Source organism: Heptranchias perlo, chromosome X, assembly GCF_035084215.1.
Source record: "Heptranchias perlo isolate sHepPer1 chromosome X, sHepPer1.hap1, whole genome shotgun sequence".
NCBI classification, from domain to species: domain Eukaryota; kingdom Metazoa; phylum Chordata; class Chondrichthyes; order Hexanchiformes; family Hexanchidae; genus Heptranchias; species Heptranchias perlo.
The window spans coordinates 11,050,367-11,122,256 of record NC_090370.1 but is presented as its reverse complement, the minus strand read 5'-3'; the positions used below and the strand labels follow the sequence as shown (position 1 = coordinate 11,122,256).

At 48.2% G+C, this 71,890-nt stretch overlaps 1 protein-coding gene across 2 annotated transcripts; it reads left to right on the top strand.

Moving 5' to 3' along the window:
- The first annotated feature begins 13,111 nt into the window (after window positions 1–13,111).
- On the top strand, window positions 13,112–51,249 carry tamalin (trafficking regulator and scaffold protein tamalin). 2 transcript variants are annotated; one of them, XM_067976703.1, is made up of 8 exons: window positions 13,112–13,410; window positions 32,203–32,252; window positions 32,711–32,765; window positions 33,830–33,932; window positions 37,806–37,899; window positions 39,173–39,239; window positions 40,398–40,464; window positions 44,181–51,249. In XM_067976703.1, exons 1-8 carry the CDS (start codon window positions 13,210–13,212, stop codon window positions 44,429–44,431), a joined length of 888 nt encoding a protein of 295 aa, XP_067832804.1. In that variant the 5' UTR covers window positions 13,112–13,209; the 3' UTR covers window positions 44,432–51,249. The 2 variants fall into 2 exon arrangements, with proteins under 2 accessions (XP_067832804.1, XP_067832803.1); XM_067976702.1 differs by having other exon boundaries at window positions 43,995–51,249.
- Window positions 51,250–71,890: the final 20,641 nt, after the last annotated feature.

The window sequence follows — 71,890 nt, the reverse complement described above, 5'->3', positions numbered from 1 at the left end:
TACAATGTAGCCTTCCCAACAGATCAATGGGAATACAATGTAGCCTTCCCAACAGATCAACAGGAATACAATGTAGCCTTCCCACCAGATCAACGGGAATACAATGGAGCCTTCCCAACAGATCAATGGGAATACAATGTAGCCTTCCCAACAGATCAATGGGAATACAATGTAGCCTTCCCAACAGATCAACGGGAATACAATGTCGCCTTCCCAACAGATCAATGGGATTACAATGTAGCCTTCCCACCAGATCAACGGGATTACAATGTAGCCTTCCCACCAGATCAATGGGAATACAATGTAGCCTTCCCAACAGATCAACGGGAATACAATGTAGCCTTCCCAACAGATCAACGGGAATACAATGTAGCCTTCCCACCAGATCAACGGGAATACAATGTAGCCTTCCCAACAGATCAACGGGAATACAATGTAGCCTTCCCACCAGATCAACGGGAATACAATGTAGCCTTCCCACCAGATCATCGGGAATACAATGTAGCCTTCCCACCAGATCAATGGGATTACAATGTAGCCTTCCCACCAGATCAATGGGAATACAATGTAGCCTTCCCAACAGATCAATGGGAATACAATGTAGCCTTCCCAACAGATCAATGGGAATACAATGTAGCCTTCCCACCAGATCATTGGGATTACAATGTAGCCTTCCCAACAGATCAATGGGATTACAATGTAGCCTTCCCAACAGATCAATGGGAATACAATGTAGCCTTCCCAACAGATCAATGGGAATACAATGTAGCCTTCCCAACAGATCAATGGGAATACAATGTAGCCTTCCCACCAGATCAATGGGATTACAATGTAGCCTTCTCAACAGATCAATGGGATTACAATGTAGCCTTCCCAACAGATCAATGGGAATACAATGTAGCCTTCCCACCAGATCAATGGGAATACAATGTAGCCTTCCCAACAGATCAACGGGAATACAATGTAGCCTTCCCACCAGATCAACGGGAATACAATGTAGCCTTCCCAACAGATCAATGGGAATACAATGTAGCCTTTCCAACACTTCAATGGGAATACAATGTAGCTTTCCCAACAGATCAACGGGAATACAATGTAGCCTTCCCAACAGATGAACGGGAATACAATGTAGCCTTCCCAACAGATCAATGGGAATACAATGTAGCCTTCCCAACAGATCAATGGGAATACAATGTAGCCTTCCCACCAGATCAACGGGAATACAATGTCGCCTTCCCAACAAATCAATGGGATTACAATGTAGCCTTCCCACCAGATCAACGGGATTACAATGTAGCCTTCCCACCAGATCAATGGGAATACAATGTAGCCTTCCCAACAGATCAACGGGAATACAATGTAGCCTTCCCAACAGATCAACGGGAATACAATGTAGCCTTCCCACCAGATCAACGGGAATACAATGTAGCCTTCCCAACAGATCAACGGGAATACAATGTAGCCTTCCCACCAGATCAACGGGAATACAATGTAGCCTTCCCACCAGATCAACGGGAATACAATGTAGCCTTCCCAACAGATCAATGGGAATACAATGTAGCCTTCCCAACAGATCAATGGGAATACAATGTAGCCTTCCCACCAGATCAATGGGAATACAATGTAGCCTTCCCAACAGATCAATGGGAATACAATGTAGCCTTCCCAACAGATCAATTGGAATACAATGTCGCCTTCCCAACAGATCAATGGGAATACAATGTAGCCTTCCCAACAGATCAATGGGATTACAATGTAGCCTTCCCAACAGATCAACGGGAATACAATGTAGCCTTCCCAACAGATCAACGGGAATACAATGTAGCCTTCCCACCAGATCAACAGGAATACAATGTAGCCTTCCCACCAGATCAATGGGATTACAATGTAGCCTTCCCACCATATCAATGGGATTACAATGTAGCCTTCCCAACAGATCAACAGGAATACAATGTAGCCTTCCCACCAGATCAACGGGAATACAATGTAGCCTTCCCACCAGATCAACGGGATTACAATGTAGCCTTCCCAACAGATCAATGGGATTACAATGTAGCCTTCCCAACAGATCAATGGGAATACAATGTAGCCTTCCCAACAGATCAATGGGAATACAATGTAGCCTTCCCAACAGATCAATGGGAATACAATGTAGCCTTCCCACCAGATCAATGGGATTACAATGTAGCCTTCTCAACAGATCAATGGGATTACAATGTAGCCTTCCCAACAGATCAATGGGAATACAATGTAGCCTTCCCACCAGATCAATGGGAATACAATGTAGCCTTCCCAACAGATCAACGGGAATACAATGTAGCCTTCCCACCAGATCAACGGGAATACAATGTAGCCTTCCCAACAGATCAATGGGAATACAATGTAGCCTTTCCAGCACTTCAATGGGAATACAATGTAGCCTTCCCAACAGATCAACGGGAATACAATGTAGCCTTCCCAACAGATGAACGGGAATACAATGTAGCCTTCCCACCAGATCAATGGGAATACAATGCAGCCTTCCCAACAGATCAATGGGAATACAATGTAGCCTTCCCAACAGATCAATGGGAATACAATGTAGCCTTCCCACCAGATCAACGGGAATACAATGTCGCCTTCCCAACAAATCAATGGGATTACAATGTAGCCTTCCCACCAGATCAACGGGATTACAATGTAGCCTTCCCACCAGATCAATGGGAATACAATGTAGCCTTCCCAACAGATCAACGGGAATACAATGTAGCCTTCCCAACAGATCAACGGGAATACAATGTAGCCTTCCCACCAGATCAACGGGAATACAATGTAGCCTTCCAACAGATCAACGGGAATACAATGTCGCCTTCCCACCAGATCAACGGGAATACAATGTAGCCTTCCCACCAGATCAACGGGAATACAATGTAACCTTCCCAACAGATCAATGGGAATACAATGTAGCCTTCCCAACAGATCAATGGGAATACAATGTAGCCTTCCCACCAGATCAATGGGAATACAATGTAGCCTTCCCAACAGATCAATGGGAATACAATGTAGCCTTCCCAACAGATCAATTGGAATACAATGTAGCCTTCCCAACAGATCAATGGGAATACAATGTAGCCTTCCCAACAGATCAATGGGATTACAATGTAGCCTTCCCAACAGATCAACGGGAATACAATGTAGCCTTCCCAACAGATCAATGGGATTACAATGTAGCCTTCCCACCAGATCAACGGGAATACAATGTAGCCTTCCCAACAGATCAACGGGAATACAATGTAGCCTTCCCAACAGATCAACGGGAATACAATGTAGCCTTCCCACCAGATCAACGGGAATACAATGTAGCCTTCCCAACAGATCAACGGGAATACAATGTAGCCTTCCCACCAGATCAACGGGAATACAATGTAGCCTTCCCACCAGATCAACGGGAATACAATGTAGCCTTCCCAACAGATCAACGGGAATACAATGTAGCCTTCCCACCAGATCAACGGGAATACAATGTAGCCTTCCCACCAGATCAACGGGAATACAATGTAGCCTTCTCACCAGATCAATGGGAATACAATGTAGCCTTCCCACCAGATCAATGGGATTACAATGTAGCCTTCCCACCAGATCAATGGGAATACAATGTAGCCTTCCCAACATATCAATGGGAATACAATGTAGACTTCCCAACAGATCAATGGGAATACAATGTAGCCTTCCCACCAGATCAATGGGATTACAATGTAGCCTTCCCACCAGATCAATGGGAACACAATGTAGACTTCCCACCAGATCAATGGGAATACAATGTAGCCTTCCCAACAGATCAACGGGAATACAATGTAGCCTTCCCAACAGATCAACGGGAATACAATGTAGCCTTCCCACCAGATCAACGGGAATACAATGTAGCCTTCCCACCAGATCAACGGGAATACAATGTAGCCTTCCCACCAGATCAACGGGATTACAATGTAGCCTTCCCACCAGATCAATGGGAATACAATGTAGCCTTCCCAACAGATCAATGGGAATACAATGTAGACTTCCCAACAGATCAATGGGATTACAATGTAGCCTTCGCACCAGATCAATGGGATTACAATGTAGCCTTCCCAACAGATCAATGGGAATACAATGTAGACTTCCCAACAGATCAATGGGAATACAATGTAGCCTTCCCACCAGATCAATGGGATTACAATGTAGCCTTCCCAACAGATCAATGGGATTACAATGTAGCCTTCCCAACAGATCAATGGGAATACAATGTAGCCTTCCCAACAGATCAATGGGAATACAATGTTGCCTTCCCAACAGATCAATGGGAATACAATGTAGCCTTCCCACCAGATCAATGGGAATACAATGTAGCCTTCCCACCAGATCAACGGGAATACAATGTCGCCTTCCCAACAGATCAATGGGATTACAATGTAGCCTTCCCACCAGATCAATGGGATTACAATGTAGCCTTCCCAACAGATCAATGGGATTACAATGTAGCCTTCCCAACAGATCAATGGGAATACAATGTAGCCTTCCCAACAGATCAATGGGAATACAATGTTGCCTTCCCAACAGATCAATGGGAATACAATGTAGCCTTCCCACCAGATCAATGGGAATACAATGTAGCCTTCCCACCAGATCAACGGGAATACAATGTCGCCTTCCCAACAGATCAATGGGATTACAATGTAGCCTTCCCACCAGATCAACGGGATTACAATGTAGCCTTCCCACCAGATCAACGGGAATACAATGTAGCCTTCCCAACAGATCAACGGGAATACAATGTAGCCTTCCCAACAGATCAACGGGAATACAATGTAGCCTTCCCACCAGATCAACGGGAATACAATGTAGCCTTCCCAACAGATCAACGGGAATACAATGTCGCCTTCCCACCAGATCAACGGGAATACAATGTAGCCTTCCCACCAGATCAATGGGAATACAATGTAGCCTTCCCAACAGATCAATGGGAATACAATGTAGCCTTCCCACCAGATCAATGGGAATACAAGGTAGCCTTCCCAACAGATCAATGGGAATACAATGTAGCCTTCCCAACAGATCAATGGGAATACAATGTAGCCTTCCCACCAGATCAATGTAACTGTAATTTCTCCATCAGATCAGAGGAAACACGGACGTAACTACAACCTTCCCACCATATCAGGTTGGGAATAGCTGTAACCTTCCCACTGAATATGACACAAGTTCCCTACTCCCCAGAATAATAGGGAATATACAGATTCAAATATGCATCAGCAAAATGACCATGAAAGCTGCTTAATTGTTGTAAAAACCCAACTGGTTTACTTGTGTCCTTCAGGGAAGGGTATCTGTCACCTCTACCTGGTCTGGGCCTACACGTGACTCCACTCCCACACTATGTGGTTGAGTCTTAATGCCCCTGGGGCAACTCTGGATGGGCAGTAAATGCGGCCTTGCCAGCGTCGCCCACATCCCGAGAACAAATAAGACAAAACACTCTCAAATTTGGGGCTGAACCATTATGAGAGGGATCTCAATTTCTGCCTCACGTTGTACTTACATAAAGTTGTCCGAAGGCCCTCTTCCCTCACCATTGCCCACCCCCCCCCCCACCTTTCCTGGCCCCCCAGTGTGAGAGAGAACCAGCTGAGGTTGCAGCTTGGCATTGGAAGCAGTGATATCAAATGTCTGGTCGATTAATGTCACTGAAAATTCTGCTGTTCAGTTTGTTTTCTCCAGAACTTCCTGTGTTTAATACTCTATAAGGAGCAGCATTACAGACAATGCAAACAATGCAGATAAAACTGTCACTTCATGCTCATGTTAAACCCATTAAGCTGCTCAGCCACAACCCCAGTGAGCTGTTTTTTGACCCTGCCACGCTGCCCACTCCACCACATTGGACCCCCAGGTCCCAGTGAGATTCATCAGCCATCACTGAAGCCAACTAGTATCAAAAAGAACTTTAAAAAAAACCCTACAATATATTTATTTTAATATTTTTTGGATGACAGTAATGAGGTTGAAGTTGAAAAATAAGTTGCAATTGAGGGCGGCCAGTTTGGTCCAAGGTTGACCCTGTAGCTTGACCTTTCAAGCTGACCGTCTTAAAATGTGCCCTCCCATATTGTTTAATCACAGTGCTGTGCGTCGATCTGTAAACCCCAGTGAACCTGACAGCTCACGACTTCCTTTGAAGGTTCCTCATTAAACAAATCTCAAGAATCTCTGATGTTTGTCAAAGAAAAACATTCCCAATTCTCCAAAACGTCCTTTTCTGCCTCTGGAACAAACTCTTTCTCGTCGCCACTCTGCGTTGGCTTTGGTCAGAAATGCCAGCAGCTCACACCAGCTGACTTTGAAACCAGTTTTACCCATGCCAATAAAAAAAAAGAAAGGGGCTTTTAAAACAAAAAGGATTTCAGTATTGGGTGAGGAAGGATTCTACTAGCCAATGTGTTGTGAGTTGAGCAGTTCATTAGCAACGGAGGCTTCAAATGGTTCTCGTTTAGTTTACTGATCATTGGAACCAGATGCTGTCAGCTCCACTTCCTTCCAACATCAAACACAATAAACCACCCAGAGCGGCTAAATATAACCCAAGTTCAGCAGGGGGCGCTATCAATTTAAAGTTGATTGCTCTCCAAAACCTAAATGAGAAACACAGCAGGATTGCTTTTCTTTCTCAACTCTCCATTTTTACAAGAGAGGGAATCTTTTTCTTCGTTCAATTTTCTCCCTTGCTCTGCTGAACATAAGGTAGTAGTATTTGGCATCATTGTCTCGTAAAATGTAGGGGCCCCAAGCCCAACCTTTGCATGCCCCCCACCTGTACCTGCTGACACTGCTCTCAGAAATACCCCCTGTGTACGTGTCCATCTAACACTGCGTGGTGCAGTTTAACTAGGACCATTGGACTTGTCAATTTTGAAGGCACTTTGTGTGTAATAGGAAACATTAGGAACAGGAGGAGGCCATTCAGCCCCTCGAGCTTCTTTCACCATTCTATCAGATCATGGCCAATCTGTACCTCAACTCCATTTACCCGACTTTGCTCCATATCCCTTGATACCCTTACCCAACAAAAATCTGCCGATCTCAGTCTTGAAAGCTCCAATTGTCCCCCAGCGTCCACAGTGCAGTTCCCACTGAAACATCAAGGCACCTTGTAAAAAGAATCACACATCTGGTGTGCAAACACTAGGCAAACATATCAGCTATTCCATACCAGCAAGATCCCATAAACAGCAAGATCTGATCACTGGAAGAAGGCAGAAAGGGCTTTAGTTTAACATTTCATCCGAAGGCCTGCACCTCTGACAGCGCAGCACTCCCTAAGTACTTCACTGGAATATAAGCCTCAAGCCTTGGAGTGGAGCGAGAACCCAATAAACTCCTGTGAGAGTGCTACCAGCTGAGGCAATCTGACACATTTGAGTCGAACTGACACATAAAATTTTCCCTAGGCCATCGAGCATTTGACAGAGAATTCCCACATAAAGTATATTTAAATATGACTGCATACAGTGACACAAGTCCCGGCCAGAATGGAGATGATTGGGTAATTCCCCTATCAATCACGCCTGGAGACCGCACTGCTGTAAGTGACTGGGATTGATTTTACGCACATCATTTATATTGTGTAACTATCCTCCACTCATTGCATTTGGCTGGAGAAATAATCCTGCTTTTATCGGGAGACTTTGCTGTAGGTTCGGTCATGAGTACGGAGACGCTATAAATTAAAACTAAAAGTCTCGCCCTCGCCTCTGACTCATCGGCTGTCACAATGGTATCAATATTCATTCTGTTTAAATAAACCTCCACTGTCTTTAGAGGTGGCAAGGAATTGGCTGGCAGAAAAGAGTGTTCTTGCATGCGTACAGGAACAGCCATGCTTAAAGGAGCACTGTCGTCATGAAAAGGTGTTTGGCAAACATTTCTTTTTGTATAGGAACACACAGCATGATGATGTAAATTGCATGGAAACAGGCCCTTTGCTTGAGGTCGTTGTGGTGGGAATGATATTTGGCTTTTCTGTCTTTTTGCCCTCCCTATGTGTGGCAAGCATTTTTTTTTCATGAAGGCAGCGGCTCTGAAATTCTTGGAGGTTCGCTCTGCTGGGCCAAATGCGGCAGAGCAGAACCCCTGCCAGCTCCTAGCCCCAAGCCGGAGACCCCTGTCCCAAACCCCCGGGATTGGGTCATTCGTATGGCCGGGGTAGCCCGCATCACGCCTGCAAGGGTGTAGCGGTGGTGCCCGTCCTGAGCCAACAGCTGGAATGCCGGACTGGTGCCATCCCCCTCTGGCAGTGGAAGGGTAAGGCCAGCGAGGCCCCAAGGAAACTCCTCTTCTTCTGTCTTCTGCCCCCAAAGGAGCAGATGGACCTCTTTGGGGAACTAATCCATCCCCTTGGGAAAGATGACCTTTTCCTAGTAAAGGTTTGGGGGCCTCTTCACTGGCCTCAGCAAGACTCACGTCAGCTCTGAGCTGGTGCGAATTCAACTGAGGCCCACAGAGGGCACAAAGGGCAGAATTTCCTGGTGAAACGTGGGAACTCGCCCAGCCATGCGTCCTTGAAGTAGCAGGGGGTGGGCGGGCGATCAGGCCTCGCGCCCCCCACCCCGGCAGAATTTAAAGGACCCGTCTAAACAGGACGGAGACACCATGTAACCAGGCGCTTCCACAAATCCATGGCCCTCCCAGGTGGACATGGGGCTTTCCGTCCTCTCTGACCCCCAGGAAATTTGTGGCCATTATCTCTTTAAATTTAAATCGGGCCCAATTTTTTTTTCCTGTTTTGGTGTGATTCAGACCAATTTGGATTTGACAGGGTCTGTTACTCATTCAGGCAGAGGGTAGAAAGAAGTTGAGAATAGAAAATGAGAAGTCATTCACCGGTCACTATCAATCGGGAAACAGTACTGCCCTCCACTGTTGGTCGCACTCAGATTCCTACTGCTCTCCTAGGGGCCCCACTATCTCCTATCATCTCAGAAAGAATTCCCACATCTCATCCATGGCTAAATCTGTATCCCAGATGCTCGGTTTCCTCCTTTATGACAATCGTTTCTTTTCCTCTGAACAATTGTTAACTCTCTATGAAGCCCAAGTCTGTCCAAGACTTGAACACAACCCTCGTATCTGGGGAGACTCTTCCCGCCCCTCTCTCATATTCCTTAAGTGTCAGCCATGGCTCAGTTGGCAGCACTCTCGCCTCTAAGTCAGAATGTTGTGGGGTTCATTGTCCCACTCCAGAGACTTGAGCACAACATCTAGGCTGATATCCACTGCAGTACTGAAGGAGTGCTGCACTGTCAGAGGTGCCGTCTTTTGGATGAGACGTTAAACCAAGGCCCCATCTGCCCTCTTAGGTGGATGTAAAAGATCCCACGGCACTATTTCGAAGAAGAGCAGGGTAGGTCTCCTGGCCAACATTTACCCCACAACCAACATCACTAAATCTGGTCATTATCACACAGCTGTTTGTGGGACCTTGCTGTGCGCAAATTGGCTGCTGCGTTTCCTACATTACAACAGTGACTACACTTCAAAAAAAGTGCTTCATTGGCTGTAAAGTGCTTTGGGACATTGTGAAAGGCACCATATAAATACAAGTTTGTTCTTTCTTTAATGTTAACATTGGGGAGCATTGACTTATCAGTGTACTGGATTGACTTATCAGTGTACTGGATTGACTTATCAGTGTACTGTTAACATGTTGTGGACTCATGGCTCTGAGTTCAGATAGACGGAGAGCTTTTAGCCCACTCAGCCACAGCCTCTCTGCTCTCCCTTCCCCTCCCCTCCAATCATGGCCACATGATGCGCTCTCTGCTCTGACCCTTACCCCTCCCTGCCTCCCCCAACTCCTGACTGCAGAGCACCTCGACCTGTAAGGAATTCAATAAAGGAAAAACTGAAGGAACTAGGAAATCAGATTCAACCTTCAACACCAACTAAATAGCAAAAAGTGACCCTGCCACAGGTCCAGACAGACTGAGTGAGGCCCGCACCAATTTGCTAATCAGATCATACGACCATACGAGATTGACAGGCAGGCCAAGACCAGTTGGTCCATCAATCCTGCCCCACACTCATGATGGCTGGAGCATCATGACTAAACACATCCCCTGCCTCTCTCCTCTTCCGGCCCCCGCCTTCCTCCCCACCCCCTTACCACAATCATGTAATCTCCTGGGAGAGGCAACAAAAAAAACAGAGAAAAGACCCAGTGCCAAGAAGGGATGAAATACTCTGTACAATTCCTCTCTGACCCCCTCAGGCGATCGGAACCAGTGCAGGGGATCACACGGACCAAGTGTTATCTCTAAAGACACTTACCTTCTAGCAAGGAAGAAAAGGCCGGGCAGGAGCTAAGTCGGACTTTGCTCCCAGTCCACGACTAAAATAAGGCATACCTTGAATTTCGATGTGTGTGTAGGGGAACTTGCTTGTTTGTGTAGTTATTTTTTTATTACTTATGGCCTGCCTGTCTGACTGTGCATGGACAATGCACCTCAGTCATGCTCTCCCAAACTTTAGTGCAGGTGAGTGCCAGTGGCACTGTGGGCTTTACCCCTTCAACTTTGGTCCTCAATCAGGAACGATCCCACCTGGAAAAAGGGGCCTCAAAACCAAAGGTCAAAGCTTCTTTTTCAGTGTGAATGGTAGAACCCGGAGGCTGTGGAGGAGATAAGCTGAAGGTCTCTTTCATTTCTTTCAGAGAATAATATTTTGGGAGACAGTATGTGAGTAATTTGAGACATGACATGTGGGAAGTGCAGCATGCTTGTGAGGAACAGGTGACTTTGGACCTGTGGTTCCCAAAGCTCTCCACCACTGGTGGTTTTTTCTCACCTCATGTCTTGGTCTGTTGTAGACTCATTGATAGAGATCGATTGCCGTGATTAGTCAACAACTCCATTATAATTGTATCATGTGACTACCAGGATGGTAGAAGGTGAACTAGATGGACTTTGGTCTTTTCTCGTCTGGTAATCCCTATGTCTCAAGCAGTTAACCAAGTGCATTTTTCAAGTCTCGTTAAACTCACGGCTTCTCCATCAGCAAACATCTGCAAAGAATGATTTGGTGTCACTTTCTAATCAGAAGTATCAAGTCCAGGTGAAATCTGGAACCACAGAGTGATTCAGAATATAAAATACCCTTAGAATATTGTCATGACCTGCCTTGGTTGCAGAGATCTCACAGTGCATGTAAAGGTTAGCGCAGGTTAAGCCTGTTCTGTATTTCAGGTCCTTTCACACTCTCCAGACTGAACCCCCAGTGACCTTTCTGCCATTGTTGACTTTACTGTCACAAAACAGAACAACAGCTGTACGAACTGTTTTAGTTCATTTGCTTGCCAAGTATAGAATCATAAAATGATACAGCTCAGAAGGCGGCCATTCGGCCCATCGCCAGAAAAACTGTGCATCGGCCAGGAATCGAACCCAGGCCTCCTGTGAGAATTCTACCACTGAACCACCGATGTTTGGTAAGTAGCGTGACTTTTTCTCTTCATGACAATACTGATTTCTTCCCTTCCCTTCCCTCCCAAATAGTCTCCCCTCCTCTCCTACAGGTGCTGACTCGAGGTGGGATCCGGTCCCATGGACATTGCTTGCCCACCAGCCTTCCTCTGTGTATGGGACCAGACAAGTGAGTTTCGACAAACTATTTGACCATGGGGGGAGGGCACTGGAGCTGAGGCCGATTCTGATGTCCACACATACATACTGTTAATACACAGCGGCCAGAGGAAACCTTACCCCATCCTTTTATTATGAGGAATTTGGTGCTATCACAATTCATGCTACTTGGGTGTATAGTAATAAATTAAAATAATAACAAGTGGAATTTAAAAGTAGAGACAGCTTTATATCTATATTTTACGGATTGGGTCAAATGTGGGTGACTCCTGACTCCCCAAAGCCTTTCCATCATCTACAAGCCGCAAGTCAGGAGTGTGATGGAATACTCTCCACTGGCATGGATGAGTGCAGCTCCAACAACACTCAAGAAGCTCGACACCATCCAGGACAAAGCAGCCCACTTGATTGGCACCTCATCCACCACCCTAAACATTCACTCCCTTCACCACCGGCGCACAGTGGCTGCAGTGTGTACCATCCACAGGATGCACTGCAGCAACTCGCCAAGGCTTCTTCGACAGCACCTCCCAAACCCTCGACCTCTACCACCTAGAAGGACAAGAGCAGCAGGCATGTGGGAACAACACCACCTGCACGTTCCCCTCCAAGTCACACACCATCCCGACTTGGAAATATATCGCCGTTCCTTCATCGTTGCTGGGTCAAAATCCTGGAACTCCCTTCCTAACAGCACTGTGGGAGAACCGTCACCACACGGACTGCAGCGGTTCAAGAAGGCGGCTCACCACCACCTTCTCAAGGGCAATTAGGGATGGGCAATAAATGCCGGCCTCGCCAGCGACGCCCACATCCCATGAACAAATAAAAAAAATCCCAGAAACAGAAGTTATTAAAGAAACGAGTTAGTAGGAAATTCCTGCCTCCTAACGATTAATCCACTTCTTTGCATTTATATAGCGCCTTTCACGACCTCAGGATGTCCCAAAGCACTTTACAGCCAATGAAGTACTTTTGAAATGTAGTCACTGTTGTAATGTGGGAATATGTAATAACGGCTAAAATAACATTGGTACTCCAAGATCTGCTGAGTGTTTCCAGCATTTTCTGTTTTTAATATCGCACAGAGTAAATTCAAGGCCTCTGTGGAATTGGGGGCAGATTTTTGAGGAACAAATTTTATAAACTGTGTAAACGACGGCTTAATGCTGTAATGGGGAGGTGTTCTTGCGACATTTAAATTTACCAAGGAAAAGATTGCCCTAAATAAATGCAGCTGGCGAGTTGTAAACTCTGTATTCAGGGGTACAAATGTGTCCATTTTTTTTTGGAGGGTGGGGGGGGGGGGGAGAGGCGGGAGTGAGAATAAAACGTTGAAAGCTTCTCGTTATTTGCAGATTCCTATCAATTTGGGGGGGAAATGAAACTAACCACGTGCGGGGAGGGGGGGTGGGGCTGCAACATCCGTCTAGACGTTTTAATAAACAGTTGTGTCAGGGAGCAGCTTCCACTTTAGTACTCGGAGACAGACTCGCCGTTCGTTTCGATTCGGGCCGGGCCAACAAAAAAAAAAAAAATTTAGAATGAGAATCGCAAGAAAATGACTTTCCGAAGAGTGAAAAAGTTAAGCCGCAAGGAGGATTGCGGCAGCGCCGATTGCGCCGCGTACAGCGGGGATGAGAGTGAAATTTACAAAAGCGGCAGTGAAACTTGCAAAACCGGCGCTGAAACTTACAAGACGTCCCAACTTTACAAGACCCTCGCCTACTCGGGGGGCACGCTGCCTCGCAATCACAAACAGGTATGTAAACAATAATAACACCCCTCCCCCCCCCTCCTCCCCTGAAAAAAACACACACACTGAAAGTTATTTTTGTTCGGGAAAAGTTCAGAGGGACTGGTAAAGAATTGTTTCCACTTATAATGTAGCCACTGGTCAAAATTGTAGCTTTTTGTAATCAAATAACGGGCTGTTATAACGGAGTTTGTGTCTGATGTGGTTTATAGCGGTTTTTCATATAGCATTGCGGGACAGGCGAGCACAGATGAACAAGCCAGTTTTGCACCGTGATCTTCCCAAATGCTTTTTCACGAGAACGATTTGCCCTTTTGCAAAATGGCAAACTATACAATCTTTTTGCGGTTATTGCTGGAAGGTCCGCTGTTTAGAAAATAACTTTGCTGCGTAAATATACAACAACACCAGGGATATTGGAGGTCCTGGAGACAGATCCACCGCTCTTGTTTATTTAATGAGATACAATAGATGGACTTCACCAACACTGGTGGAACGATTTTAATTTTTAAATGCTTTTTAAAAATAGTAATATTTGCACCAGCGGCAATTTTAAAATCGACATATATGGCTTCTGAGCTTTAATAAAATAGATGTTCCTTTTCATTAGAATTTTAAAATGTGAATAAACGGTTATTCCGACCTCAAATGGGAGACACTTCAAAGTGTTAAAAACCTATTCAAAGTTTGCATAGTTTGATAGTTCGTACCCTGAGGAATGGGAGTCAATGGGTTAACAATTTAATTTTTTTAGAGGAGCGTGACATCAGTACGAAGTGAAACTTTTGGTGAATCACAGTTCGTTAATCGGTACATCTGATGCATGAGTATTTCGAGGTGCCTCCTTTTGATGGAATGAAATGATCCACATGATTCATTAAGGTGCTGTTCCCTTTTGTAGTCGCGGTTCCTATTTTTGCACGACCTAGTCCGTCACAGAAACCTTTTTTTTTTCTGAACGTGAAGTCATTTAACTGTGAAAGTTTGGTGAGGTAGATGAGAAGCGCGGGGTGAATGATGCTACTGGGAAGCTTTGCATTGTTCCCCCGGCCCCCGTTATTTGAATATGATTGACAACCAGAAGCAAAGTACTGCAATTCCTGGAAACACTCAACAGGTCAGGCAGCGAGGGTGGAGAGAGAGACAGAGAGACAGAGTTAACGTTTAGCGTCGATCAGAACTGGAAGATGCTAGAGATGAACAGCTTTTAACCATATACAGAGCCAAGGAAAAGGGAGGAAGAACAAAAAGGGCAAAGGTCTGTGATAGATTCACAGATCAGCCATGATCTAATTGAATGGCAGAACAGGCTGGAGGGGCTGAACGGCCTACTCCGATTTGATAGGGTGGCGGGCAGAAATGATTCAATGACAGCTTACAACCACTTGCACTTTTTTAGTACATTTCATATAATCAAGCCACCTCACACCGATGGGGGGCAGACCCCAACAGGAGTACAGAGGACGGTTAAGGGGGAGTGACCAAAGACGCAGTAGATGAGTCAGGTTTCGTTGGATGCTTTTGTAGGTGGGAAGAGAGGCAACGAGGGGAAAGGGGTTTAGGGAGAGAGTGTTTGGGGGTCAGTTAGCTGATTCATTTCCATCGGCTTCAGGCAATTGTGTCTCTTGCTTATGACAGTGGGGGATTCACAACACCAACTTGTATTGAAAAAGGGCCTTTAATGTGGTAAAACGTCCCAAGGCGCTTCACAGGAGCATTTAACAAAATTTGACACCGAACCACATAAAGCGATATCAGTATAGGTGACCAAAAGCTTGGTCAAACAGGTAGGTTTTAAGGAGCGTCTTAAAGGAGGAGAGAGAGGTGGCGAGGTTTAGGGAGGGAATTCCAGAGCTTACCCAAAGAGTACTAACATAGAACTCGCTCCCACAAGGAGTAGTTGAGGCGAATAGCATAGATACATTTAAAGGAAAGCTAGATAAACACGAGGGAGAAAGGAATAGAAGGATATGCTGCTAGGGTGAGATGAAAAGGAGTGAGAGGAGGCTCATGTGGAGCATAAACACCGACATAGACCTGTTGGGCCGAATGGCCTGTTTCTGTGTTGTAGACTCAATGTAACTCGACGTAAGGCATGGCCGCCAATGGTGGAGCGATTAAAATCGGGGATGCTCAAGAGGCCAGAATCGGAGGAACGCAGAGATCTCGGAGGGTTGTAGGGCCGGTACAAATTCCAGGAATTTGCATGTTTCCATAAACAGTTATTCCGACCTCAAGTGGGAGACTTGGTTCCATAACCCATAATACCCTCGCCTAACAAAAATCTATCAATCTCAGTTTTGACATTTTCAATTGACCCCCAGTCTCAACAGCTTTTTGTGGGAGAGTTCCAGATTTCCACTCCCCTTTGTGTGAAGAAGTGCTTCCTGACATCACATTGCCGAGTGTAACTTTTTGGTTTAAAGTTCCTCCTCTGGAAAAAAAACCCATCAAGTACTGTTGTTAATCTCTCAATCCCACTTCTCAACAGATGTTGATGCAGTTCCTTTTTAAAGGTGTCCGTTGACCTCAAATGAAGAACCATCTCTGGCAGTCTGTTCCACATATCCATTATCTGTGGGAGAAAAACATGTCTCGGCAACGACAGCTCATTTTGTTTAAAGCAAAAGATGGGCCGGGGGCACCTTCCCTCCACCTGTGGACAATTCATTACCCCATGTGTCTCTGGGCCTCCAGTCAAGGCCTACACAAATGTGGGCCGATGGCTGAGCTGGGTTTCAGTATTGTCCTTCTCTTCAGTGCTGTCCCTTTCTCTTATTCTCTAGCAAAAGATATTAAAAGCAAATAAAGGGTGCTATTAAAACTAGTCCCCTCTCTATCTCTGTAACCTCCTCCAGCCCTACAACCCTCCGATATCTCTGCGTTCCTCCAATTCCGGCCTCTTGCGCATCCCCGATTTTCATCGCTCCACCATTGGCGGCCGTGCCTTCAGCTGCCTAGGCCCTAAGCTCTGGAATTCCCTCCCTAAACCTTTCCTCTCCCTCTCTCTCCTCCTTTAAGACACTCCTTAAAACCTACCTCTTTGACCAAGCTTTTGGCCACCAGCCCTAATATCTCCTAATGCGGCTTGTCTGACAATCGCTCCTGTGAAGCGCCTTGGGATGTTTTACTACATTAAATGCACTATATAAATGCAAGTTGTTGTTGTTGTTACAAGGCCATTAGTTTCAGCAGATCTATTAACCGTGTAGTGGTTAATGTTACCTTTCTCCTGTGGGGAAGTGCCTGACCTCCACTCAGTGCTGCAATTGAAATCAGAAGCTGACTGTGTGGGCAATTGCAGGCACAGACCCACACCCCATCATCTGTGGTGTAATGCATTGAAATATTCGTGAAAGTAGCCTTCGAGCTAGACACTGCCTGGCGTCAACAAATTGCTCATGAACAACGCTGGGTTGAAGTTAGTGCGTTCTGTTAAAGGGGCGGTGTCCTAAAATGCTCTTGGCCAGCATAGATCGTCCAATCAGCATCGTTTTAACCTATTGGGCTATCACAGGCACTAAAATAATGCAGTCAGAAAATCTAGGCTACCATTTTTATACACAGAGGATAATGCAATGTCTCAATCAGCAATGTGATTTATAAATTCCCTCTTGTGATATGGACGTCACTAGCAAAGCCACTATTTATTGCCCATCCCTAGTTGCTCCTTGAGAAGGTGGTGGTGAGCCACCTTCTTGGAACCACTGCAGTCCGTGTGGTGAAGGTTCTCCCACAGTGCTGTTAGGAAGGGAGTTCCAGGATTTTGACCCACTGACGATGAAGGAACGGCGATATATTTCCAAGTCGGGATGGTGTGTGACTTGGAGGGGAACGTGCAGGTGGTGTTGTTCCCATGTGCCTGCTGCCCTTGTCCTTCTGGGTGGTAGAGGCCGCGGGTTTGGGAGGTGCTGTCGAAGAAGCCTTGGCGAGTTGCTACAGTGCATCCTGTGGATGGTACACACTGCAGCCACGGTGCGCCGGTGGTGGAGGGAGTGGATGATAATTCTGGGATGTCAATCACATTTGGCACTACAAACTTTTTTTGATAAAGTATGAAAGCTACAGTGAGTATTTGCTGTGGAATTTCATTTTTAAAGCAGACTATTCCAGGTGCTGAGATCATCTGAAAACTTGTTATTGTGGCTAAACTTCCCCTTGAAGTTTCAATGTTGAAATGTGGGCACCTAAACTCGAATTTAGGTAAATTAAAACTGTAATCTACTCCCACTATGGTCAACTGATCAATAGTGAACAAGCAAAAAGGTTTACCTCCTGACCTGTGTACCTTTCCTGTTCAGTCTCATTCGATAGACATTCTGGTCCAAGTATAGCTCTCCTTCACCAGTTCTGCTTCTGCATGGTTTGAAGATGGCACCATGGAAACTGGACAAAGTCAGCCAGACAAGTTGGTTTCTGCATCGCAGGTGGACAATTTCAATTCCTTGTCAAAGGCACTGCCTGGGGTCTGTGGGCTAGAAAATGGGAAATGGCACTGTGTCAGTTTAGCTACTAAGTGCAGATAACTTCCTTACTAACGGGAGGAAAACACTCCATTACCTTGTATGTAAAGGGTGACAGTTGGGGCAAGAAAGTAGCTGAAATTGGACAGCAGCTTCAAGCCTGCAAAATATAATAGAAAGTCCAGTGTCTTATACTGAGTGCTGGTGCCTGATTTGGTCCAATTGTCCAACTTTGATGAAGCCACTCCCACTGCAGACTCTCAAAGGAGGAGCACCACATGTCCATCTAAGGTGGATGTAGTGGAATTCTGGTACACATGCAGAGATGGGACTATTGTCAGCGTGGCTGTGTCTCTGTGTGAGAATGTTAGGGATGGGCAACCGAACCTTATGAGCAGAATGCCACTTTAGGATACGGATCAGTCCTTTCCGTCTCCGTTTGGAGTACATTTGCCTTTGCATTCATTTCAGAGTGCCACCATCTAGACAACCTCACGTTCCATGTTAGACGGGTGCGTAGGCTGGGTGCTGCAGTGAGCTGGCACATACTGCCTCATCGCCTCTGGGACCTGGGTTTGAATGCAGCTCGTACCGATTAGGATGAAAGTCTCCTGTCTTTGGAGCTTGGGCAGTCAGTCTCAACCACAGGACGTAACCACCCCCTAATCTACCAGTAACTGGCAATCTCACGCAAAGAGGCCATGAAGGGGGCTGACAATTTAAAATGGAAAATGTCACACTGGCACAATAGGAAGCTCTCTTTGAGGTCGGGCATGTTGTTGGAGAAAAGTAGAGGCAGACTTGCTTTGCATTTGGCTGTGCTGTGTCTGATCTGGGAGTGCATTGAGACACTGGGGGCCTGAAATGGGAAGAGTTCAATTCTCCAGCACTCACACCCTTTGCCTTGATAAGCACACAAGTTCACATAAAAGTTGGAATTACCTCAGTATCTATATCACAGTGTGAAATGGAGGCAATATTTTGTTAAAAATAATTAAAGTGACCAGGATTCCTGGCGCTCGTGACCCTTGCCCCCGTCCTTACGGTTCGGGAAATACGGTGATGTTTGGTTAGAAAGCTTTCAAAATCACACGAACCTGGGGACAGTGTGTTCTGCCGACTTGTGAAGCGTGATCATGAAACGTGAACTATCTGAAGTGTGACTGTTCTTCAGCTTTGAGAAGGTGCACATTCTGTAGCGGAAGAAATCTATGCAACTGAACTAATTGGTTAGGCCACAGCTTGAGTACTGTGTACAGTTCTGGTCGCCACATTACAGGAAAGGTGTGACTGCACTAGAGAGGGTGCAGAGGAGATTTACGAGGATGTTGCCAGGACTAGAGAATTTTAGCTATGAGGAAAGATTGGATAGACTGGGGTTGTTCTCTTTGGAACAGAGGAGGCTGAGGGGAGATTGAATTGAGGCGTATAAAATTATGAGGGTCCTAGATGGAGTGGATAGGAAGGACCTATTTCCCTTAGCAGAGAGGTCAGTGACCAGGGGGCATAGATTTAAAATAATTGGTAGAAGGATTAGAGGGGAGCTGAGGAGAAATGTTTTCACCCAGAGGGTGGTGGGGGTCTGGAACTCACTGCCTGAAAGGGTGGTAGAGGCAGAAACCCTCAACTCATTTAAAAAGTACCTGGATGTGCTCCTGAAGTGCCGTAACCTACAGGGCTACAGACCAAGTGCTGGAAAGTGGGATTAAGCTGGATGGCTCTTTTTCGGCCAGCACGAACGCGATGGGTCACATTGTCAAAAATAGAGAAGTGTCCCAGCAGCAGAGAGCTTGTGAGACATGAATGAGTCAGAGTTGCAGCCAATTTTGCAAAGTGTTTGATTTTTTTTTTGCCACCCCTAACTCGGGTCAGTTTTAGCGTCCCAACTGACATGCTCACCAGCTGAGACCAGCGAGCTTCCCACAGAGGTGGGAATTAAACCTGGGACTGTTCTGGCCTGGATGGTTCAACACCACATCACACGGGGCACTTACTCACTTAGCCACCAGGGGAGCTCTCCTTGCAGATTGTTGAAGCCCAGTTTATGCTGCCAATCCCACACACACCGACACACACGCACACACCGACACACACGCACACACCGACACACACGCACACACCGACACACACGCACACACCGACACACACGCACACACCAACACACACGCACACACCAACACACACGCACACACCAACACACGCGCACACACCGACACACACGCGCACACCAACACACGCGCACACACCAACACACACGCACACACCGACACACACGCACACACCGACACACACGCACACACCAACACACGCGCACACACCGACACACACGCGCACACCAACACACGCGCACACACCAACACACGCGCACACACACCAACACACACACGCGCACACACCAACACACACGCACACACCGACACACACGCACACACCGACACACACGCACACACCGACACACACGCACACACCGACACACACGCACACACCGACACACACGCACACACCGACACACGCGCACACACACCAACACACACACGCGCACACACCAACACACACGCACACACCAACACACGCGCGCACACCAACACACACGCACACACCAACACACGCGCACACACCAACACACGCGCACACACCAACACACGCGCACACACCAACACACGCGCACACACCAACACACGCGCACACACACCAACACACGCGCACACACACCAACACACGCGCACACACACCAACACACGCGCACACACACCAACACACGCGCACACACACCAACACACGCGCACACACACCAACACACGCGCACACACACCAACACACGCGCACACACGCGCACACACGCGCACACACGCGCACACACGCACACACGCGCACACACGCACACACACGCCAACACACGCGCACACACGCCAACACACGCGCACACACGCCAACACACGCGCACACACGCCAACACACGCGCACACGCGCCAACACACGCGCACACGCGCCAACACACGCGCACCCGCGCCAACACACGCGCACCCGCGCCAACACACGCACACGCGCACCCGCGCCAACACACGCACACGCGCACCCGCGCCAACACACGCACACGCGCACCCGCGCCAACACACGCACACGCGCACCCGCGCCAACACACGCACACGCGCACCCGCGCCAACACACGCACACGCGCACCCGCGCCAACACACGCACACGCGCACCCGCGCCAACACACGCACACGCGCACCCGCGCCAACACACGCACACGCGCACCCGCGCCAACACACGCACACGCGCACCCGCGCCAACACACGCACACGCGCCAACACGCGCCAACGCGCCAACACGTGCACACGCGCACACGCGCCAACACGTGCACACGCGCACACGCGCCAACACGTGCACACGCGCACACGCACCAACACGCGCACACGCGCACACGCACCAACACGCGCACACGCGCACACGCACCAACACGCGCACACGCGCACACGCACCAACACGCGCACACGCGCACACGCACCAACACGCGCACACGCGCACACGCACCAACACGCGCACACGCGCACACGCACCAACACGCGCACACGCACCAACACGCGCACACGCACCAACACGCGCACACGCACCAACACGCGCACACGCGCACACGCGCACACGCACCAACACGCACACGCGCACACGCGCACACGCACCAACACATGCACACGCGCACACGCACCAACACATGCACACGCGCACACGCACCAACACATGCACACGCGCACACGCACCAACACATGCACACGCGCACACGCACCAACACATGCACACGCGCACACGCACCAACACATGCACACGCGCACACGCACCAACACATGCACACGCGCACACGCACCAACACATGCACACGCGCACACGCACCAACACATGCACACGCGCACACGCATGCACACGCGCACACGCATGCACACGCGCACACACATGCACACGCGCACACGCATGCACACGCGCACACGCACCAACGCATGCACACGCGCACACGCACCAACGCACGCACACGCGCACACGCACCAACACACGCACACGCACCAACACGCGCACACCAAAACCAACACACGCACACGCGCACACGCGCACACCAAAACCAACACACGCACACCAGCACACCAAAACCAACACACGCACACCAGCACACCAAAACCAACACACGCACACCAGCACACCAAAACCAACACACGCACACCAGCACACCAAAACCAACACACGCACACCAGCACACCAAAACCAACACACGCACACCAGCACACCAAAACCAACACACGCACACCAGCACACCAAAACCAACACACGCACACCAGCACACCAAAACCAACACACGCACACCAGCACACCAAAACCAACACACGCACACCAGCACACCAAAATCAACACACGCACACCAGCACACCAAAACCAACACACGCACACCAGCACACCAAAACCAACACACGCACACCAGCACACAGACACACCAACACACCGACACACCAACACACGCACACCAACACACAGACACACCAACACACGCACCCGCACACCCCAGCACACATGCACCCGCACACCCCAGCACACATGCACCCGCACACCCCAGCACACATGCACCCGCACACAACAGAACACGCACACACACAGCAACACACCCACTCACCCACCCCCACCCCCACCCCCGCACCCACCCCCACCCGCGCACACACACACACACACACACACACACACACTCCCATTTGTTACAGGTCAGCAGTAACACACGCTTGTGACAGGCTGCAGATTTACAGTGAGCGTTTGTTCCAATCTGATATAAATCAGGCTCGCTCCATGGCAACTCCATAGACAAGCACTTTTGTTGCTCCAAAATCTGACTTTAAAGAAAATAGCTCCCTGCTGATTATACAGTCGGTGTGACTTGGGCTGCAAGTGTGCAACAAATGGAAACTTGCACTCGAAGTTTAAATAGTACATGGGGAGTAAGAGCATGCAGACAGGTCTGACCATGATAGAGATCAGAAAGGAGATGCATTTGGTCAGGTTAGGCGTATGGAGGGAGGGGGGTGGGGGGGAGACAGATTTGTCTGGAAACCCAGGAATGAGGAAATTGCTTTGATTTAAGTTGGCTCTTCAAGAGAGAGAAGTCCTTTAATGTGCCGATTTCAATCTGCTGCCAGTTAAAATAAAATCTAATGGAAACCAGAAGCAGCAACATTTATGATATTATAAATCATCCCCTCACTCCCAACCAATCAGCAATGACATTCAGCAGGGCAACGGACTGCGATGAAACTGACGACACGTGCCTGCAATCTCCATACTCAAATACTCGACCCCTCCATAAAGGCCAGGGCCACTGGATTACAATGAGCTAAGTTTTGAATTACATGGGATTCCCCAATTCTTCCCAGCCTTTTGGGGATCGCAATGCCTGATTCCATCCGTTTTCCCGAGAAAGTGGGAAAACCACCGGCCTTCACCTTATTTGCGTTGCCCTTTTTGTTTCCTGTCCAAGGAGAGCAAACTCCGTGAGTCACTCTCCTCCTTACAGTCAGATGCCAGTGGCACTGGGCGCAGTGGGGTGCAGTGATCCAATTTCTCGAACAGGGGACATACATGGGACCAGCTGCCCCCTATCCCAACTCGCACCAAGTCCCGTTCACCCATCACCCCTGTGCTCGCTGACCTACACTGGCTCCCAGTCCACCAACTCCTCGATTTTAAAATTCTCTCCTCATGTTCAAATCCCTCCATGGCCTCACGCCCTCCCTATCTCTGTGACCTCCTCCAGCCCTACAACCCTCCGCGATCTCTGCGTTCCTCCAATTCTGGCCTCTTGTGCATCCAACCCTTCCATTGCCTCACCATTGGCGGTTGTGCCTTCAGCTGTCTAGGTCCTAAGCTCTGCAATTGCTTCCCCAAACCTCTCCACCCCTCTCTCCTCCTTTTATATACTGCTTAAAACCTACCACTTTGACCAAGCTTTTGGTCACCTGCCCTAATATCTCCTTATGTGGCTCGGTGTCAGTGTTTGTCAGATAATCGCTCCTGTGAAGCACACTGAGACGTTTTACTGTGTTAAAGGCGCTATATAAATGCAAGATGTTAAACACCTTATTCCAAAGGCACTTTCGTGGGTCTACAAAGCCCTCGGCTTCTCGAATTTGGGGGTATTTATACAATGGAATGCGACCGACTGAGGGGCACTCGAGCTGGCCTCCTGTCGGCTGCTCTCCTATGATATAAAGGCACCATATAATATACAAAGGAGCTGCTATTTCCTGATTGAAAGTGACGCCCAAATCAAGGAGAGGAGCTTTTTGGGGCAAGAATGAATTGTCTTCAGAGGCTTTTAAAAAAAATAACCTATGAGAAGTTTACAATGAATTGAATAATTGCCACATTCTGATCCACATATTGTAAGTAGGAAGGCTTTCCTCCTGTAGGTAAATTCCCACCTGTTTACAATGGGAACCAAATAGTTAATCTTCTATTGTTTGGTCCATGAGGATGACTGGGACTGGTGGTGCCTTTAATCCCAATGTTAATAATCTCTTTTAAAGCATTTATTCATTTCAATTGAACTACTCGGAGGCAGTCAGTCAGTCTGCCTCAGGAGAGTGTGTTTTTTTTGATGTATGCAGTTGTTTACCTGCATTGGCCTAGCATCATGAACTGACTCAGGTGTACTTCAGTGTTTTAGAACCCAGGAGAGCATGTCATGCAGACCTGTCTCAAGAGGGAGAGATCAATCCAGCCCAGTTAGTGTTCGGCTCCCTTTATACTGCCCCTTTGATGCTGGTGCCAGTTCGGTATTTTTTCAGTGTGCCAGTGCCAAAAGAGAAGTACAAAGTTCACGGTGCGGCTAGTATTGGCATAGCTGTGGCATTTTGCTTTGTGCTGGTGACAGCGTAAGTGTGCCCGTTGTTTTTATGAGCCAACTTTCTCCTGAAGCTGCTGACTCATGCTGGGGTACAGTTCTATGGGCGCCAGTCACTATCTGGCACCTCCGCCAAGCAGCCATTCTCCAGATGTTACTTGTGACGGGTGAGTGCCAACAGACTATTTGGATGTGTAAGGCATCACAGCCCGACCCAATCCTAACATTTGCACACGTGCATTGTTTTTTTTTTAGCAGGGGTCATTGGATAGTGATCAGGAGCAGAAACACTGACCATTCCCCCACCCACTCACCCTATCCTAGGGGTGTTTAGGCCAATCATAGTTCCCTTACTGCAGCTTCAGCCCAGACCTCAGACCAAACCTCATAGCTTCCTGGTCTGTAGGCTTAGCTCAAACACTAGCAGCACAAAGCATTGCCTTCGAATTTCTTTCTGTTCAGAAGAGCTGGCACTCCCTATCAGCCCTTCCTAGTTGGAAGAAACTGGCTTGACCATTGAGCAACGGGCCCCCGCAGGAGTGTGGGTGACTATACATCGAGCTCTGTCTATCCCGACTCAGTGGCAACCAACAAAACAATGCTCCCTCCCACTTCTTGTCCCTGGCAAAATGCTGTAGCAGTTTAAAGACTGTGGCATTAAAATGGCACAGTGCAAGATTAGCATAGGGACTCTTAACACATTCTGATGAAATTCCTTTGTCTGGTATCTTAATGCAGACGTTTGCCTCCATTAAAATAGTGGAGAGAGGCATTGCATACAAACATGTTAACGCCCATACAATAATGTTATCATCCTTGTTTTCAAATCCCTCCATGGCCTCGCCCCCTCCCTATCTCTGTAACCTCCTCCAGGGCTACAACCCTCCGAGATCTCTGCGCTCCTCTAATTCTGGCCTTTTGCGCGTCCCCGATTTTCATCGCTCCACCATTGGCGGCCGTGCCTTCAGCTGCCTCGGCCCCAAGCTCTGGAATTCCCCCCCCCCTAAACTTCTCTGCCTCTCTCTCCTCCTTTAAGACGCTCCTTAAAACCTACCTCTTTGACCAAGCTTTTGGTTACCTGGCCTAATATCTCTTTATGTGGCTCAGTGTCAAATTTTGTCTGATCGCTTCTGTGAAGCTCCTTGGGACGTTTTACTACGTTAAAGGCGCTATATAAATGCAAGTTGTTGTTGTTGTCACGTCAAGGTTTGGAATTTGGAGTTCCAAATGAGGGCTGTGGTATTTTTCTGAATTAATTCAATGATTCAGCCACCCCCCTGGTAGGGGATGGCTGAACCTCCAGAAAAGGGAACAAAGTAACTTTTTATTACAAAATAATGAATACAACTTCCCAATCAAGATCAAATCTAGTGTCAAGAGATCCAAATCAGCGCATCAAAGGAACAGGCCCAATGTAAACAACCCACTCAGCCTCAGCCCTGGCTGATGAGTGAGTGGGTTAATCAGAATCATTGGCCATGTCGATGGAGCTGGTGGTTTTTTTCTCGATGTTAAGCTCTTAGCTATATAGATGGAATGCCGCAACTGGAATAAACAGTAATTACATTCCCTCGAGTTCGCCTTTGAAGATGACTGGCAATTTGTCGTTGCAGCCCCCAGCTGCAACATGTTTGCTGCATATGGGAGCGAACAGCTTAAGGTCTGTGCTGAATTAAAACAGCCATTTTTTTTCTTTAAGAACACTCCTGATGGTAGTACAATACTGTGCTAAGTTAGCTGGTCTCAGCTGAGACTACAATAGGAAGTGTCATAATCGGTCAAGGCATCCGTGGGCTCGGGAGAGGAAAAATATCAGCCAGGATTCCCACACTGGATTGCTATCTTCTGGCGTTGGTTGGTATTTGTCTAGTGTCTCGGCAACAGCCATGTAAGTGGAGAGATCTCTGCCAGTTTGACTGGTGCAGCAGATACAGCAGAATGGGTCGCACATATAATGTGCCAAGGTTGTACACCATTTGTTCAGGAGCTAGGCTCTGATGCCTCCATATTTGCATAATCTGCTGACACTTATTGTCTAGGCTTCCACATGGAGAATGGTCACTTTGGCAAGGTGATCATTGGAGAGCTCGCGAGACTCGTTCAACTTGTTTGTACAGATGCCACACACTGCTTCTCCAGCTGTTGGTACCAGTGCATGGTGCCAACTAGACAATCGACTTTTAGCGAATCACTCAACGGCACAGCATTGGCCTGCTTTGCTATACTGCGCGTAGAACGTAGGTGGCTTGCAATATCCTGGCTCATTGATTGAGACCAAAAACACTGATATGAAATACACTGGCCAGGTGGTGGCTGATGAGTGACTCATTCCCTCTTAACTGAGCAGATATCATGTCTTGGAAAGGTGTTGATCCGCATTTATTGGCACAAGTGGGCTCAGCTCAGTGCCCTTCCTTAACAACGTGCTGGCAAAGGGAAAACAGAGTTGCAAAGTCCTGAAGTGCAAATGCTCAATAAACGTTCATAGAATCATAGAATGATACAGCACAGAAGGAGGCCATTTGGCCCATCGTGCCAGTGCCGGCTCTTTGAAAAAGCTATCCAATTAGTCCCACTCCCCCGCACTTTCCCCACAGCCCTGCAAATTTTTTCAAGTAGTTATCCAATTTCCTTTTGAAATTACTATTGAATCTGCTTCCACCGCCCTTTCAGGCAGCTCATTCCAGATCAGAACAATTCGCTGCGTACAAAAAAGTTCTCCTCATCTCCCCTCTGGTTCTTTTGGCAATTACCTTCAACAGTGTGCAGAGATCGTTTTTTGCTTGTCAAATCTCAGAGAAGAAAAAAACACGAGTTTCATCAAGACAGAAGCGCCTGGTCTCAGAAATACTGCATTTGAAAGCAGCGCTTGCAGGTCATTATGGGTTGGAATGAGACTTTCCAACGACATTCAAGTCATAATCATATCTAATTAGTTTTCATTTCATCTGTAAATGATTCATTTAAGGGGAAGCTAGATAAGTACATGAGGGAGAAAGGAATAGAAGGATATGCTGATAGGGTTAGATGAGGTGAGGTGGGAGGAGGCTCGTGTGAAACATAAACACCGGCATGGACCAGTTGGGCCGAATGGCCTGTTTCTGTGCTGTACATTCCATGTAATTTCATGCTGGCATCGGTTTTCTCCCCTCACCCACTGAAGGCGCTGCCACGTGCTGGGATATGATGCCACAAGGGTCAGGTGCCCTGGCCGAACTGACCATTCTCCAATGTGGAAACCCAGATAACGAATGCCAGCGGGTAACTCAAATGTAGAGGCTCAATCCTGACCTTGCCCCAACATTCGCATGTACCTTTCGGTAGGGCACCGATCGCTGGGCGATGGTCAAGATTGAGGTCCCAGGGTTGATTTTGTTTTCACACTGCTCGGGCCAGAATAACTGTGCTGATTCGGACTCTTGACACCCAAACTGTCAATTCCAACCTGAGGTTGTAAAATGTCCCAAGGCGCTGCACAGGAGAGTAATCGAACAAAATTTGACACCAAGCCACATAAAGAGATATTAGGACAGGTGACCAAAAGCTTGGTCAAAGAGGTAGGTTTTAAGGAGCGTCTTAAAGGAGGAGGGAGAGGTAGAGAGACGGAGAGGTTTAGGGAGGGAATTCCAGAGCTTAGGGCCTAGGCAGCTGAAGGCACGGCCACCAATGGTGGAGCGATCAAAATCAGGGATGCGCAAGAGGCAAGAATTGGAGGAGTGCAGAGATCTCGGAGGGTTGTAGGGCTGGAGGAGGTTACAGAGATATGGAGGGGCGAGGCCATGGAGAGATTTTGAACACAATGATGAGAATTTTAAAATCGAGGCATTGCCAGACCGGGAGCCAATGTAGGTCAGTGAAAACAGGGGGTGATGGGTGAATGGGACTTGGTGCGAGTTAGGATACGGGCAGCAGAGTTTTGGATGAGCTCAAGTTTCTGGAAGGTGGAAGATGGGAGGCCGGCCAGGAGAGCATTGGAATAGTCCAGTCTAGAGGTAACAAAGGCATGGATGAGGGTTTCAGCAGTAGATGAGCTGAAGCAGGGGCAGAAGCTGCCGATGTTGAACGTGGAGATTTGAGCCTTAGTATCAGTCACGGCTAAATTGAAACACCAGCCCCTCTGAAGACGAAAGCAGCCCCCAACCGCTGGAGCGACCAGGCCACGTCCGCAGTCCCAGTCGAGACTTTTAACAAAATGATTGCATTCCTTAAAACAAATACAAACCAGAGTTTGACTGTGAGTAATGTCACTTCAGCCAGAGCTGGGTGCCAGACCAGAGACATGTCCAGGAAACACATTGAGCTGACGAAGGAGCTTAAGAATTTCCTGTGAAAAGATAAGGGCTGATTTACTGTGGAGATCTGATTTGGGACCCTTCAAGGCCCAGCCACTGCCTTTGATGTATTAACCCCATGTAGGGTTGCCAACCATCCAGGATTGTCCTGGAGTCTCCAGGAATTAAAGATTAATCTCCTGGACACTGCTTCCAGCAACCTCGGAGAAAAATCATAGGGGCATTAAAAAAAAGTGGTTTTTTTCCCATTTACTTTGAACACTTTTGTTTATTAGTTATACAAATATTGGAGATGGGGGGTAAAGGTCGTTTGACCGACAGTCAAGAGTCATCCAATCGGGTAACGATCGTTCGCTTTCCGATTGGTGCGGGATGGCGGGGCGCCGGGAGGATGGACATGTCGGGCGACCAATGGCGGGGGTGTGGGGGCGGGGCGGTTGGAGGCGGGTGGGTCATGTGATGAAACCTCCAGGTATATGTTGAACCAGAGTTGGCAACCCTAGCCCTAATGTGTGGTTAAAGGGATAGTTACAGCTTCCCCAGTGGCTCAGCAAGTTTACACGGGTAGCAGTTGAGCCACAGAGAGTAAGAAGGTCTTAGCTTCGATCACTGGTCACTGCTGGAGCTGTGGTAGGAGGGAACGCTACAATTGGCATCAAAACCCTCAAGGATGAGTTGGGGCAAAATTGGCAAGGGCGCCCACTCCTGGCTGTTCCCCGGTGACTCCTGTTGGCAGTGTGGATGTTGGGTGAGGACGTGTTTGGGCCCAGCTGTGACTCTGCTCCCCGCAGGGTCAAATAGGTTGTTGATAGTCACTATCAAGGCTCACATGTGACTAATGACCACTTGGGTGTGACACTGAACAGGGGACCAATGCTCATGGAATTGTGCGGAGAGGGGAGGGAAGTTTATGAAGGAAAATAGCTCTCCTGTTGGTTTCAGACCAGGAAGGCCCTTAGTTCATTTCCCCCGTGCTGCTAGTTGATTTTATCTAGGGGGGAGGTGGAGGGAGGGAGGGAGGGAGTGAGTGAGTTGGGGGGGGGAACAACAATTGATTTGAAGAGAGGGGAATAATCTGCCAGGGTTCCTGCTCTTGCTCACGGTCCAGTGATCCCTGCTAGGAAGTGTATGTGGCTGTTAGGTGAGATCCTCAGTTGTGATAGCCTCTGTGGTTGAATAGCCAGCTGCCATTCACTGCCCAGACTTGCACATGCAGAACGGTCACTTGAGAGGCTAGACATCGGTGGTAGAACATACCTCAACCCCAGCATGGGTCAGCATCTTCAGGAGACTAGCAAAACTCCTCATCCCCACGGGTAATTCTTTTCGCTCTGGGGAGGAGAAAGTAGACACGAGGAAACATAAGAACATAAGAAATAGGAGCAGGAGTAGACCATCCGGCCCCTCGAGCCTGCTCCACCATTCAATAAGATCATGGCTGATCTTCAACCTCAACTCCACTTTCCCGCCCTATCCCCATATCCCTTGATTCCCCCAGAGTCCAAAAATCTATCTCTCAGCCTTGAATATACTCAACAACTCAGCTTCCACAGCCCTCTGGAGTAGAGAATTCCAAAGATTCACAACCCTCTGAGTGAAGAAATTCCTCCTCATCTCAGTCTTAAATGTCCGACCCCTTATCCTGAGACTATGCCCCCTAGTTCTAGACTCTCCAGCCAGGGGAAACAGCCTCTCAGTATCTACCCTGTCAAGCTCTCTCAGAATCTTATATGTTTCAATGAGATCACCTCTCATTCTTCTAAACTCCAGTATAGGAAACTGAACAACCAAAGAGGTAAGGGACTTTCTCCCACTGCTACTTTGAGGCTCAGTTTTTGGGTGGAAAGAGAGTATCACAAAATGTGTTGGTTATGGACTCTGAATTGATGCATTTAAGTTTTCCTGTGATCATAAGGATTGGAAACAAATGACTAGAGTTTAAAAGTTATGTATGGGACAAGGTAGATAGAGGACACATGGTGACAGGCTGCAGAATGGACTTGACACATGCAATGAATTAACGACTGTTATTACATCGGCAAACAGAGCAGCCATCTTGCAAATAGCAGTGACCAGCTAATCTATTTCCCTTGGTCTTGGCTGAGGGAGGGATGTTGGCCAGGGCACCTGGCTGTCCTTTATTGAAACGTGTCATGGAATCTTTTAATATGCCTCTGAAAGATGGGCAAGGATCTCCGTTTAATTCCCATCTGAAAAGTGGTATCATCAATAACACAGCACTCCCGCCGTACTGGACTGAAGTACCAGCCTTAAGACTCAGTGATAAAAGTACTACCAGACTGTTCTAGGCTGACACTTATTGGCTTGAGATATTTGGAAAGGGTTAGAGATTGGTATCACTGTTATTACATAGAATTTACAGCACGGAAATTGGCCATTCGGCTCAACAGGCCTGCACTGGTGTTTATGCTCCACACGAGCCTCCTCCCATCCCTCTTTATCTAACCCTATCAACATATTGTTCAAGTCCTTTCTCCGGTTAATAAGTTATTAACACTGGTTGATAAATGAGGATTTAGAAGTAATCAATAGAAGTTATTTAACCTGAGATGAGGGGGGCCGGGGAGGAGGAGGAACCAATATTTGAGTTAAAACCTAAATACAGAAACGAGTATTATAGTGAACAACACCGCAGAGACAACCCAAGAAAATGAAGCAAACACAACACAGGGCAAAGCATCTTAGAGGAGCTTATGACTTCAATGGAAAAGGAAATCGGGCGGAGTGTAAGACGGGCCGCCATTTTGCCCTACTGGCCAAGGAGAATTTGACCCTCAATGGTGCTGAGATGACACTGGGATACTAGCTACAAACTTTAATCGCATTCGTTGAAAATCCTTCTCTGCGCTACTTGAGAAAAGACGTTACTGTTTAAAATAAATAGGTTAAGGCCTCCGCTAAGGTAGCAAGGAGAGGAACTCCAGACATAGGTGTTAGTACACTAGTATCCAGTAGTATAACGCCAGGGCCCCCTTTTGATCACCAGCCAGTGGTTGATGTTTTCATACAGCAACATCACTCCATTCACTACGCACGAGGTCAAAGTACTAGTCATGGCAATTCTTCTACTAATTGTACTCAATTGGATAGCAGCTTGAGGACCCTGATCCAGCTTTTAATTTGAAATCTAATTATCTGTCTTTCCCCGCAGAGGTCGTTAATGAAATGGAAAACGCTGACAGACTCTCCTGAGCACGAAAGGTAAGATGTCCCTTTATTTGTTTTATTTTAACTGCAGACCCAGGAAGGTCACAGAGTTGACCCCTTGTCTGGGAGGAGTAAGCTGATTGGCAACGATAGGGGCATTACAATTGACCTCAGTGCCCCTGGGCTGGGGGCAGAGTACAAATCAGTAAGGGTTTCTGCTTCTGATCGCTATCCAACAACTCCCGTTGGAGGACATGCACGCATGGGATGTTTGGGCAAGAACAGAATTGGGCTCGATTGTAATGCTTCCCCCGACTGTTGAATAGCCTGTTAATATGTCACTATTGGGCTCATGTCTGGCTGCTTGGGCCTGACTGGAATGATGCTTGACACCTGTGGGACAGTACCTGAACATGAGTCAGTGATTTGGAGGAAGAAAAAGATATCATAAAAAGTCGAAGTGTACAGTATCTCTAGTAAATGGTATTCATCTTTTGCTTATTTGTCTTAAGGAGGATTATTACCTTAGAAAAGCAAGATGACGAAGCCTTTGGATTTGAAATTCAGGTACGATTTATTTTACTTTCCCTATCCACTGTTTAAGTCCTCTCACTGCATCTGGTTTGTTCACTGGGGAGAGCAGGCAATGGCAATGTCTCCTCTGCAGTTCCTGAAGCCAGTTCTGCTCTTTGTTGCTATCTCAACTAAGAGCCAATGGCTGTGGCTGTTGCTGTTTGTAAACAATTTTACAACACCAAGTTATAGTCCCAACAAATTTATTTTAAATTCCACAAGCTTTCGGAAGCTGCCTCCTTCGTCAGGTGAACGGTGTAGAAATGAGATTTTCGAATCCTTCGCATTTTAAAATCACAGAACAATGCCTGGTGATTACTGCCCGTTGCCAAGGCAATCACAGTGAGCAGACAGAAAGGTGTCACCTAAAAGGCCACCGAATATACAAACCCCCAAAAAAAAGGAGAGAGAAGGAAGACAGTCAATGACCTGTTATATTAAAAACAGATAACATTTGTTCGCTGGTGGGGTTACGTGTAGCGTGACATGAACCCAAGATCCCGGTTGAGGCCGTCCTCATGGGTGCGGAACTTGGCTATCAATTTCTGCTCAACGATTTTGCGTTGTCGTGTGTCTCGAATATTTTGTATATTCGGTGGCCTTTTTAGGTGACACCTTTCTGTCTGCTCACTGTGATTGCCTTGGCAACGGGCAGTAATCACCAGGCATTGTTCTGTGATTTTAAAATGCGAAGGATTCGAAAATCTCATTTCCACACCGTTCACCTGACGAAGGAGGAAGCCTCCGAAAGCTTGTGGAATTTAAAATAAATTTGTTGGACTATAACTTGGTTATGTAAAATTGTTTACAATTGTCAACCCCAGTCCATCACCGGCATCTCCACATCATGGCTGTTGCTGTTGTGTGAGACAGCCACACGTTGTCCCCCCTCGTCCCTGCTCCCTTTTCTCCTCTTACCACCTCTTGTGGACCATCATGTGATCCGTCTGCTCCCAGAACTGAAGAATTGTAACCCAAAGCCGACTCTTGCATGTTTATCTGGTGATTCCCTGTACTTTTATTCAGAGGCCTGTTTTTATTTTCTGTGCTGTTTGCAGACATATGGCTTACATCATCGAGATGAGAATGCACTGGAAATGTGCACGTTTGTGTGTAGGGTCCGGGATAACAGCCCAGCCCAGCTAGGAGGACTGAAACAAGGTAACTAACAGACAGGAGTGCACTTGTGAATCTATCTCTCTGAGTACTCATGACTAGCATTTCTAATCTCTGTGCGTATAATAAATATCGCTCACTTTCTTTCCTCTCTACATGCTGAGCATGGTATCTTTGGGAGGATTCTTGGATTAACTGTGCTGCTGTCGGCTCCCAAATTCACTGTTGCGTTTCCCTTTCTGGAGCAAGGCCATCGAAAGGCTTGCTTCTAACACTGGGAGCCAGCACCAGTGACCTGGGACCCTCCTGGCTAGATCAGGAGAATTGTAGGATGCTGTGATTAAAAAACGTTAATTGAAACCTCCCAAGCTTTTTTTTTGCAAGACAGTCGCTGATTAAAAAAAATTGATAACAAGGCTTTATAAATCACTGGTTGGGCCCCAGCTGGAGGATTGTGTCCAATTCTGGCACCGCACTTTAGGAAAGACGTCAAGGCCTTGGAGAGGGCGCAAAAGAGATTTACTAGAATGGTACCAGGGATGAGGGACTTCTGTTATGTGGAGAGACTGGAGAAGCTGGGGTTGTTCTCCTTAGAGCAGAGACGGTTAAGGGGAGATTTAATTGAGGTTTTCAAAATTATGAGGAGTTTTGATCGAGTAGATAGAGAGAAACTGTTTCCACTGGCAGGAGGGTCAGTAACCAGAGGACGCAGATTTAAGATAAATGGCAAAAAAGCCAGGGGGAGGATGAGGAGAACTTTTTTTACACCGTGAGTTGTTATGCCTGAAAGGGAGGCCGATTCAGTAGAAACTTTCAAAAGGGAATTGGATAAATACTTGACAAGGAGAAATTTGCAGGGCTATGGGGAAAGAGCAGGAGAGTGGGACTAATTGGATAGCTCTTTCAAAGAGCCGGCACAGGCACGATGGGCCAAATGGCCTCTTGGGCTGTATGATTCTAAGGGGCCATAAATTTAGGATTCGTGCTAAAAGCCTAAAGGGGGAGGTTAGAAGGAAGTTTATTTTCACACAGAGAGATATTAGAATGTGGAATGTTTTACCACAAGTCACTATAGAAACCAAATCAATTGCAACATTTAAGAGGCGATTAGATAAGAAAAGACTTACATTTATATAGCACTGTTCACGACATCCCAAAGCACTTGTCATAATGGAGGGATGAACAGCAGCCAATGTGCATACAGCAAGGTCCCACAAACAGGAATGAGATTAATGATCTACTTTTTGATGGTGTTGGTTGAGGGATAAATATTGGCCAGGAGTCCAGGGGAACTCCCGTGATCTTCTTTGAATAGTACCATGGGATCTTTTACATCCACCTGACAGGGCAGACGGGGCCTCAGGTTAACATCTTATCCGAAAGGCAGCACCTCTGACAGTGCAGCACTCCCTCAGTACTGTACTGGAGTGTCAGCCTGGATTTTGTGCTTCAGTCTCTGGAGTGGGACTTGAACCCACAACCTTCTGACTTAGAAGTGAGAGTGCGACCAATGAACCAAGGCAGACCCCTTAAGGTAAACTTTTGAAGAGAAATATTATAGGGTACAGGGAAAGAGCAGCACAATGGGTTTAGAGCAGATAGCTTCAATTGGACCAAATGGCTTTGTTCTGTATTGAAATATCTGTGTTTCCATATCAAAAGGGCATCTTGTGGTGGTATAAAAACAGAAAGTGCTTGAAATCCAGAACAAGTCAGTCAGCATCTGAAAGAGGGAGATAGATTTGATACTTCGGGTGGGTAGCCTTCATCAGAACAGGGCCATGAGTTCTGATGAAAGATCTCCACGGAAACATTGACCTATCTCTGTTGCCCAGGGATACCGCCATTAGATCTCAACACCTCTTGGCTAGAGATGATAAAAATCATGGAACAGTAACCCAGCTTGAGTCAGCACCTTCAGGAGAAGAGAGGAAAAATCAGAGGTGGGGGTGAGAAAGAAACATAAATTGTCAGCATTCACAAGCTTAAAATCTGTTCATAAAGTCTCCACTCAGCAAGAAACCCAACCTTCATGTGCTGAAGGTACGTCATGGCCAAGGTCAGTGATAAAGATCTCTTCAACTGAAGCTAACCAGATAACTCGCAAGTGTTGAAGTCTCAAATAGTCTCCAGTGCAAGTGAGATACTTATCGAACCCACTGCTGGACCTGCCATTTGTTATTTATAACATTAGTGTCGTTACAACTTTAGCGAGTGGTTGTGTTGATCTTGTCACTTGTGAGTCAGAAGGTCATGGGTTCAAGCCGCATTCCAGACCCTGAGCCCTAAATAATCTAGACTGATACCCCAGCTCGGTACTGAGGGAATGCTGCACGGTTGGAAGTGGTGCCTTTTGGACGAGGCATTAAATTGAGGCCCCCATCTGTCTGTTCGGGTGTTCATGTGCACCATGTTAAAGATCCCACGGCACTGTTTTCAAAGAGCAGGGGAGTTCTCCCGGTGCCCTGGCTAATATTCATCCCTCAACCAACACCACCAAAAACAGATGAAACTGTTCATTTATCGCATTTGCTGCTTGTGGTATCTTGCTGTGCACAACATTGGCTGCTGTGTTTGCCTAAAATACCACAGTGACTACACTTCAAAAGTAATTCATTGGCCATGAGGTGTTTCTAAGACATAAGGTGCTATATAGATGCATGTCTATGAGCGGGTTTTCTATCGTTGTGATATCCGGCCTTTGGAAATGCATATCTTGTTAACCGACCTGAGTTTTTCTCATGCTGCTCCTTCCAAGGTTTCTGGGCTTCAGTGTTGAACGGTTCTTTCTATAAATTTTACTTCATATCGCCAATTCTCTCCCCTCCTCTCCAGGAGCAGGTCACTCTTGTTACAGTTCCACAAGTACCAACACCCCTCTGACACCTCACCCACGTAGGCCATTCTTCAAATATGAGCCCAGACAGTGAGTGTTGGCAGGTTATTTGACTATCGGGGAAGGGGAAACCGAGCCCAATTCTGCCATACGAATATAGGAACAGGCCATTCAGCCCCTCGAACCTGTCCCACCAGTCTATTGAATCATGGCTGATCTGTACATCAACTCCATTCGCCTTTACCCAACAAAAGTCCATCGAACTCAGTCTAAAATTTCAATTGACTGTCTTCACATTTTTCAATTCACATAATCCAGGCTGACACTCCCAGTGCAGTACTGAGGGAGAGCTGCACTGTCGGAGCTGCTGTGGATGAGACATTAAACCGAGGCCCCGTCTGCCCTCTCAGGTGGACGTAAAAGATCCCATGGCACTATTGGAAGAAGAGCTGGGGAGTTCTCCCCGGTGTCCTGGCCAATATCACATTGCTGTTTGTGGGACCTTGTTGTGTGCAAATTGTCTGCTGCGTTTCCTACATTACAACAGTGACTACACTTCAGAAGTACTTCATTAGCTGTAAAGAGCTTTGGGACGTCCTGAGGTCGTGAAAGGCGATATATAAATGCAAGTCCTTTCTTTCCTTTTATGTCTAACATGCAGACGTGTGCATTTTGCAGCAGGGGTCACTGTGATTCTCCCCTGCCCAGCCCAAGGAATACTGGGGTCAGTTGTTGTGTCTGTACTGCCTCTCCAGCTGAGAGCACTGCAGGACTGGGGGCTGCACTTGGGACCTTCCTGATCTGTATGGGTCGATTCCACACTGGGCAATCAAATCACCAACTAAGCTCAATACAATCATTCTTGGCACCTTTGGCTACTGCCCCTAGCCTCTTCAACTAAGCAACTTCCTCTTCATGCATCTTCCATTTCTTGAGCCGATTTCCTGTCTTGATAGACAGGTGGGAGAGTGTTTTACTTGTCGTGCTGGCAACCATTGGCATTTCTTTTCGGGAGGGAGGCAATTACAAATGTGACATTGTGGTTACTCCGAGACTCACAAGAGTTGTGTTTTCTTTCCCAGGGGACACAATCACCAGCATCAATGGAACAACCGTGGATGGATTCCGCCACCGAGACATTGTGGATCTGATCAAGTCATCGGGAAATTTTCTGAGGTAATCAAACGCAAAGAAAAGTTGACACGATGCATGGGTTTCCTTTGCAGTTTTGCAAGTGCAGCTTCACAGTCTAATAATATCTGCAATTATTTTTTGTGAGCTTGAACAATAGAAGTCAGAGGAAGGCCAGGTGGTCAGGGCCACAAAATGGAGTCCCAGGGCAGCCTGTTGCACCAATTGTTGTTGGGTAAAGGCGAATGGAGTTGATGTACAGATCAGCCATGATTCAATAGACTGGTGGGACAGGTTCGAGGGGTTGAATGGCCTGTTCCTATATTCGTATGGCAGAATTGGGCTCGGTTTCCCCTTCCCCGATAGTTGTTGTGTCTGTACTGCCTCTCCAGCTGAGAGCACTGCAGGACTGGGGGCTGCACTTGGGACCTTCCTGATCTGTATGGGTCGATTCCACACTGGGCAATCAAATCACCAACTAAGCTCAATACAATCATTCTTGGCACCTTTGGCTATACATTTATTAATCAGTGTTAAACTGTATTTTAGAAAAGAAAATTCTCTTCTCCCCCTCTTTTCTTGAAGATGTTGACTCATGCTGAGGTGGGGTTCCATGGCAACCCTTAAGGGATAATCTTCATGTGTGAGCCTAGACATTGAGTGTTGGCAGGTTACTTGACCATGGAGGATCTCACAGTTGAGCCCCATCCTGTCCTCATCCAATATTCATACACGTGCATTTTCCACCAGAGGTCACCAGATAGCGATCAAGAGTGGGAACCCTGGCTTATTTTCTTTCTTTCTCCTCCCTAACCCAAGAAGTTGAAGCCTCTACGACCATTCCAGCTAGGATCACTCAACACAGACCAGGAGCTTTCCTGATCTGTGTGCCTCAATACCACACTGGCTAATGGATCAAGGGATATGGGGATAGGGCGGGAAAGTGGAGTTGAGGTTGAAGATCAGCCATGATCTTATTGAATGGCGGAGCAGGCTCGAGGGGCCGCATGGCCTACTCCTGCTCCTATTTCTTATGTTCTTATGCTCTTAGCTCCTCACTAAACCTCGTGACAAATTTCCGTCATCAACTAGGCCGTCAGAGAGAGGAATGGGCCGAGAAAGTGTTTCCCCAGAGAGGGGGCAGGATAGAGGGAAAGTCTGAGAACTGGGACATTACATAGGGGAAGACAGTGGGTTAACACCAGCATTAAGATGGTGACAATTGAAAAATCACTAAAGAATAAGTAAACGTAAGGAGAAAGCTAACATTTTGCAAAGTCTACACTGCAGTGTTTAACTGGTGCATTCTCACTGACAGGCTGGAGACTGTGTATGGAACCTCCATCAGGCGAGCAGAGTTGGAAACTAGACTGCAGTACCTGAAGGTAAGCTGCTTTTATTGCTGCTCTGGTGTTTTGGGTCTTGGAGTGTTGTTTATTTAACGTGGACTGTGATTGCAGAATTAGAAGACACGAAGTGCAAAATTTAACAAACCTCGAGCAGGATCTGAGATTAGAACAAATTCCATTCCTCCCCCGCAGAAGACAGATTTCCAGATAAAGCATTTCTGATGTGTCAGTTGACACCTTTATATAAAAAAAAGAGCTGTATCGATATCTGTGGGACTGAGGGTTGTAAAGATAAGCACAGATAGAGACGACTGGGTGTTGTGTGGAATGTGAGGGTTCTACAGCTGCTGGGATCATGGAGATGTCACACCAACTGGTTAAGGGATGGAAGATTAGATCGATGGCCTGGAGTTTAGTTTGATTTCCCATTGAGGTACAGGAAGATCCTTCGCTCATGATCTTTGAAGCGTTGTGACCTTACTAAACAGTTGACTGTTGGGTCTCACCTCTTCAATGGCACTCACAAGCCATAAGCAACCGGACCTCAATGCAGCCAACTGAAGAGAAGGTCCACTTTCTTATGGGGTCTTCCAATCTCCCATCAGAACTACGACCTCCTGCTGTGACCCGCTACCCACGCTGAGTTGGTTCAGTGTGTTTGACACTTGCGACATGACATGAAATAGCATCACAGTGCAGGCACATTGATGCAAGGGTCCAGCTCAGTGTCCAATTCCCTGGCCTGCCCACTGCGTGCCCTGTGTTGTGATGCAATGTTCTCAAGCCCTCTCCTGAACTGGTCTCAAACTGGCCATCATGGAGACCAGAACAAGGCAGCAGTCTAAATGCGGCAGAAGGGCACATGTAGATTGCTTCTCCGTCGGTCTACCGATACCCGATCTCCCTGGACACCAAAGGTAATAAGTGCCTTTAAATGGGCTGGATAGGATCCATGGGGATTGTCCATGGTCTATAGAAAGAATAGGTTAGCTGGGCTGAATGACCTATTCTCATTCCATGACCAGGCAGGTTAATGTTTGAGGCATCGACCTTTGGTCAGAACTGTTCTGTTCTGTCTGTTCTCTTCACAGAGACGCACACGCCAATTCTGGCATTTTCTGTATTTTTATCAGATTTGTAGCAGTTTTTTATTCTCTATGCGATTTCATCATTATTGTTATTCTTTCTCCCCAGCAAACACTGCAGGAGAAGTGGGAAGAGTACAGGTCATTAATGGTCCAGGAACAGAGACTGGTGCATGGTAGGTGATCATCTCGTTTCCTTCTCGCACTCCCCAATGGTCAGGCCCAGGCACAGGGAGGCAAGTCCTTCTAGTGACCATGGCTGACTATGTTGGGGAACCATAGTTCAGGATTTTAGAACTAGTAGCTTGGATTTTCTGACCAGCCTTATTTTGATCGCACTGTTAACCCTGGGTTACAGCCAGCATTAAAGAAACACTGGTCATAATGTAAAGGCTTGAGGGTGGCAAGCATAATAATTTTCAAAGCTCATAGTTGTGGCACTGGGGCCAATGTGAATGAGTGTCAATGTGCTGAGCCTGGGGCATCCAGCCTTTGACCCCCGAGTTTATTCATGTAGGTTTTCGGATTGAGATGGGGACAGCTTTGAACAGAAGCTACAGTCCTTGGACTTTCCTTCCCTCTTAATGAACAAATATACAGGCGGTAAGATTATTACAGACAGCCATGTTCCGCGGGCTTCCTCACAGCGGTTGGGATGTACCAGAGCATGAATACAGCCCCGCCACGTATAGCGGGCATTTTGGTGCCAAAACAATTTGCCCGCCATATGCGGTGACCTGTGTAACCAAGAAATGTTTAAAAAACACGGAGGGAATCTTTATCTAACGTCTCTGCACTTCCCTGCTCGGTCTAAACGCCCCAGTAATGATCCAAACGGGAGGGAGAGGGAGAGAGAAAGAGATAGCGGTCTGGTCAATTTCACCTGTACCGTTGGAGAGCTGAACGGGGCTGAAGTGCGCGGCGGCACTTTAACGCGGCGCGAACAGCTGCTTGAACTGCCCGCAATGGTCGGCGCGTTTAATACGGTTTAAGCAGCGCCTTTGTAATTGACGCCATTTGCCCGACATCGGCGGCTGCCCAGGATAAGCGGGGACGGTGCAAGTGGTGGGGACTGTATTACACAAGGCTTACTACAGTACACACAGGCACAATGGGCCGAATGGCCTCCTTCTGTGCTGTATGATTCTATGAACAGAAGCCCAGCAACCATGCCTTCTTTCATTTGCAGCATTGATTTTCTCCCTCCCCTCCTGAAGGCTCTGTCTTCCACACAGTTTTGTGGGCACCGGTTGTCCGAATAATGACCATTCGCGTTGCCAGCGCAAAACTCGCCAGATTGCTTGAAATCCGCTTCACAACTTGCCACGGTGGGATTTGAACTCCCAGCCGCCTGGGCTGCTCGTCCAGTTCCCCATACCACTTGGCTCTTGTATCCTGCAGCACCGACAAGGGATTTAACCTGGGCACCCCCCCATCTCTGGTCTGCATGACCCAGCTACTCACTGGATAAACTCGCTGAGCTGTCAGAGGAGCCGGAGCACGTGGCCAGGAGTTCTGTTTCCGAATGCAGAGATTATGCACAAGGGAGCTGAGATGAGCAAACTGCCCCCCCCCCCCCCCCCGATGGTCTAGTGGGTCAAGCTGTGACCTAGCATGGTACTGAGTTATACAGGCCACAAGATGGCAGGTTTCATCCCTAGTCTGTGCTGAGTTATTTAGGGTAGGCTGCAGGGGCATTACAGTAGGCCTCAGTGCCCCCGAGCAAATGGGGAGGGGGGGGGGGAGACCACCTTGGGTTCCTGCCCCTGGTCATTGTCAAGTGAGAGAACATGATCGGGCTGTGATGCCCTCTACAGTCATAGGAATTGTCAGACGAAGAAAGACCAAGTTGGCATTCTACCATCCTGGTAGTCACATGATACAACGATAATGGAGTTGTTGACAAATCCTGGCAATCAATCTCTATCAATGAGTCTACAACAGACCCAGACATGAGGCGAGGAAAACCCCCAGTGGTGGAGAGCTTTGGGAGCCATTGGTTCAAAGTCACCTGTTCCTCCCAAGCCTGCACTACTTCCCACATGTCATGTCTCAAATTACTCAGATAATGTAGCCCAAAACTTTATTTTCTGAAATAAATCTATCTAAATTTGCATTTGACTAAATCAATACCAACTGCTCCCATCGTCTCCCTAGAGACTCTGTCCCATAGATTGACCACTTGCTCACTGAAATATTGTTTCTGCAGTTTCATTTTCAATTTATCTCCTTTCAAACGCAGACCGTATCCTCTGGTTCTACTGTTCTGGACGAGAGGAAATAGCTTGTCTTGGTCTATATTATCTAGTCCCTTTAGAATCTAGACTCGACTATTCCAATGCTCTCCTGGCTGGCCTCCCACCTTGCACCCTCCGTAAACTTGAGTTCATCCAAAATATCTCCAGCCTGAATCCTAACTCGCACCAAGTCCCGTTCACCCATCACCCCCTGTGCTCACTGACCTACATTGGCTCCTGGTCCAGCAAGGCCTCCATTTTAAAATTCTCATCCTTGTTTTCAAATCCCTCCATGGCCTCTCCCCTCCCTATCTCTGTAACCTCCTCCAGCCCTACAACCCTCCAAAATCTCTGGGCTCCTCCAATTCTGACCTCTTGTGCATCCCCGATTTTATTCGTTCCACCATTAGCGGCCGTGCCTTCAGCTGCCCAGGCCCTAAGCTCTGGAATTCCCTCCCTAAACCTCTCTACTTCTCTCTCCTCCTTTAAGACGCTCCTTAAAACCTACCTCTTTGACCAAGCTTTTGGTCACCTGTCCTAACATCTCCTTATGTGGCTCCGTGTCAAATTTGTTTGATAATTGCTCCTGTGAAGTGCCCTGGGACGTTAAAGGCACTATATAAATGCAAATTGTTGTTGTAAAAACAGCAACCATATCAGCTGTCAACCTTCTCTTTTCCAGTGAGAAAATGCCCAATTTACATAATCGCTCCTCATAATCCAATCTCTCCATCCCCTCAATCGTTCTGCTTTGCTCTCTTCTGTATCCTTTCAATAGCTGCAATATCCTTTTTGCATTGTGGTGACCAGAACTGTGCGCAATATTCTAAGTGCGGTCGCACCAATGATTTCTAAAGCGGCAGAATTACCTCACTATTTCGGCTGAATATTGACCTTTTTAATGCATTCCAACATCTGATTTGTTTAACTCACTGCCACCGAGCATTGTTGCGATAGCTTCAAATAGCTTGCCAATACTCACTGTCTAGGCTTACACATGAAGAATGGGCACTTATGTATAGGTGGTACCACAGGGCTGCCAGTGCCTATGGAATTGTGCCCAAGTACAAGGTCAAGGTCTCGCCTGGCTTGGCCTGGTCTCCCTGGCACCTGTTTACAGTTCACCATAGTTTTAAGTGTCTAAATCCTCTTTGCACCAAGCTCTTTTAAGCTGCCCGATCAAGGACGTTCCATTATTTCAGATGCCGGGAGAGCTTCATCCATAAGCTAGCTCTCCACGCTTACTCTGCTAAAGCTAGCTCCCTTATTCCAGTGGCAGAATTGTAGATCCAATGGAAAAACTGGGTCTATTAGCCTGCCACGAAGATAAGGGAGCCGGATTTGGTGGTGTGAATGGCAGGAGCTCGCGCCAGGATGCCAGTCTCCCGGGACCCAAGTGCCAGCTTAAAAGTGGCGAACCTTCTAGTCTGTAGACCTCACCGCCTGGTGTTTTTTTGCCCTCTTTCCAGGGATCGTGTCAAAAGATCCAAGTGTTTATGATGCTTTCGAATCCGTCAGAGCCAGCCTTTTTGGCCAAGGCCTCTACCCCAGCCCTTCCGCCCAGAGGCCGACCCACTCCAGCCGCAGTACCCGCAGCAGCGCCATGGAGGGCGATGACGAGCCCATTTATCAGACTTGTATCTTTGACCCCTTAGACGCGGGCAGCAGTGACAGCCACAGCACTCACAGCAACGAGCTGTTCCTCACCAAGAAAGCACTGACAAGGAGCGCAAGCGCGAGGGCTGGCCACAACGGAGTTGCCTCCACATCCTGGGAGAAATGCAACAACCAGAGTGCCTTTGGGACAATCCCAAGGAAGTCCAGGAGAAAAAGTCTGCGGAAGAGGCTGCTCAAGTATATCCCTGGACTCAACCGATCTGTGGAAGAGGAAGAAAGCCATTTGTAGGCAATGTGCCAGCGCATTTATTTATTGTGTTTCATATTTCAACGCTAATATTGTACGTTACAGCCAGTATTGCGGACAGGGCACCAGAAGAAGGGGAGGTGACCAAACCACTTCGATTTAACTACTTCACACACATAAGTGGTGACTGGGTTGCACAGACTGCCCAGGGTGACAGTGGAGATGGACAATATTGGCAAATTCAAAAGCGAGCTGGATAGCTTCTTTGCTGAAATGTGTGACTGAGGGGTGTAAGAGATAAGTGTAATAGTTTTGAACTTTGGGATAAATCAGATGGATTTTGCGGTTCTGTGCACTCCCGTGGTCCCATGTAACAGCTTTCTTTCACTATATTTTTTCCAATTGTCCCCCCCCCCCCCTCTAACCTGGAGGCACTGACTCCCACCTTCGTAAGGTGCCAGCGGCCCTCTGGCACCTTGCACAACTGGCCATTCTTCAAGTGTGAGCTTAGACAGTGAGTGCGGGCACGCCATCCAACTGCGGAGGACAGTTCAGCTGGGCCTCACCCAACGTCCGCACCCTCGCCCTCTCTCCAGCGACATTTACAGCTTAGTGATCAGGAGCAGATACCCGAGCCGTCTGACTTTCTCCTACCCTAGCCTGGGGGTCTGAGTCCAACTGTGTGCCCTGTCCCCAACCCATAGCTGCCCTAGCTGAGATCGGCTAACTCAGCTCAGGGCGGGTATCAAACTGGAGGCCATTCTGATCTGAGAGGCTCTGCACCACCACACAACACAAGTACATTCACCCCTTGAGCGAAACTCTCATTGTTTCTTTTTTACTTTTTGAGGTCCAAATTCTTTTTGCTGTCGTGCGGAGTTTTGTTCTTGACTTGGACTCTGCCTGTTTAGTGGCTTCCATCACAGCTCCAACACATTGTTTTGCTGTCGGGAGAGCTGTGCACAATTTGGCCTGAGGTTCCTGGCTGACGTCACCCCACTCTCGGTTCCTCATGAGGTAAAGGAACTTGCTATTTGGTGACTGCTTCTCTGTTCCCCCCACCCCCCGTGCTATCTGAGGTCACCTATACTCAAGATGTTTCTAGCTTATCTCTGCAGCCTTGACCCTTTTTCTATCCGGCGAATGAGCTCGCCCTGCCCGCCCCCACCTCCACCTTCCCTACCAGCTGTCTATGGCCATTGCCTGATGGCCTCACTTATATCTCCCTAAACCAGAAAGGAATAACAACAACAACTTGCATCCTTTACAGCACCTTTTAAGGCGGCAAAACGTCCCAAGGCAGAGGCGCAAATCAGAAATAAATGGATGCAGAGAAGGTGGTATTAGGCGTGGCGACCAAATGCTCGGTCAAAGAGGTGGGCTGTGAGGCGAGAATAGATGATAGACTGTGTGACAACTTAGATGGGGGGGGGTGGGTATTGCAGCCCACTGTCTGTATGTTTTCAATGGGCTATTGTTTCACAAACCTTTTTTAAAAAATTTACTCCATGGAGTGTCCGACCGATATGAAACCTTTGTAAGTGTCGCTATCAAATGGACCTCTTGATTCTCCTATTTGAATTGAGATGTCTAGACATTAGATGACTGAGTAAAGAAACAGCCTGCAAGGCTCCCAAACTCAGCTGATTTGCCAATTTTACCATTAAACCGCATTCCCAACCAGCTGTCAGCCTTTCAGCACATTGTAAGTCAAGAGGCTTGGCATCGATGTAAGTTAAGTGTATTTAAAGCTGTTCTAAATCTAATGAGGGGCTCCAAAGATATCGCACGCAATGAGACGCATATCCTATAAATCGAACTTCAAACCTACCGCTGGTATAAACCTGTACAGCAAATCCTCACGGCAATGCTCTTTGAGAGCACGTGACCTGCCACAGATCTAACACAGCTATTTCCCAACTTTCGTCCCTGATCTCCCCTCTTTTCAAGACACTGGGGTCGATTTTCTTTTTGTCTGCACTGTCTGGGCGATAATCAACGGAGTGAAAATCAGGCGGGTTCTATAACGGGTGGGTGTGTTCCGCTCTGACACTTCACCGCCCCCCACCCCGTGCAGTGAAGACAAACATCTATCCCACTGACTCTTGCTGGGGTTCTCCAGATGTTGACAGATTCCGCCCCCCCCCCCCCCTCACCTAGTGCCTGAGCCAAAGAGCCACTCTTCACACACATCCCTAGACAGTGTGTATCAGTCGGCTATTCGACCGTGGGAGCATCCCAGCCAAGCCTTTTCCTGTCCTCAATAGAACGTCAGAGATGTGCGTTGTCCAGTAGGGCTCAGTGGACAGTGATTAGGAACGGGAACCCTGGCTGATTCTATCCCTTCTCTGGCCCGGGGGAACACTGAGTCCAGTACTGCCACCCTGCTTGATATCGGCTAAATCAGCACAAATCTCATCCTTGTCCTTTAAACAAGGTGTGGCGCAGTATTACAGAGGTCCATCAAGGCAACTTTAGGTCCACACCATTACTAATAAGAAATCTATATTTAGATTTGTCAATCTAATTAGTTGTTTTGGCTCAAATAACACGACCGATTTGATGGGATCCTGCCATGGTCATGGATCCATTCCGTTGAGTGACACGCAATATAACGGGGCAGCAGGTAAAACCACAGTAAGAGCTTGAGTAATGCAGGACTGAAGGGGTTAAAAGGAGTGGCAATTGCAGGAACCGGGTCACTGCCTCTTTAAATAGGCTTTTATTGCACGTCTAAACTGATAGCTTCACAACGGGGCTGGTCTGTAAATAGCCCTGCAGTAGTGTCGTTATTCAGTGACCACAAAGGCCTACAGACACTGGTTATGTGAAAAAGAAATATATTGCTGACAGTACGTGGTGGGAACTGTCGGCTTTCAGACCAGAATCTTTCACAACTTGAAACACAGTCAAGACAGGAAGTATAGCAGAGGAGGGGGATGGGGGCTGGGAGGGAGTAGGATGCCGATATTGGATTCAACAGCCTGAAAACAGTAAGCGCTCGGCAGAAAGGAAGCCTGGCGGTAACGCCAAACAATACCTCGACTGAAGGGCGGCTGCATCCTCGTTTGGGCTGTAGCTGATCCAAAGGTTGCGGTTGCACCGTTAATCATGAATTTCTACGGCCTGAAAGACCTTTGGCCAGCTGATGTGTACCTGAGGAATTCAGTCAGGCGTTGGGCTAACTGAAAGGAAAAGTCAGAGTCTTCATTTCTCATAGTTTGGATTTTGGGAACAGTAGATATTAAAGTTGGCTATTTTTGTGTCCTTTTGAGCTAGGCCTGGAGAAAGTCAGTAGACCAACAGAAACCATCTCTTTTTGATAGATCAACCCTACCTACCAGCCTTCTTATTGCAAAAATAGAAACAAAATTCAATGGAATGTTCTACTGTTTAGGAACCCAGAGTAACCTGTTATGGACAATGTCAAATAAACCCAGTAGATGATCTCGATAATGGTATCATTATCAAAGGTGTCAGCCATGGCTCAGTTGCTCTCGCCTCTGAGTCAGAAGGTTGTGGGTTCAAGTCCCACTCCAGAGACCTGGGCACAAAATCTAGACTGACACTCCCAGTTCAATACCAATTCAGTGGTATAAACTGGGCGACATGGACATGTTGGGCCGAAGGGCCTGTTTCCATGTTGTAACTTCTATGATTCTATGATAATACTGAGGGAGTGCTGCACTGTTGGAGGTGCTGCCTTTCGGATGAGACATTAAACCAAGGCCCCGTCTGCTCTCTCAGGTGGATGGCACTACTCTAAAGAAGAGCAGGGGAGTTCTCCCCAGTGGCCTGGCCAATATTTATCCCTCAACCAACATCACGAAAACAAATGATCAGGTCATTATCACATTGCTGCTTGTGGGATCTTGCTGTGCGCAAATTGGCTGCTGCATTTCCTACATTACAACAGTGACTACACTTCAAAAAGTACTGTGGCAGTAAAGAGCTTTGGGATGTCCTGAGGTTGTGAAAGGCGCTATATTAATGCAAGTTCTCTCTTTATTGGCTTCACAAAAGAATTGGACCGATAAGCTGGCACCAGTGCAGTCTGTTGTTTATGTCCAACCAGATGAAGCTGCTGGCACGAGTTTTGCTAAAACGCATTTGTCTAGTCTTCCTCTGCGTGGGAGGGTATTGAATGCTGTGTGCCTTTCAGAGACTGCAGGAGCAGTTCTGCGCCAAAATCAAAAGTGTATCAAGAGTCCATTCTTTCCTTTTTTTTGAAGGATATTTTGTATTACTAATGTTATATGCTCTTTATGTTTATTCAATTCTACTCTATAATGTTGTCATTTAAAATTTACAACAGAATTCTTGTTTCACACATACGGAAAATTGGGCATACTTTGAAAGTGAGGACAGCCATTCGTTGCTAAAGATCTCTTTCTCTCCCTTTTTTATGTTCCCCTTTCTCTCTGTTTTGATTGTCTCTCTCCTTCCCTTGGCATCACTCTTATCTTCTGAAGCCCGGATAGGCTAACTTCTTAGGAGACCCATTATCTCCTCCCCTTGGGCTGGGTCTGAATATTGATCTTCGGAGGTGGCAAGCAATGGCTAAAAGTGGAGTAGTTCGGCCAGGGCACCTGACCCTTGTGGCATCATATCCCAGCACGTGGCAGGGCCTTCAGTGGGTGAGGGGAGAAAACCGATGCCAGCATGAAATTACATAGAATGTACAGCACAGAAACAGGCCATTCGGCCCAACTGGTCTATGCCAGTGTTTATGCTCCACACGAGCCTCCTCCCTCCCTACTTCATCTCACCCTATCAGCATATCCTTCTATTCCTCTCTCCCTCATGTGTTTATCTGGCTTCCCCTTAAATGCATCTACACTATTCACCTCAACTACTCCTTGTGGTAGCGAATTCCACATTCTCACCACTCTCTGAGTAAAGAAGCTTCTCCTGAATTCCCTATTTGATTTATTAGTGGCAATCTTATATTTATGGCCCCCTAGCTTGGGACTCTCCCACAAGTGGAAACATCTTCTCTACTATGATATATTGTAAACAATTTTACAACACCAAGTTATAGTCCAGCTGGACTATAACTTGGTGTTGTAAAATTGTTTACAATTGTCAACCCCAGTCCATCACCGGCATCTCCACATCACTACTATGATATAGTATAAAGGTTGAATCAAAAAATAGAACATGATTACAAGATTGAAATTCTCTTCCAAAATGTAGCCGTTCAGATGGATTATTTCTCTAACATAAAACATGTGCTATTTTAAACTTTGATTACAATTGGGTACTTGAGCCAAGTACGATCAGAGTAGTGCGCGACCAGTTTCACTGAGTTGTCTGCACCAATCCTGCTGCTTGTGGCAGGACAATGAGGGCGAATAGTCAGTTTTCTCTTGGAGAGAGGTGCTTGTTCTGAGCGTATCATCGCAGGCATTGGCCAACGAATCGTATTTAACCAGAATTTTCGTTTGCCGATACTTTTGCGACATTTCGCAGATTGTACCACAGTGCCTTCAAGGAAGAAGAAAAAAACAGAAGCTGGTCTCAATTCAGTTTCAGAGAGGTACCTTTGTATTGAGTCAAAAGTTGATATATTTTTGTTAGGTAAGGGTATTAAGGGGTATGGAACCAAGGCGGGTAGATGGATCTGATTGTATGCCGGAACAGGCTCGAGGGGCTGAATGGCCTCCTCCTGTTCCCACGTTCCTAAGTCATAGCTTTATAAATTCTTTGAATAATAAGGAAGCAACTTCTGCACCAGAGGAATATGTACATTGAAATGTCAACTTTATTAAGAAAATAGAGCAGTGTGATGTTATGGGCCTAAAACGGGCTCAACAATAACCAATTTAGCAGTGCAATCTGCACGGCAGTTCAGGCCGCTGCTAAATTGGCTGGGGCCATTTTTAGGCTGCCCTGGTGGCTGCCTGAAATGAGCTTATTTCAGACCCAAACTCCTCAATTTGTTTTCCATGGCATTTCCAAGTCTTGAGCAGTCTAACCAGTGCTCCTTAAAGGGACCGTTGGAGGCCGCTCAAAGAAAAAAGCCCCAAAACCTCCCGAATGTTGTTTTTTGTGGAGTCAGAAGGAGCAGGGGTGCTCCTCCTGGCTCCATAAAACAACTGTGGGCTGCTACCGGCCTGGCCTTGGTCCCTTCCCCCCCAATCGCAATCCCCTTCTCACCACCCCACCCCCCCAGGCTTACCTTTGGGCCTTGGCGTGAGCCGAAATTTCATAAGGCCCTGACAGGCGAGCTGCGTCAGAGCGCCTGATTGGCACCTGCAACTTGCCTGATTTATTCTGATGCAGCCTGAGGACGAATTCACTTCGGTCCTCGGGCCTCTCTGTTCTGGCGCGCCATCGCTGCACACCACTGGAATCGTGCCCAGTTGGGAACGCAAAGGAATTTAAGCCCCAGTGTCACCAGAAATTGTGCCTGTTGGTTGGACATCGAATGGTTGTTGGCTGTTTAGAAAGTATGCTACAAAACCTTAAACACGTTCATATCAGACTCTCTGCCTTCAATTGTAGTAGCGGAGAAGGGAATTTAATACAAACGTATTAAGGGCTTGTACAATAACTGAACAGCATAATTGCCAGGCTTTAGTTATTGCTTGTCTAATCCAAAATAATTGTCCAGTTTATTTAAATATACACTGTCACTATTGTCTTCATGCAAATAATTCTGTAATATTTTGTAAATATCTTTTTACACTGATAATGTCTATGTCCTACTAATATTTATTTTAATATTGTATTTTGCTAAGGTTTATGTTGTACGAAAAAGTTCTTTATAAAGGCAGCGAGTGTTTTCAATGACAGAAAGCAAAATTGTGGAGCTTTTGTAAAATAGAAGATTTGACATTAAAAGTCTTCAAATGTTCTGAGACGTGTTTGTTGTCGTTTTTTTGGCCAACAGCGGAGGGAACTAAAGGGAACTTGGAAGGGCCCGCTGCAATATTTGCTAAATCTGCTTCGGGCACCAGCTAGTTGACTTAGTAGTGAGAAGTTGAATCCCAAAAGGTGAAATCTTTAGCAAGCTGTTCATCTCATCAACCATCTGCTGGTCTGATTGATTGAGAACAACTGCAACACATGGTCCTGAATCGGCAGTACTTGGCTTCCAATTAGTCACAGCAATTGTGCCTTGTTATTTTTGTAACCAATCATTAATGTTAGGATTCTGATTGCGTTCTGGTATGGCACGGACTGATACAAGGGGAGCAACTGCATACACTTATAGAGGGGTAGGTAGTGTATGGACTGCCACACTGGCAGGTAGTATGTGGCTTAGTATTGATACATTGAGATGTGTTGGGCAAGTGGTACATGGATCGGTGTATGAACTGGTGCAAGAACAGGCAGTACATGGAGTGGTCTAGGGGCAGGTATTTTCTTTATATTCGTTCATGGGATGTGGGCGTTGCTGGTGAGACCAGCATTTATTGCCCATCCCTAATTGCCCTTGAGAAGGTGGTGGTGAGCCGCCTTCTTGAACGGCTGCAGTCCTTGTGGTGAAGGTTCTCCCACAGTGCTGTTAGGAAGGGAGTTCCAGGATTTTGACCCAGCGACGATAAAGGAACGGCGATATATTTCCAAGTTGGGATGGTGTGTGACTTGGAGGGGAACGTGCAGGTGGTGTTGTTCCCATGTGCCTGCTGCTGTTGTCCTTCTAGGTGGTAGAGGTCGCGGGTTTGGGAGGTGCTGTCGAAGAAGCCTTGGCGAGTTGCTGCAGTGCATCCTGTGGATGGTACACACTGCAGCCACAGTGCGCCGGTGGTGAAGGGAGTGAATGTTTAGGGTGGTGGATGGGGTGCCAATCAAGCGGGCTGCTTTGTCCTGGATGGTGTTGAGCTTCTTGAGTGTTGTTGGAGCTGCACTCATCCAGGCAATTGCATGGAATAGTAAAGGAGTTGATTTATACATAGCTTGGTATAGGAATAGGAGTAGGCCATTCAGCCCCTCGAGCCTGTACTGCCATTCAATTAGATGGCTGATCTCTACCTGCCTTGCTTCCATAACCTTAATAGCCTTGCCTAACAAAAATTTATCAATCTCAGTTTTGAAATTTTCAATTAACTCCCCCTTCCCCCCAGCTTTTTTGGGGGAGAGAGTTCCAGATTCCCACTCCCCTTTGTGTGAAGAAGTGCTTCCTGATTTCACCCCTGAACAGCCTAGCTCCCATTTTAAGGTTATGTTCCCTTGTTCTGGACTCCCCCACCAGAGGAAATGGTTTCTCTCTATCGACCCCATCAATTTCTTTAATCATCTCAACAGAATACAAGCCCAGTCTATGCAACCTGTCCTCATAATTTAACCCTTTTACATAGAGGGAGCATAGGTCAATAGTGGCAGGGATTGATTTTGCAACACAAGCCTCTTCTGATGGTTCCCATACAAGATGTGTATTAGTGAGTACAGAACAGAAAGTGCTCCACATAAGAGGACCCGGATACACTGCAGCATCGGTCGGACACGGATACACTGCAGCATCAGTCGGACACGGATATACTGCAGCATCAGTCGGATACATACACTGTAACATAAGTCGGACACGGATACACTGCGGCATCAGTCGGACACAGACACTGTAGCATTAGTTGGACACATACGCTATAGCATAAGTCGGACATAGATACACTGCAGCATCAGTCGGACACGGATACACTGCAGCATCAGTCGGACACGGATACACTGCAGCATCAGTCGGACACATACGCTGTAGCATCAGTTGGACACAGACACAGTAGCATCAGTCGGACACAGATACGCTGTAGCATCAGTCGGACACATACACTGTAGCATCAGTCGGACACATACATTGTAGCATCAGTCGGACATGGATACGCTGTAGCATAAGTTGGACATGGATACGCTGTAGCATCAGTTGGACACATACATTGTAGCATCAGTCGGACATGGATACGCTGTAGCATAAGTTGGACATGGATACGCTGTAGCATCAGTTGGACACATACGCTGTAGCATCAGTCGGACACATACGCTGTAGCATCAGTTGGACACATACACTGTAGCATCAGTCGGACAGATACGCTGTAGCATCAGTCGGACACATACGCTGCAGCATCAGTTGGACACATACACTGTAGCATCAGTCGGACACATACACTGTAGCATCAGTCGGCCACATACATTGTAGCATCAGTCGGACAAGGATACGCTGTAGCATCAGTTGGACACATACGCTGTAGCATCAGTTGGACACAGACACTGTAGCATCAGTCGGACAAATACACTGTAGCATCAGTCGGACACAGATACACTGGAACATCGGTCGGACACGGATACACTGGAACATCGGTCGGACACGGATACGCTGGAGCATCGGTCGGACACGGATAAACTGGAGCATTGGTCGGACACGGATACACTGGAGCATCGGTCGGACACGGATACACTGGGGCATCGGTCGGACACGGATAAACTGGAGCATCGGTCGGACACGGATACACTGGGGCATCGGTCGGACACGGATACACTGCGGCATCGGTCGGACACGGATTCACTGGAGCATCGGTCGGACACGGATACACTGGAGCATCGGTCGGACACGGATACACTGCGGCATCGGTCGGACACGGATACGCTGGAACATCGGTCGGACACGGATACACTGGGGCATCGGTCGGACACGGATACACTGGAGCATCGGTCGGACACGGATACACTGCGGCATCGGTCGGACACGGATACGCTGGAACATCGGTCGGACACGGATACACTGGAGCATCGGTCGGACACGGATACACTGGGGCATCGGTCGGACACGGATACACTGGAACATCGGTCGGACACGGATACACTGGAGCATCGGTCGGACACGGATACACTGGGGCATCGGTCGGACACGGATACACTGGGGCATCGGTCGGACACGGATACACTGGGGCATCGGTCGGACACGGATACACTGGGGCATCGGTCGGACACGGATACACTGGGGCATCGGTCGGACACGGATACACTGAAACATCGGTCGGACACGGATACACTGGAGCATCGGTCGGACACGGATACACTGGGGCATCGGTCGGACACGGATACACTGGAGCATCGGTCGGACACGGATACACTGGGGCATCGGTCGGACACGGATGCGCTGGAGCATCGGTCGGACACGGATACTCTGGGGCATCGGTCGGACACGGATACGCTGGAACATCGGTGGGACACGGATACGCTGAAACATCGGTCGGACACGGATACGCTGAGGCATCGGTCGGACACGGATACTCTGGGGCATCGGTCGGACACGGATACACTGGGGCATCGGTCGGACACGGATACACTGGAGCATCGGTCGGACATGGATACACTGGAGCATCGGTCGGACACGGATACACTGGAGCATCGGTCGGACACGGATACCCTGGGGCATCGGTCGGACACGGATACGCTGGAGCATCGGTCGGACACGGATACGCTGGAGCATCGGTCGGACACGGATACGCTGGGGCATCGGTCGGACACGGATACACTGGGGCATCGGTCGGACACGGATACTCTGGGGCATCGGTCGGACACGGATACACTGGGGCATCGGTCGGACACGGATACACTGGGGCATCGGTCGGACACGGATACACTGGGGCATCGGTCGGACACGGATACGCTGGAGCATCGGTCGGACACGGATACGCTGGAACATCGGTCGGACACGGATACGCTGGAGCATCGGTCGGACACGGATACGCTGGAGCATCGGTCGGACACGGATACGCTGGAACATCGGTCGGACACGGATACGCTGGGGCATCGGTCGGACACGGATACGCTGGGGCATCGGTCGGACACGGATACGCTGGGGCATCGGTCGGACACGGATACTCTGGGGCATCGGTCGGACACGGATACGCTGGGGCATCGGTCGGACACGGATACGCTGGGGCATCGGTCGGACACGGATACGCTGGGGCATCGGTCGGACACGGATACGCTGGGGCATCGGTCGGACACGGATACGCTGGGGCATCGGTCGGACACGGATACACTGGAGCATCGGTCGGACACGGATACACTGGAACATCGGTCGGACACGGATACACTGGGGCATCGGTCGGACACGGATACACTGAAACATCGGTCGGACACGGATACACTGGGGCATCGGTCGGACACGGATACACTGAAACATCGGTCGGACACGGATACACTGGGGCATCGGTCGGACACGGATACACTGGAGCATCGGTCGGACACGGATACACTGGGGCATCGGTTGGACACGGATGCGCTGGAGCATCGGTCGGACACGGATACTCTGGGGCATCGGTCGGACACGGATACGCTGGAACATCGGTCGGACACGGATACGCTGGGGCATCGGTCGGACACGGATACGCTGGGGCATCGGTCGGACACGGATACTCTGGGGCATCGGTCGGACACGGATACACTGGGGCATCGGTCGGACACGGATACACTGGAGCATCGGTCGGACACGGATACACTGGAGCATCGGTCGGACACGGATACACTGGAGCATCGGTCGGACACGGATACGCTGGGGCATCGGTCGGACACGGATACGCTGGAGCATCGGTCGGACACGGATACACTGCAGCATCAGTCGGACACGGATACACTGCAGCATCAGTCGGACACATACGCTGTAGCATCAGTTGGACACAGACACAGTAGCATCAGTCGGACACAGATACGCTGTAGCATCAGTCGGACACATACACTGTAGCATCAGTCGGACACATACATTGTAGCATCAGTCGGACATGGATACGCTGTAGCATAAGTTGGACATGGATACGCTGTAGCATCAGTTGGACACATACATTGTAGCATCAGTCGGACATGGATACGCTGTAGCATAAGTTGGACATGGATACGCTGTAGCATCAGTTGGACACATACGCTGTAGCATCAGTCGGACAGATACGCTGTAGCATCAGTCGGACACATACGCTGTAGCATCAGTTGGACACATACACTGTAGCATCAGTCGGACAGATACGCTGTAGCATCAGTCGGACACATACGCTGCAGCATCAGTTGGACACATACACTGTAGCATCAGTCGGACACATACACTGTAGCATCAGTCGGCCACATACATTGTAGCATCAGTCGGACAAGGATACGCTGTAGCATCAGTTGGATACATACGCTGTAGCATCAGTTGGACACAGACACTGTAGCATCAGTCGGACAAATACACTGTAGCATCAGTCGGACACAGATACACTGGAACATCGGTCGGACACGGATACACTGGAACATCGGTCGGACACGGATACGCTGGAGCATCGGTCGGACACGGATAAACTGGAGCATTGGTCGGACACGGATACACTGGAGCATCGGTCGGACACGGATACACTGGGGCATCGGTCGGACACGGATACGCTGGAGCATCGGTCGGACACGGATAAACTGGAGCATCGGTCGGACACGGATACACTGGGGCATCGGTCGGACACGGATACACTGCGGCATCGGTCGGACACGGATTCACTGGAGCATCGGTCGGACACGGATACACTGGAGCATCGGTCGGACACGGATACACTGCGGCATCGGTCGGACACGGATACGCTGGAACATCGGTCGGACACGGATACACTGGGGCATCGGTCGGACACGGATACACTGGAGCATCGGTCGGACACGGATACACTGCGGCATCGGTCGGACACGGATACGCTGGAACATCGGTCGGACACGGATACACTGGAGCATCGGTCGGACACGGATACACTGGGGCATCGGTCGGACACGGATACACTGGAACATCGGTCGGACACGGATACACTGGAGCATCGGTCGGACACGGATACACTGGGGCAACGGTCGGACACGGATACACTGGGGCATCGGTCGGACACGGATACACTGGGGCATCGGTCGGACACGGATACACTGGGGCATCGGTCGGACACGGATACACTGGGGCATCGGTCGGACACGGATACACTGAAACATCGGTCGGACACGGATACACTGGAGCATCGGTCGGACACGGATACACTGGGGCATCGGTCGGACACGGATACACTGGAGCATCGGTCGGACACGGATACACTGGGGCATCGGTCGGACACGGATGCGCTGGAGCATCGGTCGGACACGGATACTCTGGGGCATCGGTCGGACACGGATACGCTGGAACATCGGTGGGACACGGATACGCTGAAACATCGGTCGGACACGGATACGCTGAGGCATCGGTCGGACACGGATACTCTGGGGCATCGGTCGGACACGGATACACTGGGGCATCGGTCGGACACGGATACACTGGAGCATCGGTCGGACATGGATACACTGGAGCATCGGTCGGACACGGATACACTGGAGCATCGGTCGGACACGGATACCCTGGGGCATCGGTCGGACACGGATACGCTGGAGCATCGGTCGGACACGGATACGCTGGAACATCGGTCGGACACGGATACGCTGGAGCACGGTCGGACACGGATACGCTGGGGCATCGGTCGGACACGGATACACTGGGGCATCGGTCGGACACGGATACTCTGGGGCATCGGTCGGACACGGATACACTGGGGCATCGGTCGGACACGGATACACTGGGGCATCGGTCGGACACGGATACACTGGGGCATCGGTCGGACACGGATACGCTGGAGCATCGGTCGGACACGGATACGCTGGAACATCGGTCGGACACGGATACGCTGGAGCATCGGTCGGACACGGATACGCTGGAGCATCGGTCGGACACGGATACGCTGGAGCATCGGTCGGACACGGATACGCTGGGGCATCGGTCGGACACGGATACGCTGGGGCATCGGTCGGACACGGATACGCTGGGGCATCGGTCGGACACGGATACTCTGGGGCATCGGTCGGACACGGATACGCTGGGGCATCGGTCGGACACGGATACGCTGGGGCATCGGTCGGACACGGATACGCTGGGGCATCGGTCGGACACGGATACGCTGGGGCATCGGTCGGACACGGATACGCTGGGGCATCGGTCGGACACGGATACTCTGGGGCATCGGTCGGACACGGATACACTGGAGCATCGGTCGGACACGGATACACTGGAACATCGGTCGGACACGGATACACTGGGGCATCGGTCGGACACGGATACACTGAAACATCGGTCGGACACGGATACACTGGGGCATCGGTCGGACACGGATACACTGAAACATCGGTCGGACACGGATACACTGGGGCATCGGTCGGACACGGATACACTGGAGCATCGGTCGGACACGGATACACTGGGGCATCGGTTGGACACGGATGCGCTGGAGCATCGGTCGGACATGGATACTCTGGGGCATCGGTCGGACACGGATACGCTGGAACATCGGTCGGACACGGATACGCTGGGGCATCGGTCGGACACGGATACACTGGGGCATCGGTCGGACACGGATACTCTGGGGCATCGGTCGGACACGGATACGCTGGGGCATCGTTCGGACACGGATACTCTGGGGCATCGGTCGGACACGGATACACTGGGGCATCGGTCGGACACGGATACACTGGAGCATCGGTCGGACACGGATACACTGGAGCATCGGTCGGACACGGATACACTGGAGCATCGGTCGGACACGGATACGCTGGGGCATCGGTCGGACACGGATACGCTGGAGCATCGGTCGGACACGGATACGCTGGAACATCGGTCGGACACGGATACGCTGGAGCATCGGTCGGACACGGATACACTGGGGCATCGGTCGGACACGGATACACTGGAGCATCGGTCGGACACGGATACACTGGGGCATCGGTCGGACACGGATACACTGGAACATCGGTCGGACACGGATACACTGGGGCATCGGTCGGACACGGATATACTGGGGCATCGGTCGGACACGGATACACTGGAGCATCGGTCGGACACGGATACACTGGAGCATCGGTCGGACACGGATACACTGGAGCATCGGTTGGACACGGATACACTGGGGCATCGGTCGGACACGGATACGCTGGAGCATCGGTCGGACACGGATACGCTGGAACATCGGTCGGACACGGATACGCTGGAGCATCGGTCGGACACGGATACGCTGGAGCATCGGTCGGACACGGATACGCTGGGGCATCGGTCGGACACGGATACGCTGGGGCATCGGTCGGACACGGATACTCTGGGGCATCGGTCGGACACGGATACGCTGGGGCATCGGTCGGACACGGATACACTGGGGCATCGGTCGGACACGGATACGCTGGAGCATCGGTCGGACACGGATACGCTGGAACATCGGTCGGACAAGGATACGCTGGGGCATCGGTCGGACACGGATACCCTGGAGCATCGGTCGGACACGGATACACTGGGGCATCGGTCGGACACGGATACACTGGAGCATCGGTCGGACACGGATACACTGGAGCATCGGTCGGACACGGATACACTGGATCATCGGTCGGACACGGATACACTGGAGCATCGGTGGGACACGGATACACTGGGGCATCGGTCGGACACGGATACACTGGAACATCGGTCGGACACGGATACACTGGGGCATCGGTCGGACACGGATACACTGGGGCATCGGTCGGACACGGATACACTGGGGCATCGGTCGGACACGGATACACTGGGGCATCGGTCGGACACGGATACACTGGGGCATCGGTCGGACACGGATACACTGGGGCATCGGTCGGACACGGATACACTGGAGCATCGGTCGGACACGGATACACTGGAGCATCGGTCGGACACGGATACACTGGGGCATCGGTCGGACACGGATACACTGGAGCATCGGTCGGACACGGATACACTGGGGCATCGTTCGGACACGGATACACTGGAGCATCGGTCGGACACGGATACACTGGGGCATCGGTCGGACACGGATACACTGGAACATCGGTCGGACACGGATACACTGGGGCATCTGTCGGACACGGATACACTGGGGCATCGGTCGGACACGGATACACTGGGGCATCTGTCGGACACGGATACACTGGGGCATCGGTCGGACACGGATACACTGGGGCATCGGTCGGACACGGACACACTGGAGCATCGGTGGGACACGGATACACTGGGGCATCGGTCGGACACGGATACACTGGGGCATCGGTCGGACACGGATACACTGGAGCATCGGTCGGACACGGATACACTGGGGCATCGGTCGGACACGGATACACTGGAGCATCGGTCGGACACGGATACACTGGGGCATCGGTCGGACACGGATACACTGGGGCATCGGTCGGACACGGATACACTGGGGCATCGGTCGGACACGGATACACTGGAGCATCGGTGGGACACGGATACCCTGGGGCATCGGTCGGACACGGATACGCTGGAGCATCGGTCGGACACGGATACGCTGGAACATCGGTCGGACACGGATACACTGGAGCATCGGTGGGACACGGATACACTGGGGCATCGGTCGGACACGGATACACTGGGGCATCGGTCGGACACGGATACACTGGAGCATCGGTCGGACACGGATACACTGGGGCATCGGTCGGACACGGATACACTGGAGCATCGGTCGGACACGGATACACTGGGGCATCGGTCGGACACGGATACACTGGGGCATCGGTCGGACACGGATACACTGGGGCATCGGTCGGACACGGATACACTGGAGCATCGGTGGGACACGGATACACTGGAGCATCGGTCGGACACGGATACACTGGGGCATCGGTCGGACACGGATACACTGGAGCATCGGTCGGACACGGATACACTGGGGCATCGGTCGGACACGGATACACTGGAGCATCGGTCGGACACGGATACACTGGGGCATCGGTCGGACACGGATACACTGGAGCATCGGTCGGACACGGATACACTGGAGCATCGGTCGGACACGGATACACTGGGGCATCGGTCGGACACGGATACACTGGGGCATCGGTCGGACACGGATACACTGGGGCATCGGTCGGACACGGATACACTGGAGCATCGGTCGGACACGGATACACTGGCGCATCGGTCGGACACGGATACACTCGAGCATCGGTCGGACACGGATACACTGGAGCATCGGTCGGACACTGCCATTATGCAGCATTTCAACGTCACATCTTTGAAAGTGCATTGTAATTTATTAAATAATTCGTTAAAAGCCGGATTTGCTCCTTGCTCTACAAGTTTGTGTTTTGAACAGTGATGAAGTCCCTGTAAGTTCTGAAACTATGGTGTACGAATTCCTCTGGTTTCTCTGAGTAACCATGAACGTCCTCAGACAGGGCAGTGTTTGGGATGCTATCATCGGGCATAGCATCCCTGGGCGAGAGAGAGAGAAATCTCATTGAACTCAACACCATTTTTTCTCATGGGGCAAGGGTGTGATTTGAATGTCTTTGATTCCTGCGCCCCTCCACAATATTTTCTGCCCAATGCTCCCCCCAGTAATACCCTCTCTGAAGGTGCTGCTTCTTGCTGTGGTCCAGATGCATGGGCACTGGCCACCCTCCAGTACCTTGGCCGAGTGACCGCTCTTCGTGTGTGAACCGGAACGGTAAGTGGTAGCAGACTATTCAACTGCAGAGGGTATCACAGCGGAGCCTGATTCTGTCCTCAACCAACTTGCAGACAGACCATTTTCCAGCATTGATCAGCAGTGGGAACTCAGGATGATTTCTCTCTCTCTCTCTTTGTCTCTTGAGCCCAGGGGCGCTAAGCCCAATTCTAGCATCCCAAACGCTGTCCTGGCTGAGATGGGCTGCATTCAGCACAGACCAGGGATCAATCTTGGCACTTTGTGGCCTTTCTGGCTCAGAATCACAGTTGGTTGGTGCCATTACCTCATAGGCCATCGGGGGAAGCTGTGTTTTTGCTTAATTCTCTGTTTTGGTGACAAGCTCGGGGGGGATTTACCAGATGGCCATAGTTATCAAGCTAAACTGAGTTGACAGATATGTTACCGCTGATTTACTTGCTGCCTCTGTGTCAATCAGGTCAACGTAAAGTAACTCAGCTACGATTAAACTTTCCACTTTGGTTACAAGCTCAGCAGAGTACGGGCAGTGGAGCACAGACTGATATCTCACTGCAACTTCCTGTTGCAAGAGTATTCCTGGAAAATAAATTCTGTGACCTGCTTATTCTCTTTTTCTGGTAACAGGAAACAACTGTGCAGAAAAGCTACAAGTTTCGCCTGAATATTTGACAGAACTGAACAGTTAACTGAGCAGATTCTGCGGGTGAAGAAGTATTCAGTGCTTGATTTTAATTGGAACAAGGCAATCATTACTTCTCCCCACTCCTCGCCAGTAGCTGCTCCAAGCCCTGCGATATCCTCGTTTGCTGGGAGAGTGGGACGGCCCAGCCAACTGAAATTGCAACAGATGGCGTCAGCCTTTCTACTACTTTGACCCACCAGGAAACGCACTGTAATCGGTGTGGGGAGGGTGATGCCTTCACCCTCTGATCACTCCAGTGATTCTGTGCCCTCTTAAGTTGCGAATGTTAGCCAAATATGGGTTTTGAGCTCATTAACCTTGCTTCTCTTCCTCATTCCCCTTTGGAAATGACTGTTGGAGATTTATTTTAAACAGGCGAATGTCTCTTCGTATTAACGGGCAGAACAATGTCCTACGGAAGTGTTAACCATTTGTCTGCTGTTACGTCCAACATTAATTTCTAGCCTCATGTTATATTTCATAATTGGGACTCGAACATGATAGAAATCATGGAGAGAAGATTCCCTTTGGTGTTTGTGTCTTAGTGACATCGCAAACACAGCGGGAAGATTCCCTCTGGTCTCTCTGTGTCTTAATGACATTGTAAACACAGTGGGAAGATTCCCTCTGGTCTCTCTGTGTCTTAGTGACATCGCAAGCACAGCGGGAATATTCCCTCTGGTCTCTCTGTGTCTTAATGACATTGTAAACATAGCGGGAAGATTCCCTTTGGTCTCTCTGTGTCTTAGTGACATAGTAAGCACAGCGGGAATATTCCCTCTGGTCTCTCTGTGTTAGTGATATCGTAAACTATCGTAAACCAGATTCTCTCTGGCCTCACTATATCTTAGTGACATCGTAAACACAGATGGAAGATTCCCTCTGGTCTCACTGTGTCTTAGTGACATTGTAAACACAATGGGAAGGTTCCCTCTGGTCTCTCTGTGTCAGTGACATCGTAAACACCGTGGGCAGATTCCCTCTGGTCTCACTATTTGCTAATTGCAACTATTTACAAAAAAATCTATCCTGGACGAGAGAAAAAAAAAATCTTACATTTTTAGAATGTTTTTTCTGTTCTGTATTGTGACATGATTTGGAAACCAAAGACGCCTTATAACACACTAGTGCTATTTATAGCACATATATCAAACCGTCTGCAATTCATTGTCTGAAGTAACCTGGCATAAATATTAATGTTTAAATCTCATGCTCTTACATCACATGGAGCCACAAGGGGAACAGAAAACAATCTCAAAGAAATCAGCCACAGCCAGCACAGTGATCTCACGTTAGAAAACATCAAATCTATCGCTATAACAGTACCTGTTACCCTTCTGATGCCACAAAGTCACACACACAAATTTTTGTGAGCTACTTAAAAAATTGTATAAAAAGAAACCTGGCCTGACCCTGAATTGATCTGATGATCTGCTTTAACCAATTAGTCTCTAAGTGACCCGAGGAAGGCTAAGCAATTCGAACCTGCGGCCTTAAAAGGACAGACCAAACTACTCATGAGCAATGCCAGAGGAAGTTAACTAGTTTCAATTAAAAGCTTATTCTTAGGCCTGGGGCTATCTGGGTGGGGCATGTCACACCAGGGCCTTGTGGAATTATGTTCAGTGCAATGCGATTGGGGAGAAAATCTCATCCAAGAGTAGCTTTGGCAAAGGCCTAGAAGCAGATTGTATGTCTGCCCTGTTGGATGAGAATATAATAATTATATTGATTAATATATTAAAATTCTTATGCACAATTCCCGCCTACAAAACCTCACTTCTGGTCACACTTGCATCAACTTTTTCCATTATAAATTCTTATATCCGCATTTATAATGGAAACTTCCTATGTAAACTTGTCACGCTGTAATTACAGGCTCCCACCAGTGAAGGCGCTGTAGTGCCTCGGTTTTGCCGCTCCCAGATCCTCCACCTATACCGCAAAGTCCTATGTTCCAACCAACTCTACTTCTCTGCTTCCCAAATTGTGATGGTAACTATAAATAACAATATAAAATTAAAATATTGGCCCAGAATTTGCTGGAGTGGGCCACCTCGTGTCTTGCACCTTGAGTTGGATTTTTTTCCTCACTTTTCAGCTCCAATAATTTTTGCGCCGTGAATTAGAGTCAAATTAGATACTGAAAGAGAAATAAAGAGAAGGGTAAGAAAGACTGGTTAAGAGAGAGAGAGAGAAAAAAAAGAGATAGGTCATTCATTTTATTTGTTGTTTGTGGGATCTTGCTGTGTGCAAAATGGCTGCTGTGTTTGCCTACATGACAATAACTGCATTTCAAAAGAAATTCAATGGTTTTAAAGTGCTTTGGGACCTCCTGAAGACATGATAAGGCAAGTTCTTCCTTATATACAAGCCGTACTGTCCCTGACAAGAATGAATTAATGGCCCAGAATTTGCTGGAGTGGGGCATCTTGTGGTGTGCCCTGTTAGTTAGACTTTTTCCTTCACCCTTTAGCTCGAAAAATTTTTGCCCTCTGAGTTTATGGGAGTGCGAGCTGATAATGGTGCAGCGAGGGAAACGGGGTTTCTGGGACCTTGGTGAACGATGGGACCAACATTCTATCTCCTTAAGAGAGAGAAACAGAGGAACGACGGAGAAGGTGGGTGAATTAGAGTCAAATCAGGTACAGACAGAGAAATAAAGAGAGCAGCTTGTGGCGATTCACAATTCACAGGGTATCTCTTCCTCGCCACAAATTGCTGGACGATTCACACAACAATAGCAGCGAGTGCTATTAAACTCGCCGTTATTATTGCAGCAAATTCTGGGCCATTATATTAAAATAAGGACAAAGTGTATGATCTTAAATTGGGGACTGAATTATGCCTTGCGCACCCTGGTCTAGTTATCATGCGCTCTATAACCCTGCTTCACCTGAACACAAGATCCACACGGACTGCAGCGGTTCAAGAAGGCGACTCACCACCACCTTCTCAAGGGCAATTCGGGATGGGCAATAAATGCTGGCCTTTCCAGCGACGCCCACATCCCATGAACGAATAAAAAAAAAACACGACACCTGGTCTTGAGTCCCAACTTTGAGGTCAGGACAGATCGTCTAGTAACCTTAAAAAATGTGCGAGTGGGCATGACCTAAAAATTGTCCAGAGTCCCCCACCGAAGGGGTCCATACTTTTTTTTTTGGTCTTTGGTCCATGAAATCTTTAAAATTCCTTTGTCAACGCTGCATGGATCTGTATTTTCATTTTCCTCCCGAGAGGGGCATTGGGCTGGGGATTTGAGGCACAGCAACATTTTACTGTGGTCTTGAATGGCAATCGTGACGCTGACACTGCGTTGCGTGCTATGGTAGTTTAACAAAGCCCCAGATCTTTAACGAGTTGTAACAGGCTGCACGGACCAGACTCATGTCTTCATTTCCTGCCTCTTTTTCTCCTTTTTCGAAGGACACAGGAGGGGGGGGCGTGGTTGGTGGGGAGGGAGGATGTGGTTTTGATCTTGGTTGCTGCTCATCAGAAAAGAAAATAGTCAAATGTCTTTCACGTACAGCGAGGAAATGGGAAGTCACCCAAATGACCGCAGCTTTTATCGCTGTAGTCATAACATATCAACGGTTGGATGCAATTCGCGTCACTGCAGCCAACCGGTCTTCGAGCCGTGATGGGAAATTCAACCGGGGTGGTCACACGTTGTGTCACCCACACAGCTAAAAACCCCGTTCAAAAGAAAAAATCATTTGATGTTGTCGCAATGGTAGTCTAAAAAAAGCCTGATATAGGACTTTTTTTTAATGCGTATGGTTTACCATTTTTTGAGAATTGGATAATTTGTCGAAATGTGATCAACTCCTCGAATACCGGTTGCAAGACGACATACTTGAGGGGAATCCTTACGAGATTAAAGTTTGGTTTGCAAATAGACACTGCTTTACAAGCAATGCAAGGTTAATTATCCTTCATTCAGTGATAATGCTCAAGTTTATTTCTAAAAATTTGTTCTCAGGATACGGGCATCGCTGGCAAAGCCAGCATTTATTGCCCATCCCTAGTTGCCCCTTGAGAAGGTGGTGGTGGGCCTTCTTGAACTGCTGCAGTCCATGTGATGATGGTGCTCCCACATTGGTTAGGTATGGAGTTCCAGGATTTTGAATCAGTGACAATGGATGAACAGCGATATATGTCCATGGTAGTATGGTGTGATCTAGAGGAGAACTTGGAGGCAATGGTGTCACTGGGCATCTGTCATGGTGAGCAGGAGTAAATGTAATTTTTTTGCATAACCCTGAGACCAATACTAAAGACCATCATCATTTTAAAGACAGAAATGAAAAAAATGCATTTATATAGCTCCTTTCACAACCTCAGGACATCCCAAGGTGCTTTACAGCCAATGAAGTACTTTTTGAAGGGTAGTCATTGGTGTAATGTGGAAAATGCGGCAGCCAATTTGCGCACAGCAAGATCCCACAAACAACAATGTGATAAATGAAGAGATAATCTGCTTTAGTGATGTTTGTTGATATTGGCCAGGACACCGGGGAGAACTCACCGGCTCTTCTTCAAAATAGTGCCATAGGATCTTTTCTGTCCACCTGAGAGGGCAGACGGGGTCTCGGTTTAACATCTCATCTGAAAGACGGCACCTCCGACAATGCAGTGCTCCCTCAGTACTGCACTGTAGTGTTAGCCTAGATGATGTGCTCAAGTCTGTGGAGTGGGGCTTGAACCTATGACCTTCTGACTCAGAAGTGAGAGTGCTATCGACTGACCTTATATAAATAGCCTAGAAGAGACGTGAATCATTTTCATATGAGCGTAAGAATTCTTAGGAACAGGAAAAGGCTATTATGCTCAACAAGCCTGCCCCATTTTGATAGATCAAAATACGTGTCTGAGTATCAGTTTGGCTCAGTATAGCACTCTCTGCCTCTGAGTCAGGAGGTTATCAGTTCAAGCCCCACTCCAGGACTTGAGCACATAATCTAGGCTGACAGTGCAGTGCTGAGGGAGGTGCTGTGCTGTCAGAGGTGCTGTCTATCAGATACAGTACTAATCTGAGGCTTTGTGGGAGGTTAAAGATCCTATGGGACTATAGGAAAAAAGGAGCCATGCTGTGTTCTAGCCAGCCTTGCCCCCGCAACCAAAAGCAGTTTTACTGGTTATTCATCTGTTTTTGGGCTCTCGCTGTGTGTAAATTGGCTATTTTGTTTACCCACAAAACAACAGTAAATGCTCTTCAAAAAGTAATTCATTGGATCGGAAGTGATCTCCATTTGTGAGTCAGGGCTCTGGCTCCTGGATTTCCTGATCAGTGTTAGCGATAACCCATGTTCAGTAAATGGGAACAGAGGAACAAGAGGAGGCCATTCAGCCCCTCGAGCCTGTTCCACCGTTCAATTAGATTACCGCCGGTGTTATTGGAACATCCAAGCTGCCAACGGGGTTTTCGTCGAAGTAACGTCGGCATAGCAGGAGCAGCTTCGAGGAAATTTCCGGCTTCTGTGTCTCCTCCCTTCATAATTTGAAACACTTTTATCAAATTACTCCATAATCTCCTCTGTTGTAAAGAAAACACCCCCAATTTCTCAAGTCTTTGTATCTGTATTTCCTCATACCAGGCAGCACCCCAGTGAATCTGTGCTGTACCCTCTTTATTGTCTCAACATCCTTCCTATAGTGTGGAGCCCAAAACTGCACACAGTCCTCCAACTGAGGTCTTACTAATAGATTCACCATTACAGCTCGACTTTTGTATTCTATACCTCTTGCCATAAAACCCGTTATTTTGTTAGCTGTTCTATGACCTTCTCCACTTGAGGTGCTGCTTTTACCTGTGAACCTGAACCCCAAATCTCTCTGCTCTTCCACATCACTCAGCTTTCCCCCATTCAATGTATAAATATTACTTTTATTTAACAAAATACACCTCACATTTACTGACATTGAATTCCATCCACCACTTTTGTGCCCATTCCACCATCTTATCGATATCCCCTTTGCAACTTCCTTTGTTCCTCAGGATTATTTACCATGCCTCCTATTTTAGAATCATTAGTAAATTTGGACACCACTCCCTCTAAGCCCTATATCCAGTGGGATGATTAACAGTATTAAGAAGAGAAAAAAGTAATAAGAGAAACCCCTGGAAGTTCTGCGGGGTGTTCTCCCCGATCTCCTGTCGTAATTTTGGCGGAAAGCCCAGAGAAACGGTGTTGAGAGTTATTTACAGAGGGACATCGGGAGAACCCCCATAGGAATTCTACCCAAAAAAATCAAAAGGATGAAAAGATCAAAGCTCAATATTTTACTGCTATTTAGGCAGTGGCTTCATAAAGGATGAACTACTTTAGTTTATCCTTTGCCCGGAGTACTCTTCCATTTATAAAATCATAGTCTCACCAGTAATATCTTCAATGTTTTATTTTAATGTTAGGGTCTCCCTCCTGCTAGGCCACTCCAGTGTCTTCAACTGCAGGAGTGTCTTTGCCTGGCCTGGAGCTATTCCAACGGGAACGGCATGGACTGTGCACTTCAAACTCGCTTAAGAATTGCTCCAGACCCATTGACTCTGGGAAACCGTTCTACACATTCAGGAATTCTACATCTCCCTGCCTGTAATGTGGTTTCCTAGGCTCAGGTTGACTCCAGAGCACCTCTAAGGCCAGCTTTAAAAACAAAGGTCGAAGAAATTCCTGGTAATTTCTGTGAGCAAAATGTACTCCCCCTAGACTGGCCATCTTCTTTAAGAATGACAACCTTGTCCTCACCTTCCATTCACACAAGTGCAATTTCCAGCAGGAATTACTAAACGGTGACCGAGAGTCCCCATTAGTTTTCTTCCTATCCCAGCGACACTGATCCCAGTTGTAGTTGAGATCAGCTAACTCACGTAGACCAGGGATGGAATCTTGGGACTGTCCTGGTCTCTATAGCTTAGGACCGTACTGTATGCTGCATTCACTCAGTAAGCCATGGAAGAACCTATGACTTTCCAACAGTGATAGTCTTCCTTTAACATTATTGTGATACTTTCCCCAGATAATGGCCAGACATTTCATGTAGACTTCACGTTTTTCCATATTTCCTTGATGGTTTTCCTTTACATTGCCTCGCCTGTGTCCACAAGAAGCCAAACTACACCAGGAAATGTATGGAAAGAACAAAATTGTTTTAATATTTGTCAAGTCTGTGGAATGATCTCCAAGCAAAAACAGTTGAGGCTGAGACAACTAATTGCTTCAAAAAGGAGTTGGATAAATGTCTGATTGGAACTGGGATTGGGGGCTATAGAGCTAGTGATAGATTGAGGTGATGGAATGGGACACATATATCACTGTTCCTTCATCATTACTGGGTAAAAATCCTGGAACTCCCTACTTAACAGCACTGTGGGAGCACCTTCACCACACAGACTGGAGCGGTTCAAGAAGAAGGCCCACCACCACCTTCTCAAGGGACAACTAGGGATGGGCAATGAATGCAGGGCTTGCTAGGATGCACAAATCTCCAGAATGTATAAAAACTAGTCATGGTTCCTCTGCTCTTGAGGTTCGGAGGGGAGAATGCTATCTTGGGGGCAGCAGGCCGGGGCTGGATAGTGGATGATTGAATACTCTGGAGTTCTGCTTTCATTACCTATGGCAAACAAGGATGCAGAACATTCCTTCAGGAGATTAAATGTGCGACGAGTCCCTGTTTGGGTAGATTATAGATGGTCTATGGAAGGAGCAGGGCTGATTAGTCAAATGACTTTTTTTTGTTCCATACGTTCTTAAATAGAAAATGCAATCATTACATCAGGTTGAGACTGCTTGGCCTTTCAAGCCTCAAATACCACTTCTGCAATGGACTGAACATTGCTGGTTTGGTGGTAACATGTTACATCCTCATGTACAGATGTTGCCTGTTCTCTTTCACGCACTCTGTAATGCCCCAGTTTTTTTTTTGCTGCAAAATTATTGTGCTGATCTTTTCACTTCCAGGCACCCAGTGTCAGTACCAAGCAGTGGGGTCAAATGCAGCACAGACAACTGCATATTGAAGTTGCCTTCAACATAGAATCATACAGCACAGAAGGAAGCCATTCGGCTCTTTGAAAGAGCTATCCAATTAGTCCCACTCTAATTCCCTTTTGAAAATTACGATTGAATCTGCTTCCACCACTCTTTCAGGCAGTGCATTCCAGATCATAACAACTCGCTGCATTAAAAAAAAATTCTCCTCATCTCCCCCCCCCCCCCCCCACCCCCGGCTTTTTTGCCAATTATCTTAAATGTGTGCCCTTGACAACAATTTACCTTGATCCAACCTTTGTGTGATATTTCCAGCCATCCCATGGCCTTTCTGAATGAGATTGTTCAACTCAGTCCCACATTAGAAGCAGTTTCGGAGCTGTGGGCAGCTGGGTTGACTCAGCCCAAATTCATTTCACTTAGGGCCCTTACAGAGTGCAGAGAGGAGACCCTCGCTGCTAAAATCAAACCCCAAGTCCCAAAGATAAAGAGAACCTGTGCTAACCCAGTCCACCACACAGATGACAATCATCCAATTTTAAAACTGTGAATGGTCTGTTAATGGGAAACGAGGATGTACTTTGTCTTTCTCGTGTCTCTGTAGATGACCAGTTTTCTTACTTACTTTCCAGTAATTTTTTCCTGTATAATACAGGAATTCCCACTGACATAGGCGCTCCGTTGTGAAATGAATCTGGCCTATCATTGGTGGGCTGTCCAAAATGATAATTGGACGCTTCCTCTGCGTGCTATGTATAGCGAAATTGTGAAGTTGTTTATAAAGAGCAGGTTTCCTACTTCACCATGCCAAGGGCTCGGAAAAGATCTCCCCCCAAAGTATCCAGGGATATGGAACCAAGGCGGGTAGATAGAGTTAAGGTACAGATCAGCTATGATCTGATTGAATGGTTGAACAGGCTCAAGGGGCTGAATGGCCTCCTCCTGTTCCTGATGTTCCTAAGTTGCCAGTCTCATTTGAGTTTGCCTTGACAGGCCACAAGCACAAGTAGGAAATGGAAATGCCACACTGACACGGCAGGGTTGAGAATTGAACCATGTTGTGAGGAGAGCAGAGGAACTTTTAGCCTTTATCTATGCTTTACCTGACCTTTATCTAATGTGCATTGTAAGACCCTGCCTTGGATCAGTTGGTAGCCCTCTTGCCTTTGAGGCAGGAGGTTGTGTTAACTGGTCATTCATTTTATTTGCTGTTTGTGGGATCTTGCTGTGGGCAAAATGGCTACTGTGTTTGCCTACATTCAATGGTTTTAAAGTGGTTTGGGACCTCCTGAAGACATGATAAGGCAAGTTCTTCCTTATATACAAGCCGTACTGTTCCTGATAAGAGTGAATTAAT

What these genes read in the sequence shown, in the direction of transcription:
- tamalin (XM_067976702.1), top strand. Translation starts at nt 13,210, where the DNA reads ATGACTTTCCGAAGAGTGAAAAAGTTAAGCCGCAAGGAGGATTGCGGC. An exon ending in TGCCTCGCAATCACAAACAG is followed by an intron (nt 13,411 to 32,202) that starts GTATGTAAACAA and finishes CTTTCCCCGCAG; the next exon opens with AGGTCGTTAATGAAATGGAA. An exon ending in TCATCGGGAAATTTTCTGAG is followed by an intron (nt 37,900 to 39,172) that starts GTAATCAAACGC and finishes TCTCACTGACAG; the next exon opens with GCTGGAGACTGTGTATGGAA.